The following is a 72,089-nucleotide window of genomic DNA, read 5'->3' on the forward strand; positions in this document are numbered from 1 at the left end:
TCCCATAATCCCTTTGGTTGTTTTTCATCAAGGCGATTTGGAAATGTGAGAGCAGTTTCAGTTATCCCTGGCTTACAGTGGCCAGGGGACATACATGCTTAATGTCCTACAATATGTGTGAGAGCTACACAGAATGAACAGTTATCCCACTGAATATGCTGACAAAACCCACTGAGAAGCACTGTATCCTTAGAAGGGGTCTGGAGGAGGCAACCATTGCCTCAAGTCTAGTAGATACTTTGGGAAATAGATTTGTTTAGTATCTATAATGTACATGACCCTAAGCCAGCCTGCACTTTGTGCCTTGAGTATCATAGTAAACATGATGTAAATTTTTTAAAAATTGTGGTAAACTGTATTGGAGATTACTATACTATATCCTCTGACTTCTATCCCAGTCATACCAAATTACCATAGTAGAAATTATTCAGCAAATATTTGCAAAGATTTTTATTGCATCTAATCAAGAGATAAACTTTCAAGAAATGGCTATATAAATATTATTTACAATCATTCAATCATGATTAAAAATGCTCATTTTTATAATTTCAAACATGCAAACTATATGTGTTTACATGTTTTTTTGCTAAGGAAAAAGACTGATAGAGAGACATATAATCATGAGAATTTATCTAATATGACATGCAAATCATTCTGAACCATTCAAAAATAGAGAACACATTTTTTTACATCAGTGAAATGATCATATCCCTGCTTTGTGTACAGAACTCTGTGTGTGTGTGTGTGTGTGTGTGTGTGTGTGTTGCATATTCCAGTTGAGGCAGTTTTAGCATGAGGTTAAGAATAAAGTTCAGGAGTCAGACTACATGAGTTTTAATTCCAGCTATGCAACTTATTAGTGGAATGATCTGGAGCCTTTCAGAACCTTTGCTTCCTCAAATTCAAATCAGAATATGAACAGTATCTGTATAAACATTAGATATTGCAATATCAAAGGCCCAAAATGGATATTTTACTTTTTAATTGTTTTAAATTTTAAAAGGAGGCTGGGACCTTGTTGTTTGAACCAGTTTTTCCATCCTTATTCTTAATGTAGCTCAAGAAAGAACAAGAAAGAAACCTCCATAGAGGGAAACTCATTAAATACACGGTGTTATTAATAAAATAGTGCACATCAAAAGGGATATTTGATGGCATTTTGTAGCCTTTTTGTAGCCCACCTTAGAGAATCACTTTTTAATTTTCCCTTAGCCACCATGGAAATCACCAAATCCTTATGATGCTCTGCCTCGGGATTTATTACCAATGATGTTGCCCTGGCAATGGTAATGTATTGTGCTTTTAGGTGTTAGATTGTATCTCTTTGTTGACCAGGAAGCCAGAAAACACATAGCAATTAAAAAGATGTACTGTCTAATATATTCTAATTAGAGATGATTACCCACAACTACCAGTGGGTATTCACAAATTGCCTATTAACCCTTTCAGAATTAGGACTGATTTTTGTATAGTTGTCATTGATTTTGAAAGCTGTACAAAAGAAAATGAAGATTATATTAGACACAGAAGTGATTTCTATTGTATTTGCTTTTTATTTTTCTTTTTCTTAACAATCACTAGGTTATTATCCTTAAAAAAATCTAACATTCTTTAGAATGAAAATCTGAAATGGTTTTGCCTTGTTTGGACAATAATTTTAGCTCAGAGAAGATAGAAGAAAGAACAAAGGAAAGAATTACCATTAACTAAGTCATGATTACAAGAATAGAATTGGCAAGTAAAAGGACAAATAAATAAAACAACATTTTTGGTAAACTTATACTTGTTTTTTTTTTAAATTTAAATTTATTTATTTTAATTGGAGGCTAATTACTTTACAACATTGTATTGGTTTTGCCATACATCAACATGAATCTGCCATGGGTGTACACGTGTTCCCCATGCTGAACCTCCCTCCCACCTCCCTTCCCATACTATCCCTCTGGGTCATCCCAGTGCACCAGACCCAAGCATCCTGTATCCTGCATCAAACCTGGACTGGCAATTCATTTCTTATATGATATTATACATGTTTCAATGCCATTCTCCCAAATCATCCCACCCTCTCCCTCTCCCAGAGTCCAAAAGACTGTTCTATACATCTGTGTCTCTTTTGTTCTCTCTCATACAGGGTTATCGTTACCATCTTTATAAATTCCATATATATGCTTTAGTATACTGTATTGGTGTTTTTCTTTCTGGCTTACTTCACTCTGTATAATCGGCTCCAGTCTCATCCACCTCATTAGAACTGATTCAAATGTATTCTTTTTAATGGCTGAGTAATATTCCATTGTGTATATGTACCACAGCTTTTTTATCCATTCATCTGCTGTTGGACATCTAGGTTGCTTCCATGTCCTAGCTATTATAAACAGTGCTGTGATGAACATTGGGGTACATGTGTCTCTTTCAATTCTGGTTTCCTTGGTGTATATGCCCAGCAGTGGGATTGCTGGGTCATAAGGCAGTTCTATTTCCAGTTTTTTAAGGAATCTTCACACTGTTCTCCATAGTGGCTGTACTAGTTTGCATTCCCACCAGCAGTGTAAGAGGGTTCCCTTTTCTCCACACCCTCTCCAGCATTTATTGCTTGTAGACTTTTGGATCACAGACATTCTGACTGGTATGAAATGGTACCTCATTGTGGTTTTGATTTGCATTTCTCTAATAATGAGTGATGTTGAGCATCTTTTCATGTATTTGTTAGCCATCTGTATGTCTTCTTTGGAGAAATGTCTATTTAGAAGGCCCAGAGATAAATCCACACACCTATGGACACCTTATCTTTGACAAAGGAGGCAAGAATATACAATGGAGAAAAGACAATCTCTTTAACAGTTGGTGCTGGGAAAACTGGTCAACCACTTGTAAAAGAATGAAACTAGGACACTTTCTAACATTATACACAAAAATAAACTCAAAATGGATTAAAGATCTAAACATAAGACCAGAAACTATAAAACTCCTAGAGGAGAACATAGGCAAAACACTCTCTGACATAAATCACAGCAGGATCCGCTATGACCCACCTCCCAGAATACTGGAAATAAAAGCAAAAATAAACAAATGGGACCTAATTAAAATTAAAAGCTTCTGCACAACAAAGAAAACTATAAGCAAGGTGAAAAGACAGCCTTCAGAATGGGAGAAAATAATAGCAAACGAAGCAACTGACAAACAACTAATATCAAAAAAATACAAGCAACCTATGCAGCTCAATTCCAGAAAAATAAACGACCCAATCTAAAAATGGGCCAAAGAACTAAATATACTTGTGTTTTTTGTTGTTTTTGCTTTTGTTTGTTTGTTTTGTTTTGTTTTTGTTTTAAATATGAAAGCATAGAAATGATCCACTAAGGATTGGAATTGACCAGACTAATCACACATTCTCAACTAGGGGTAAGGCTTAAGCATAAAGACAATGAGAGTAGTAGGCAGTGGGAGGTAGGCATGAGTCAGGGTTTAGCAATAAAGATATTTTCTTGATAATTTTTACTTGATGTGGCCTAATGGGAACTCTTGTCTTTAATTTCCACCAAGGATATTCCTCTCCAAATATCATGAACCTCCATTATGTTTCTCAAGCTAAAAATGAGTCATCATTCTGGATTCCATCCTTTTCCTGACTCATTGTACTCAAGTCATCAGAAAATTCTCTCTCAAAAATATATCCTGTATCTGTTCCTCTAGCTCATCACTCTAGCCAAAGCTTTGGTGAGACAAAGCAATGTCTTACCTAGACATTTCTTTCACAAATTCTAATGAGCATACAAAATTTCTAGGAAATTGTTAAAATATATATTTTGCTTTAGTAAGTTGACGTAAGGTCTGAGATTCATCATTTCTTACAAGTTCCCACGTGAATTGCTGCTGCTATTCCATGGGTCATCTATTAAATAGCTAGACCTAGGTTACCCACAAAGTTACCTAACTGTGTTGCATGTTCAAGCTCACTTTCCTGTAAACTATTTTTTTCTGAGTAAAGTGACCTTTAGAAATCATAAATCAGATCATATTATTCACTCAGTAAAAATATCTATAACAGAGTTTTAAAAAATAAGTGTACTTTAACTCACAAAAAGTATCCAAATTCAAAGGTTGACAGGTATCCAAATAATTTATAGTTAGTTATCATCTATAAATGTGACAGATTTTATTTTCTTGGACTTCAAGATTGCTTTAGACAGTGACTGCAGCCACAAAATTAAAAGACACTTGCTCCTTGGCAGAAAAGCTATGACAAACCTAGATAGTATATTAAAAATTAGAGACATCACTTTGCAGACAAAGGTCTGTATAGTTAAAGCTATGCTTTTTCTAGTAGTCATGTACAGACATGGACCATAAAATATGGTATGGTTAACAGAGACGGACCATAAAAAAGGCTGAGCACAGAAGAGTTGATGCTTTTGAATGTGGTGCTGGAGAAGACTCTAGAGTCCCTTGGACAACAAAGAGATCAAAACAGTCAATCTTAAAGGAAATCAATATTTTCTCAATATTCATTAGAAGGACTGATACTGAAGATCCAATACTTTGGCCACTTGATGCAAAGAGCTGACTTATTGGAAAAGAACCTGATGCTGGGAACGATTAAAGGCAGGAGGAGAAAGGGGCACAGAGGATGATATGGTTGGATGGCATCACCGATTCAATGGACATGAGTGTGAGCAAATTCTGGAATATACTGAAGGACAAGGAAGCCTGGCATGCTGCAGTTCATAGGGTCACAAGGAGTTGGATGTGACTAGCCACTGAACAACAACAAAATGTCCTTACCAGATATTAAGTGGTACCCAACTGATCTTTCCAATATCACCATTTACCCCATCATTGCAGCCTATGTAAGAGAAAACTAGAGATTAAAAGGAATTCATAGAATTGTATAAAAATCCTCATTTTTCTCTTACCTTCTACATGGGGAGGGATGGGGAAAGCTCCATTCCCCATTAGTATAAGGAGGGCCCAAGAAAATCAGTCACAGAAATTGGGAAAGCCTCTGAGAAGCAAAGACAACTTTCACATCTTATTTCCAATAGGTACTAGGTGTACAGAAGAGTGAAAAAAATTCCTAGAAAAAGCTGGCATATGTTCTCTGGAGGTTTTAGCATTCATAATCACAGAAAATGATGCCTACTTATCATGTAAAGAAGTTAGAAAATGGAATATTACATCTTTCAAGCTGCACTATTGCCATACAGGAGAAAAAGAATAGTTGACTTTCCTATGAATCTGGGAAGGTGGTTGGATATGGGTAATTAAAAAAAAAAAAAAGTCACCTGTCCTCTCAATTCTTTTACCCATTTATTTTCCCATGAGTTTAAGAATACAGTTTAGATAATCCATACAGCACCTAAAGGAGTCAGAAACAGTTTACTTAGAGAAGTAGGAGGATATAAAGACCAATGTGAAGCAAAACTATACTTCCTGCTTTATATTGCTGTATAACAACTTACCATAAGTATAAGAGCTTAAAGTAATTTCTATTTTTTTAACTTACAGTACTATGGGTCAAAAGTCTGATGCAGAAACACTTTGTTCTCTGCTTAGAGCATCACAAAGGTGAAATAAGGGTGCCAGTAGTACTGAATTCTAATCTGGATGCTCTGAGGAAAACCCATTCTCATGTTCAGCTCATTCCTGTTGCTAGAATTCATTCCCTGTGGTTGCAGGACTGAGGATCATTGCCGTCTGTTGACAGGGTGTTGCTCCTAACTCCTAGAGGCCTCTCTGAAGTCCTTTAATCTTCCAGCCACCAGTGGCACATTGAATGTCCATCAATGCTTCAAATTTCTGATATTCTCTTATACAATGAACCAAAGAAAACTCTGTTTTAAAAAGGCTTGGGTAATTAGGTCAGAATACACAGATAATCTCCCTATCTTAAAGTGCATTGAATTGGGACTTAAAATACATCTGCAAAAACCCTTCACATCAGAATCCAAAATTAATGTTTTAGTGAACAACCAAGGACTGGGAATCTGGACGGTCCATCTTAGAATTCTGCCTTTGCTTTTCAATGCAGGACCTCAGATAAACTCAAACAACCAAAGTTCTTCTGGGAATTGAGTAAAGAGGAGAATCAATAGGGTATAAGAATGAAGTTTTGAATCATCTCATCATTAATATAAAGAAAAAAAAAAGCTGTGTTTTTACATAAGAGAACCAAGCTATTATCTATCACTAGGCAAGGAAGGAGCAGAGAATGGGGTGGTGGTTACACATTAAAAGACCTTCCACTGCACCCTGAAGAATACGGCTCTTGACAGTCTAAGTTACTCCCATCTTCCATCTCCCTCTCTTTCACTATATATATTTTTTTCAACACAGCCTTCCATATAGTTATATGAAGAGTCAAGGTTCTTTCACTGCTCACAGAGTTCCTTCACCTAGATGTCTATAACTAGAATACTCATTCTCAATCTCAAACTCAAAGCATTTACATGGAAACTTTTCATATATTTTACCTCAGAATAAAAGATTTTCCTGACTGTACTTTCTTCAGTTCAGTTCAGTTGCTCAGTCATGTCTGACTCTTTGCGACCTCATGAACTGCAGCACGCCAGGCCTCCCTGTTCATCACCATCTCCCGGAGTTTACTCAGACTCACATCCATTGAGTCAGTGATGCCATCCAGCCATCTCATCCTTGGTCGTCCCCTTCTCCTCCTGTCCCCAATCCCTCCCAGCATCAGAGCCTTTTCCAATGAGCCAACTCTTTGCATGAGGTGGCCAAAGCACTGGAGTTTCAGCTTTAGCATCATTCCTTCCAAAGAAATCCCAGGGCTGATCTCCTTCAGAATGGACTGGCTGGATCTCCGTGCAGTCCAAGGGACTCTCAAGAGTCTTCTCCAACACCACAGTTCAAAAGCATCAACTTTCTTCTTGGTGTTGTCTAATTATATTCTATTATTTCATCATATTCATTCCCTTCATAACATATATTTTGATTTGTAATCATTTATTTATTTACTGGTTTGCATACTTATTGTCTGTCAAAGGGAAGTTTCAAGCTTCAGAAGTGTAAGTCCATATCAGTCTTGACCTTTCTAATGTTTCATATGAAACCTAAGACATACTGTTGTTGTTGCTGTTCAGTCGCTCAGTTCTATCCAACACTTTGTGACCTCATGGACTGCAGCTCGCCAGGATTCTCTGTCCTTACCATCTCCTGGAGCTTGCCAAAGCTCAAGTCAATTGAGTCAGTGATGCCATCCAACCATCTCATCCTCTCCTCTTACCTTTTTCTCCTGCCTTCAATCCTTTCGGGTATCAGGGTCTTTTCTAATGAATCAGTTATACACATCAGGTGGCCAAAGTGCTGGTGCTTCAGCTTCAGCATCAGTCCTTCCAGTGAATATTCAGGACTGATTTACTTTATGATTGACTGATTTGATCTCCTTTCAGTCCAAAGGACTCTTGAGAGTCTTCTCCAACACAGTTCAAAAGCATCAATTCTTTGGCACTCAGACTTCTTTATGGTCCAACTCTCACATCCATACATGACTACTGGAAAAACCAAAGCTTTGACTAAACAGACTTTTATTGGCAAAGTACTGTTTCTGCTTTTTAATATGCTGTCTAGATAATCATAGCTTTTCTTTTAAGGAGTAAGCATCTTTCAGTTTCATGGCTGCAGTCACCATCTGCAGTGATTTTAGAGCCCAAGAAAATAAAAAGTCTGCCACGGTTTCCATTGTTTCACCTTTTTTTTTTTTTAACTTTATTTTACTTTACAATACTGTATTGGTTTTGCCATACATCAACATGAATCCACCACGGGTGTACACGTGTTCCCCATCCTGAACCGCCTCCCATCTCCCTCCCCATACCAGCTCTCTGAGTCATCCCAGTGCACCAGCCCCAAGCATCCTGTATCCTGCATCAAACCTAGACTGGTGATTCGTTTCTTACATGATATTATACATGTTTCAATGCCATTCTCCAAATCATCCTACCCTCTCCCTCTCCCACAGAGTCCAAAAGACTGTTCTATACATCTGTGTCTCTTTTGCTGTCTCACATACAGGGTTATCATTACCATCTTTCTAAATTCCATATATATGTGTTAGTCCCAGGAGAAATATCAATAACCTCAGATATGCAGATGACACCACCCTTATGGCAGAAAGTGAAAAGGAACTAAAGAGCCTCTTGATGAAAGTGAAGGTGGAGAGTGAAAAAGTTGGCTTAAAGCTCAACATTCAGAAAACGAAGATCATGGCATCTGGTCCCATCACTTCATGGCAAATACATGGGGAAACAGTGGAAAGTGTCAGACTTTATTTTTTGGGCTCCAAAATCACTGCAGATGGTGACTGCATCCATGAAATTAAAAGACGCTTACTCCTTGGAAGAAAAGTTATGACCAACCTAGATAGCATATTCAAAAGCAGAGACATTACTTTGCCGACAGGTCCGTCTAGTCAAGGCTATGGTTTTCCCAGTGGTCATGTATGGATGTGAGAGTTGGACTGTGAAGAAGGCTGAGCGCTGAAGAATTGATGCTTTTGAACTGTGGTGTTGGAGAAGACTCTTGAGAGTCCCTTGGACTGCAAGGAGATCCAACCAGTCCATTCTGAAGGAGATCAGCCCTGGGATTTCTTTGGAAGGCATGATGATAAAGCTGAAACTCCAGTACTTTGGCCACCTCATGCGAAGAGTTGACTCATTGGAAAAGACTCTGATGCTAGGAGGGATTGGGGACAGGAGGAGAAGGGGATGACAGAGAATGAGATGGCTGGATGGCATCACTGACTCGATAGATGTGAGTCTGAGTGAACTCCGGGAGTTGGTGATGGACAGGGAGGCCTGGCGTGCTGCGATTCATTGGGTTGCAAAGAGTCAGACACAACTAAGTGACTGAACTGAACTGATACTGTATGGGTGTTTTTCTTTCTGGCTACTTCACTCTGTATAGTTGGCTCCAGTTTCATCCATCTCATTAGAACTGATTCAAATGTATTCTTTTTATTTGCCATGAAGTTAATGGACCAGATGCCATGATCTTTGTTTTTTGAATTCTGAGATTTAAGCCAACTTTTTCACTCTCCTTTTCACTTTCATCAAGAGGCTCTTTAGTTTCTCTTCACTTTCTGCCATAAGGGTGGTGTCATCTGCATATCTGAGGTTATTGATATTTCTCCTAGCAATCTTGATTCCAGCTTGTGTTTCATCCAGCCCAGCATATGCCTCAACAGACTCCTTTCCCAATTTGGAACCAGTCCATTGTTCTATGTCCAGTTCTAACTGTTGTTTCTTGACCTGCATACAGATTTCTCAGGAAGCAGGTAAGGTGGTCTGGTATTCCCAACTCTTTCTAAGAATTATCCACAGTTTGTTATGATCCACACAGTTAAAGGCTTTGACATAGCCAATAAAGCAGAAAGATATTTTTTTTCTGAAATTTTCTTGCTTTTTCTATGAACCAATAGATGTTGTCAGTTTGATCTCTGGTTCCTCTGCCTTTTCTAAGTCCAGCTTAAACCTCTGAAATGTCTTGGTTCATCTATTGTTGAAGCCAAGCTTGGAGAATTTTCAGCATTACTTTGCTCATATGTGAAATGAGTATAATTGTGCCCTAGTTTGAACATTATTTTGCATTGCCCTTCTTTGGAACTGAAATGAAAACTGAACTTTTCCAACTTGGCCACTGCTGAGTTTTCCAAATTTGCTGGCCTACTGAGTGCAGCACTGTCACAGCATCATCTTTTAAGACTTGAAATAGCACAGCTGGAATTACATTATTCCACGAGCTTCACCCATTCTGATTTACTTTAGTTCACTGATTCCTAATATATTGATATTCACTCTTGCCACCTCCTGTTTGACTACTTCCAACTTACCTTGATTCATGGACCTAACATTCCAGGTTCCTATTCAATATTGTTCTTTACAGCATTGGACTTGACTTTCACCACCAGACACATCCACAACCTGGCATCATTTCTGCTTTGGCTTAGCCTCTTCATTCCTTCTGGAGCTATTACCCTGATCTTCTCCAGTAGTATATTGGTCACCTACTTACCTGGGGAGTTCATCTTTCAGTGTCATATCTTTTTGCCTTTTCATACTGTTTATGGGGTTATCAAGGCAAGAATGCTGAAGTGGTTTGCCATTCCCTTCTCCAGTGAACATGTTTTGTCAGAACTCTCCAGAAATAACTGGGTATTGAACAATGAGCTTTACAGAAGATTTAGAAAATATAAATGTCAATCAAAAAAATATTCAGCAAATAAGATGCTTGGAGAATATAAATCCACAACTGTTGAACTCTGGGACAAATGTGGCCAACAGGCTTGTCTTTTTGTATGGCAAAACCAATACAATATTGCAAGTAATTAACCTCCAATTAAAATAAATAAATTTATATTAAAAAAAGAAATAAGGTGAAAATGCAAGGAAAAAGACTATTTTCATGCATAAATAAAGACTATTAAAAATATTTAAAAAAAATAATGCCTTGTATAAACCTGAACGTGATGATTTAAAATTGAATTTGAATGACCTACTTAGCTTGCCATTAGACCCAATACTTCATATTATTTTCATTCTGCCTCTACACATTTATATGTCCTTCCTTACAACTCAAAACTTTTGAATGTATAATATTACTTGTACAATGAGAGGAAAAGGAGGCCCAGTTTAGAAATGAGAAGAATGCTGGTACTTTAAGGCCAATTAGAAAAGTTTTTAAAAATACCCATGCCTGGGCTTTACACATGACCTTCTGAATTCAAATACACTTTGTTCTTTAAGAATCAGAGAACTAAACTTATAGCACTTTATCATCTTATGATACGTGAGAGACAATTTTTTTTTTCTCTACTGACTTTGACTACATATCTTATTTCTCTTTCAGTGCTACTAAATATTTTTGATAGCAAAGTTTAAAATAATTTTTAATCTTACACAATTCCTTATGTATAGTTAGTGCTCAACAAGTGTCTCCTGGATAAAATATCAAAATGAATGTACTCATGGAGGCATAACCATAAAAATTGTCAAGGCTCAGACTGCTTCATTCTAAAGATTATCAAACTCAGATTTAGAAACATGAGTACAAGACCTTATTTCTATGTCCATTTTGAGAGTACACTGCTTCCTTGATTACTATTCAAAGAGGTTATACTTCTCATAGATTTATGAAGACACTTACATCTTTATGCCATGCACAGGTTTCTCTCATCATTATTTTTTCTATGTCTACGAGTTGAATTTTTGTCATAAAAAAATGTTATCCTAGAAAGTGTCACACAGTAACTATGGGATGCTTTTCTCCCTAACACATCAATAAATCAATGCTGGATGTATTGAAGAGAAAGATCATACTTATTCTCCCCATCTTATGTGTGATTAGCCAATTGAAATTAAACTTACAAACACTGGTGAGGCCTTTGTCATGGTGGCCAAGGCTTAACAATTTAGAGAAAAAATTAAAACTTACAGGGTGAAACCAATTGAAAAGTAGTAGATTCATGGCCCTTCTCCTTTCATATTCCCCTGAAGTGTCAGTATATTTTTATACCACATAGAGGATTAGCTAAGGATTTATTATCTGTTCTTAGTGTCATCAGTTCTGAATGAAATTGTGTGCAGCACCCAGACATATTCAGCCTCTATTTCACCAATATTGAAAAGTCATGTGTAGGATTAAATCTGACCTAAACTTCATTACATTACCTGTATTAATAGGACCTCCAGACAATTTCCTTCTCTTTGAAGGGGAAAATCAGGTGTGAGAAGGAATAAGATATTGTGATTTCCTATGCTTCTCACAAAGTTCTCCACTTTGTCCTTTCATTTCTACTTAAATTTCACTTTTCCATCAAGATCATTTAGGGTTAGACTATTTTGTAGTCAATAAATGGTCACACTTTAGCCCTCCATAAACTGTCTTCAACCTGCCTTTAACCCTTATATTTTTTAAACCAGTCAAATGCAGTACAAAGATTCAACAATTTACATTGTCACTTTTTTAGAGTGTCCATGAATACATATTTATTTTGTAGAGAAGTCTTTATAATATTTTAGTAATGACTTCATATATCCCATATTATCCATTTGAGATAATATTTTGCAATATACTAGGCAAGCCTGTAATATCCTTTTTGTGTAGACAGATAAACTTTTGCCTTGCTTGCTTTCAGCAAGTTACCCAAAGGTAATTAAATAAAAATAAATTTTTGAAAAGAACTTTCAACATTTTCCAAGTTTATATCGGATATTATTGAGAGGATTTAGTATATATTCTTGTAGTCTTTTTTTTTTTTATGGGGATGACATAAACAGTGGTGTGTAAGAAAATTACTAACTTCATAAGGAATAAATGCTTTATCTAATAGCTCTAAACTGAATATAGTTAGGCCAATGAACATAAATCTGAGTACTCCAACAACCACCATATCAAATTTTATACATGTCCATGTGACTTTCATTTGTCTGATTCACTCCTGCATTCTAGGAGACAGCTCAAGGACATCACTAAGATTAACTATAAATTCTGCTTAAAGGTCAATTTTATATTTGAACAAGGGGGCAGTCATCAAATTTTTTCAGGGAAGTACAAAATTCCAGCCTGGATTCAGTGTAAAATGCTTTGCTTGAAACATGCTAGCTCTCTTGCCTTATATACTATCTACTTGCAACACGTGGCAAGTAAATGTAACGGGAAGAGTGATCCTAATTTCAGTGACAATAGAAATAGACGGCATTTGCATTGCTTTATTTTCCAAAACTTTGTTTATTTGATGTTTACATTTGCTGGTATAGTGAGGAATATTTCTTTCTAACTTAGCAAGTGGCAGATTAATTATATGTGATTGACACACTTTCTTTGCAGGAGTCACTCCTGGAATAAAAACACCTATTTTTATTCTTATTTGTATTTGTCATACTCAATGTAACACAAATATAGAATAGAGATATTTTAGTTTTGTTGAATTCAGGAATGCTCACTGGAAAAATGATAGCACAGGCAAAATTCTATTCAGCAAGCATTAAATTATTCTGTTCAAAAATGTGATGTTAGTCCCCATTTGGTATATAGTTCACCTAAAACTGCTATGTAGATATGAAAAAACACTGTTTTACTGAATAATCCTTTACAACATATCCATAGTCATGTCTCTATTTTATTCTCAGTGTAAGCAGAAAAGGAAAACTCCCCTTTTCTCCATCTTGGCTAAATCTCACAATATTGTTGGCAAACACACACATGTTTTAAAGAACTGTACTTGTCATATCAGCAGAGTGTTAAATATTCTTCATAAAATGCCACCATTTCTAGGGTATTATGACTTCCCCATCAGTACTGGCACCTAATGGGAAGAATGCTGCTTTTGGAATCAAACTGATTTGGTTTGAATCTTGACTAAAGCAAAGTTGTCAATGTTATTTAATCTGTGTAAGTTTCAAAATTTTCCTGTGTAGAATGCCAGTAACTATTCTATTAATACAAAACTTGCAGAGTGACAATTCATGATGTTTAAATGAAGTAATAGTAAGTGTAAAATATCTGAAAGCATGGTCTGTGCACTGTACACACTCAGTCAATAAAGTTGTCATGATGACATAAAGGTTTATAGTGAACACTTCTTGATCATTTCCCTAAGTAATGTCTCCATTTTTCCCCTTAAATCATATCTATTTCTGGGAGGGGGATTCAGGATTGGGAGCTTGTATACACCCGTAGTGGATTCATGTCAATGTATGGCAAAACCAATACAGTATTGTAAAGTAAAATAAAGTAAAAATAAAATTAAAAAAAAAAAGAAAAAATCACAGGCAGAATAGTTAATATTAGAGCCCTGCACAGCTGTAGAGCAAACTAGATGGAAAAAAAACTGGGGAAAATAAAACATAGAAAGGTCTTTTAGTAATTCAACCTCAGGAGATAGCTGGCAGTTATCACTTAGCATTCTTAGTGGAAAACAAATCAAGTCCAATTTAATCCATTTTAAGCTAAAAAGAAAGAATTTACTATCTCTTTAACTTACCCTTAAGAAGGGTAGAGTTTGGCTAAAGGAATTTTCAAGCAGTGTCCTCGGGATTTGTCTGTGTATCACACCTGTTTGTTCTCTACATTAAGAATCTTTTCCGAATGGGAGAAAATAATAGCAAATGAAGCAACTGACAAACAACTAATCTCAAAAATATACAAGCAACTCCTGCAGCTCAATTCCAGAAAAATAAACGACCCAATAAAAAAATGGGCCAAAGAACTAAATAGACATTTCTCCAAAGAAGACATACGGATGGCTAACAAACACATGAAAAGATGCTCAACATCACTCATTATAAGAGAAATGCAAATCAAAACCACAATGAGGTACCACTTCACACCAGTCAGAATGTCTGCGATCCAAAAATCTGCAAGCAATAAATGCTGGAGAGGGTGTGGAGAGAAGGGAACCCTCCTACACTGTTGGTGGGAGTGCAAACTAGTACAGCCACTATGGAGAACAGTGTGGAGATTCCTTAAAAAATTGCAAATAGAAATGCCTTATGACCCAGCAATCCCACTGTTGGGCATACACACAGAGGAAACCAGAATTGAAAGAAACACATGTACCCCAATGTTCATCGCAGCACTGTTTATAATAGCTAGGACATGGAAACAACCTAGATGTCCATCAGTAGATGAATGGATAAGAAAGCTGTGGTACATATACACAATGGAGTATTACTCAGCCATTAAAAAGAATACATTTGAATCAGTTCTGATGAGATGGATGAAACTGGAGCCAATTATACAGAGTGAAGTGAGCCAGAAAGAAAAACACCAATACAGTATACTAACACATATATATGGAATTTAGGAAGATGGCAATGATGACCCTGTATGCAGGACAGCAAAAAAGACACAGATGTGTATAGCGGACTTTTGGACTCAGAGGGAGAGGGAGAGGGTGTGATGATTTGGGAGAATGGCATTGAAACATGTATAATAACATGTAAGAATCGAAATACCAGTCTATGTCTGATGCAGGATATGACACGCTTGGGGCTGACGCGCGGGGATGACCCAGAGAGATGTTGTGGGGAGGGGGGTGGGAGGGGGGTTCATGTTTGGGAACGCATGTACACCTGTGGTGGATTCATGTCAATCTATGCCAAAACCAATACAGAATTGTAAAGTAAAAATTAAAAATAAATAAATAAATTAAAAAAAAAAAAAATTAAAAAAAAAAAAAAAAAAAAAAAAGAATCTTTTCAAAAGATCTTCAGAGTTTCAGGTTTACGGTTTTTACAACCACAGAAGAAAGAGAATCCTTATAACCTATTTTTAGTTTGATATAGTCTCTCTTGTGTATTTTTTGCTTTGTTGTCTCTGCTTTCAGTCAAATAAAAGAAAAACCATTGCCTGCCCCTTTTGTGTTCTTCTGGGAGTTTTATGATTTCAGGTTTTACGTTCAAGTCTTCAGTCTGTTCTGAGTTGACTTTTGTGTATGTGTAAATAGGTTTCATTCTTTGGCATGTGGTTCTCCAGTTTTCCCAACATCACTTATTAAAAAAACTCCCTTTCCCCATTGTATACTCTTGGCTCCTTTGTCATAAATTAAATGACCACTAGTTTGGGTTTATTTGGAGGCTCTCTATTCTGTTCAATTTACCTATGTCAGTTTTTATATCAATATCATATTGTTTTTATTACCTATAGTTTTTTCATTTAATTTGAAACCAGAAAATATGATGCTTCCAGCTTTGTTCTCCTTTCTCAAGATTGCTTTGGCTATTGCAGGTCTTTTGTGGTTCCATACAAATTTTAGGATTATTTGTTCTATTTCTATGAAAAATGCCACTGGAATTCTAATATGGATTGCCTAGAGTCTGTAGAACACTTTCGGCAGTATGGACAATTTGAAAATATTAATTTTTTCAATCCATAAGCACAGAGTAGATTTCTATTTATTTGTATCTTAATTTTCTTTTTTCAAAGTCTCATAGTGAAAATATCTTTTCCCTGCTTTGTTAAATTTATCCCTAGGTATTTTATTATTTTTATTGTAACTGTAAATAGGACTATATTCTTAATTTATCTCTCATATAATTTGTTGTTAGTGTATAGAAATGCAACTGATTTTTGTATATTCATTATATATCCTGCAAATTTACTGAATTTATTTATGTAATTTTAGTGGTCTTTTGGTAGAAACTTCAGAGTTTTCTAAATGTAATATCACATCAAATGCAAATAGAGATGGTTTTACTTCCTCCCTTCTGATTTAGATGCCTTTTATTTCTTTTTCTTGACTAACTTCCCTGGCTAGGACGTCCAGTACTCTGTTGAATAAAAGAGGCAAAAACTGGCACATTGTTTTGTTCTCGATCTTAGAAGAAAAGCTGTCAGCCTTTCACCATGAGTATATTTACTGTGGGACTGTCATACATGGCCTTTATTATGTTGAGGTAGTTCCCTCTATCACCAGTTTATCGAGAATTTTTACCATGAATGTAGTTGAACTTTGTGAAATGATTTTTTTACGTCTATTAAGATGGTAATATGATTTTCATCCTTCACTTTGTTAATATTGTGTATCACATTGATTTGATGATGTTGAAACATACATCTCTTGAATAAATTTCACTTGATCATGGTTTATGATACTTTTAATGCTTTCATCTCTTATTTTAATTGTTGAATTCAGTTTACTAATATTTTGTTGTGGATTTTTGCATCTATGTTCTTTTTTTTTTATGTTCAACAGAAATGCTAGTCTTTTCTTTGTTTGGTTTTGGTATCAAGGTAATATTGGCCTCATTAAATAAGTTTGAAAATGTTGCTTTCTCTATTTTGGGGAGAGTTTAAGAAGGATTGGTATTTTTTCTTCTTTAAATGTTTGATAGAATTCAAACCAGTGAAGCCATCTAGTCCTGGACTTTTGTTTATGTAGAGATACTTGATTACTGATTCAGTCTCTTTCCTAGGATTTGGTCACTTCAGATTTTCTAATTCTTCATGATTCAGTCTTCATAGGTTATATGTTTCTAGGAATTTATGCATTTTCTGTAGGGTGTTCAAATTGTTAGCATAAAATTGTTGGTAGTAGTCCCTTATTCCTTTGTTATTTCTGTGGGCTTCAGTTGTAATGTCTCTTCTTTCATTTCTGATATTATCTGAGTCCTCTCTCTTTTTTTCATGAGTTTAGTAAAATGTTTGTCAATTTTGTTTATCTTAAAAAAAAAACAGCTCTTAGTTTCATTGATCTTAACTATTGTCTTTTTAGTCTGTTTGATATGTTCTTTCTTTTCCTAGATTTGGGCTTTGTTCTTCTTTCTCCAGTTCCTTGAGGTGTCAGGTTAGATCATTTATTTGAGATCTTTCTATTCTTTTTCCTTAATTAACACATTTATTCCCATGAATAAATGGGAATAACTCATTTTTCTATAACTCATGAGATTTGGTATGTTGTATTTCTAGTTTCATTTGCTTTCAGATTAAAACAAAAATCTCTTTTGGTTGCTTTTTCACCCAGTATCTGTTCAGTACTATGTTCAAAATATGTTGTTTACCTCCATATATCTATGAATTTTTCAGTTTTCATCTTATAACTGATTTCTAGTTCCATACCATTGTGATATCAGAAAAGGTGTTTAACATAATTTTTATATTCTTAAATGTATTCAGATTTTTTTTGTGGCGTAATGTGTTTAATGGTGGAAAATGTTTCATATGTGCTTGAGAAGAATGTGTTGTTGTTCAGTTTCTAAGTTGTGTCTGACTCTTTGAAGCCCATGGACTGCAGTAGGCCAGGTGCCTCTGCCCTCCACTCTCTGCTGGAGATTGCTCAGATTCATGTCCAGTGCATCAGTGATTCTATCTAACCATCTCATTCTTTGCCCCATCCCCCACACACACACCGCCCCCCGCCCCCACCACCATCTCTTTGTGCCTTCAATCTTTCCCAGAATCAGGGTCTTTTTCAATGAGTTGGCTCTTCACATCAGGTGGCCAAAGAATTGGAGCTTCAGCTTTAGCACCAGTCCTTTCAATGAATACTCATGGTTGAGTTCCTTTAGAACTGACTGTTTGATTTCTGCGCAGTCCAGTGGACTTTCAAGAGTCTTCTCCAGCACCACAGTTTGAAAACATTAGTTCTTTAGCACTCAGCCAATTCTATGGTCCAATGCTCACATCCATACATGACTATTGGAAAAATCATAGCTTTGACTGTACAGACCTTTGTCGGCAAAGTGATGTCTCTGCTTTTTAATATGCTATCTAGGTTTGTCATAGCTTTCCTTCCAAGGAGAAAGTGACTTTTAATTTCATGACTGCTACTGGATAAAATATTATATAAATATCTGTTATGTCCATCTGGTCTAACATGCAATTTAAGTCTAATGTTTCCTTACTGATATTCTTTTTTGGATAAAATATACATTGTTAAAAGTGTGTTATTGACTTTCCCTGCATTATTTATTGTTATATGTTTCTCACTTCAGTTCTGTTAATATTTGTCCATAGGTTCCTTTCACTCCTTTTCATTTTTGTTTTTGTTGTTGTTGCTCCTCTGATAGATGAATGCCACTGCCTTGACTTTGAGTCCACTGATCCTTCTACTTCATCTAGTTTCCTTGAACCACTTTACTGAATATTTGAATTTAATCGCTGAGTTCTTCAGCTGTGTGATTTGTTTGTTACTTTCTTATCTTTTCCCTTTTCTAAAATTCTCACTCTGTTTATGCATTGTTCTCCAAACCTCAGTGAGCATCTTTATAACTATTATTTTGAACTCTTTATCAGGTAAATCACTTATCTTCATTTCATTAAACTTTACTTATTTCTAGTTCATGTTGGTGCCTATACTCCCTTCATTAAAAAATGGAGAATAATCAAAGTATATTTTCATATTTGCTTTAGAATGTAACATTCTCTTTTCTCTTTATGATTCCAATAGTTTTATAAACAGAGCTTTAAAGGTTACTTTCTGATATCTTCCAGGTATAAAAATCAATTTAAAAATATATTGTCTTATGCATAGTTTAAAATATTATTTTCAGAAATCTCTAAGTTTATATAAGACAAAATTTATTTCTTGCTATTGTCCAAGTTAACTTTATTAACTCCTTAGGATAAATATACTGTGTTCTAAAGGTGATTTTTTTTTCCTTTGTTTGCTTATTTATTCAACTTTTTAGAATTTCTAAAAACAAAAGATGTGCTTAGTGGCTCAGTTGTGTCCAACTCTTTGTGACCTCATGGACTGTAGTCCACCAGGCTCCTCTGTCAATGGCAAGAACTGACAAGAATATTGATACCAGGCAAGAATACTAGTATAGGTTCCCATGCCCTACTCCAGGGTATCTTCCCAACCTAGGGACTGAAGCCAGGTATGCTCCTCCAGGGCATCTTCCCAACCCAGGGACTGAGATCCTCCTCTAGGGGATTTTCCCAACTCGGGGATCGAACCCAGTCTTCCACATTGTGGGTGGATTCTTTACCATCTGAGCCACCAGTAAAGCCCAAGAACACTGGGCTGGGTAGCCTATCCCTTCTCCAGCGAACTTCTCAATCCAGGAACCAAACCCGGGTTTCCTGTATTACAGGTGGATTCTTTACCAGCTGAGCTACCCAGGAAGCCCCAATCAACAAAAGATAAATGTTCTTATCTCCTATTCTAGTTATATCCATTGCATCAGTAAAATAATCAGGTTAATTTGGTGATGGGAAGTGAGTAATAAGATGTAGTTAGAAATGACTATATTTACTGAAATAGTGTCCCCTTCTTTTTAGAATACATCATCACTTTCTTGTACAGTTAATTAGTGTAGTACTGTTAATTTATCACTAGTCATTATTTAATACTCTTTAATTTTCCATTATCATTTAATCATTATTAATGCTAATAAATACACAAAATATATATATTAATTTTGTCAGCTATATGCTAAACAATTTAGGTTTTCAAAAAACTCTATTTGCCATTTTACTACTGGATAAACTGATGCAAAAGAATTTAAACATCTTATAGGAAGAAATAGAGGTAAGAGTGAAAGTCTAAACCCTAGCTGTTACATTGTTCTTAATTTCTACCATAAATTATATAAAGCCTCATTAAAATCTTTTGCTGAATATTTTAATATATGTACATAAATTTCTTTAGAACTAAGATAAAGAAACTAGAAACCTCATTTTGTTTATAAAGCTATAAGCTACATATATATAAACTTTATTGTTATGACTCTATGGATGAGTAAAATTAGTCACTTAAATTAAGAGAATTTGCCCTATAAAATTATTTGCTAAAATGATAAGCATACTATTAAAAAGTGTGACGTGTTGGTTATTCACACAAAAAATACTTGCTTTATGCTAAGTTGATAGCTAGATTTTAAGGTTCACAGAATCACTACATAGGAAAATAAAAGCTTATCAACAATATTTAGCATTTACTAGATGTTATTTAAAAAATAAATTTTAGCATTCTGTTTAACAATGATATTTGCATCCATAAACAAGCAGTCTAATGGGAATGGATAAATCATAAATAAACACATTGAGTCAAACCAGGGTCAGCAAACCTTGCACGTTATTATCATAAATGCCTGTCAGCAAGCATACATAAAAGTGTAGATGTCACTGCTTGATTCCTAGTGGAGAGACATCTATACCACAGTCTCCCTTTCACTACAGCTGGCACCTCTGATTACACATTGCAAAGGCAGATATGTGCTGACCACAGCAAAGGCAAAGGCACAATGGAACTAGTGTGGAATTGCACAGGGTGCAAATATTATTACAGCATTATTGTTTACTGAGCCTCCATCTGCCAGAAAGCTCAGGTGATTACACATAATATATCTTCCTAGACATACTCTTTGCCTTTTCTTTCCCTTGTCTGGCCTAAGTTTTCTTTACTTCAGTAAATTGACTGTGTTTACATACAGAAAATGGCCCTGCTGTTTTTTAAAGCAACATACTCCACTTTTGCAAACAGAGGCAAAACACTTTCAGTACCATTAACATGCACACTACATATGCACACACCCACTGAGGGCAGGGAGATAGGTAGGACTGGGAGAAGACTTTGCTACCTAAAGCAAGTCTTATGCTTTTATATTTTAACTCAAGTCTATGAATGGATAGTGAGGTGTGTGAAATTATAAGTAGAACATTTGATATACACATATGTTGTAGAGATGTTAGATAGCTGATTTCCACAGAAGTCATCTCGCTTCCACAAGAGCATTCCTCACCCCACATGAGGTCCACAGCTAAAGTTGATTACTCAGATTCTCCTCTCCTGTAATTTGCAGTTAGGATTCAGAGACACTGAGTGAGTGGCTAGAGGTTTATATGTTCCAAAAGGTAACATATACACACCTATGTGCTTTATATAGCCATGTTTCACAAAGTGAATAGGGAAATGGAGAAAATTGTTTATTCCACAATACCATAGAAGCAGAGATAAAAGTGAGTGGATTCCTGAGTACTCCTCATATTCCAATTGAGTCCCTCTGGTTGAGGGCTGGTTTCATTCCTATGCTTGAGTTCTGTGAGGTACCCCAATACATAATTAAGAAATTCATCACATCCTTAAGCTGCCTAGATTGTTTAAGTCATAGTGTCATAAATGTGCATCAATTTAAAGGGTGAGTTTGAAAGACCATTGCTTTGAGTAATTAAAGTCACTCTGTTGTGTCCAACTTTGGGCGATCCCATGGACTATACAGTCCATGGAATTCTCTAGGCCAGAATACTTGAATGGATAGTCTTTCCCTTCTCCAGGGGATCTTCCCAACCCAGGGATGAAACCCAGGTCTCCTGCATTGCAGGCAGATTCTTTATCAGCTGATCCACAAGGGAAACCCAAGAATACTGGAGTCGGGTAGCCTATCCCTTCTCCAGCAGATCTTTCCTGCCCAGTAATCAAACCGGGATCTCCTACATTGCAGGCAGATTCTTTACCAAATGAGCAATCAGGGAAGCAGAACCCTGCAAGGATAGTTCTTTAACTTTTGGGCTATCATAGTATTCCCAGTCCACTAGACAATGCCTGATAGACAACCTTCTTAACTTGCAAAATACAATGACTCTTTGGTGTTCTTCTATAGAGAAAAAATTATAAGACTTTATTACAAAAATAAATTGTTGATGTTTAGTCGCTGAGTCATGTATGATTCTTTTGCAACCCCATGGACTGTAGCTCACAAGCCTCCTCTGTCCATGGGATTTCCCAGGCAAGAATACTGGAGTGGGTTGTCATTATCTTCTCCAGGGAATCTTCCCAACCAAGGATCAAACCTGCATTTCCTGCTTGGCACATAGATTCTTTACTATAGAACCACCTGGGAAGCCAATGAAAATAAATACATGATCTTAAAATAAGACATTAAAAATAATTTTACTTGGGTAAAAAGACAAATACTTTGGGAATTTGGACCAAATCTGCATTTCACCCTACATATTTGCTGCTTTCTAGGCATTATACAATCAGTTCCACTTGATTTCTCATACCTGAGACAGATGTTTCAGAATTAGAGCAAACTCCAGTGAATCCAAGTCATAGATAAGTCAGCATGTCAGAGTAGGAAGATAATACATTTTTGAGCTAGATGGCTCTAGTTTCAAATCCCAAATTCTCTATTAACTATATGTATGATCATCGACAAATTAATTTATCACTCCAAGTCATATTCTTTCTCCTGTGAAAAACAGGGCAAATGAATCAGTATGAGAAATAAATCAAATGAGATACACTTGTCATATAGTTTGAATTGTACGTGATACATAATAAGTGTACAGAGCATTAATTCCTTTCCAAATTTGATAATCCTTAGGATTTGATGCTAACTCACAATCAAATTAATAAGGCTGGACAGTGGTGACAGAGGTGCTTGTGTATTAATGTTCCCTAAACTATTGTTCCCATAGGCCCCAGAGGTCTTTCAGTGTTATTTATTAACACCAATGAGAAAGAACCATTCTATTCATTCTAGAATCAAGTTTCATTATGTATCTGTTTAGAACATTACCTACAACAATATCAAATACCAGCTGTTGATCACTAATGAGGCAGTCATCAGCTAACCATTATATGATTTATCATGGTAGTATTCATAGCAACAATCTGAGTTAGCTATTGCTATACTTATTTTAATACTATGAAATATGAGGTTTGAAGAGGTTAGGTAAGTTTCTCATTCAAGGTCACCAGCCAGAAGATGTCAGCGTCAGGATTCAAAGCCAATTTTGTTTGGTTTCCAAAGTCAATATTATAACCAGCCTCCTTTGTATCTAGACCATTAAAGTAATGGTGGCTAACTTTTCAGAATCTGACAAGAACCCAGGAGAGTAATAGAAAAAGGAAAAGTAGGTGATTCCACAAAACAGCATCAGGGAAAAAAATGCAGTTTATCTCCTCTTTTTTCTCAGCTATTATTTCATAATGCCATTTTGTGATATATTTTCCAATTTCAAAGTTGTACCAGCAATCATTTCATTTTGATCTTATTTTTCTTAGTTTTTAAAGCTTGTGCCTCTGTGGCTGAGCTAATTTTACTGCTTTAGGTTGTGCTTTCTATCTTCCTTCTTTCCTTCTGTCTTTCCTCCATCCCCCTCCCCTTCTCCTTTCCCTCCCTCCCTCCTCCACCTCTTTCTTTCTTTTGTAATTCCAGGCCATGTGAGCAAAGAAGATAGTTACAAGCACAAGAGGGCTAGCATTTTTTTTTTTTAAAACAGCTTTGCAATTTTTATGTCTGCATCATCTTTACAAAGTTAGAGAACAGGGGCTTCCCTGGTGGCTCACTGATAAAGAATCTACCTGCCAATGCAGGAGACATGGGTTTGATCCCTGATGAGGTAAGATTCCATGTGCTGTGGTGCAATTAAGCCCGTGCACAACTATTGAGCCTGTGCTCTAGAGCCCAGGAGCTGCAATTGCTGAGACCACAGACCACAACTACTAAAGCCTGTGCACCCTAGACCCTGTGCTCCACAAGAGAAGCCACCACAATACCTACACACTGCCACTAGATAGTAGCCCCCTCTCGCCACAACTAGAGAAAAGGCCATGTAGCAAAGAAGATGCAGCAAAGCTAAAATTAATAAACACAATAAACTTTAAAACTTTTTAAAAAGTTAGAGAACAAATTAGAATATTATGTTTTAAAACTCATTCAAATACATGAATATCAAAATTTTACAGAAATAAATCATTTATTCAGGAAATATTTATTCAATGTCTACATTGTACCCTGTTTTGCTAGATACCAGAAAGATAGTAAGAAACAAAATTAAGTTCCTGACCTAAGAGCCAAACAGACATAAACAAACAAGTCTATATAATAATGTTAAGGAATTATTTATAGTGACTGTGTCCAAGAGATAATCCATACTTGTTTTGTTCCTCTTAAATTTAGCCCTCTTAATCAACCTGGCCTATTCTCTCAAAATAAACATAATGTCCTTTGAGGACTCCTGATGTCTTTCTGTAATCTCAACTATTTTGAGAACCTAATTGAAAGTGAATTCAAATTCCCTTTCAAAGGTGACTGCTGGGAGATATATACATATATATACACACACAGAGAAAGTTATATATATATATATATATATATATGTCACAGAGTTGGACATGACTGACCACACATAAGTATGCACAGAAGCATATATGTGTGTATACACACACACATAGAAATACATATATACACAAACATGTGCTTCCATGTGTGCTCATGCATGCTCAGTCATGTCCAACTCTGTGACCTCATGGACTGTAGTGCCCCAGGCTCCTCTGTCCATGAAATTTTCCAGGCAAGAATACTGGAATGGGTTGCCATTTTCTACTCCAATATATATGTGCGTATATATACATACAAGAGATACATGTCTGGGCACCATACAGTGTACTTATTATTTTGGATCATTTAATCTTGGATCATATTATTTTGGATCATTTAATAAAAGCTAAGAGGTTTCCTGAAGATTGTATAGATATTGGGGAGCAATATTTCCCAGAGCACGCAGACTACCTTACAGATAAAGAAACATTCATTTTTGACCATACACAACAGGAAGAGCTATACAGAGTTGATTTTAATGACAAGGTAAATTAGATGATGCATGAGTGGGATCTGTGGTTTGGAACAAAACAAAACCAGACAACCAAAGATTAATCAATCACAAAAGGCAAGCTACCTGGAAAAATTATGATTTCTAGTTAAAACCACAATTTCCTCTCATGACTACTAATTTTCACCCTGATTAATCTGTATTCTTGTTAGGGAATTTGGGATCAACTGTATACCCTGCTATATTTAAAATGAATAACCAACAAGATCCTAGTACACAGCACAGGGAACTCTGATCAATGTTATGTGGCAGCCTGGATGGGAGAGGATTTGGGGGTAGAATGGATACATGTATATGTGTGGCTGAGTTTCTATGCTGTGTGCCTAAAGCTATCACAACATTGTTAATTGTCTATGCACTAATATAAAATAAAAAGTTTTAAAAAGTAAGAGATGACACACCAACACAATGTTGTAGAAAATAGTTGTATGGTATACCTAGATAGGTACTGCTGCATATTACTAAACCAATTCATTAGTTATGTACATTAGAAAGACATTTTATCTAGAATGTTTGCGAGAAAACACATTCTCATTTGAACTTTACATGAACACTCTATTTAAAATACATTTACTCATTGTTTTTTCCATTGCCCTGCTGTACTTTTCTTCATAGTGTATTAATTATTTATAGCCCACATCTGATTGTCTGTTTATTGCTATTCTTCCCCACTAAAACATAAACTCAACAATTGCAAAGACAATCTTATTCACCACTGTACATGCCAACACCTAGAACACTGGCTACCACTGGTAGCTAAGTGAATTTTTGTTGAACAATTAAAACACAGCAAAAGAACTGGTTTAGAATATGGAAGTCCTTCTATAAATAGAGGTGCAATTAATTAAACATTTAATTTGAATACAAATGTAGAATAATGAAAACAAGTGCACCGCCATACCTCATTCTCTTCCTATGCATGCACACCTGCTCCGCCTTCAGTTGTGTCCGAAGCTTTGTGACGCTATGGACTGCAGCCTGCCAGGTTTCTCTGTCCATGGGATTCTCCAGGCAAGAATACTAGAATTGGTTGCCATACTCTCCTCCAGGGGATCTTCCAGACCCAGGGGTTGAACCCGTATCTCCTGTGTCTCTTGCATCACAGGCGGATTCTTTACCACTGAGACACAGGGGAAGCCCACATTGTCTTTCTATATCTCCTACAATTTCCTTAGTAGGAATTGGCAAATAGTAGAAACTTTAACTGGTCTCCATCTATTTTCTTTTCTTCTTCTTTTTTATGTACTATTCATTTAAATGACTATTTTCCTGTGCTTCAATCCAAACTCCCAATATTTTCTTGTTATTTTCAATACTGCATTTTGTAATAGGCCAATTATTTAGGGCACATGGATATCCTGAATTTGTTTTTTTTTTTTCTGTTATACACATCTATCATATCAAAAATGTGGAAGAAGTGAGTATCCCATGATGCTCTCTTTATATATACCTATCTATAGATATAGATATAAATAACATAGGGTTTAAGAATATGGCTTCTAAACCAGACAACCAAATACCAGCTGATAATCACTTACCTCTCTGTGCTTAATTTTCTTCTTCATGAAAATTAGGATGAGAGCCCCTTCTTGTAGTTCTGAGGATAAAATCAGTTAATGGAAAGAAGATGTTTATAAAAGTATTAGACACACACTGAAACACTAGTTTTGGGAGACAATTCTCCAGAGAGCTCTCATGTTTCTGCATGTCCCATGAGCAGAGGCACTGGCTGTTTTCTTCCAGACTATCTTTTCAAGGATGATTTTAGAGTGAACATCCTTGGAATATTGAGATACTGTCTCCCTCCTGATAAAATGGAAGATTTATTCACTGTCCATAAAATAAAGATAATGTCTCCCTCTGGGACAAAGTGTTAGCAGGTTTGCTAGAAGCTCATTATAAAGATTGGGTTCATTTTAGCTTGGAATTCCTCAGTGGTGATGCAAATACACCATGTGCAGACATAACCCACTCCCTTGTTTTCCTGTGGGAATTGGGACTTGGAGAATAGACACAAGAAAATTTCAGTACTCTGGTTACTCCCAACACTGTAAGCAGAAAACTTTCACTTGCCCGTGACTCATGAGTCCCGTGTCTTCTAGCATTCATGAAATCATGATGATATACCTTGCAAATTAGGCAGTAAAATTAAGGTTCAGACTCTTCGCAGTTTTTAACAGTCAGAGATGTTATTACTATACTTTCCTCTCCAAGGTTATATATAACTTTCTAACTTTGAGCAAGAAAGTCTTTCTGAGATAATTGCAAGCTGGATGGTTGCCCCCATTAATCACAAGCCTTTTCCCTTTCATTCTGAATCTTCACAATCTTCCTACCACCTACTATAAAATATAGCCCTAGTTGGAGAACCTAGTATTAAAAACTGGGAACAAACTGCTAATGCTAGTTTCTGTTGTTTCATCATTTCCTAGAAGCTACATGTCAATTACCATACTTACTACATCAATTTTCTAATTCTGTAAATTGAAGCATTTTCAATTTATCAGGAGTGTGCAGTCTTCTGAGCAGCAGTTTTCTTTCTTTGTTGGATTTTCCTCACTCCACTATAATCTCTGTTGCTTTATTTTCTACTTTACAATCTCTTAAGCTCATGCCACACAATTTTTTACTCAAAATATTTAGCTGGCCAAAATTTTGTTCAGATTTTCCTTACCATCTTATAGGAATATTCAAACAATAATTTTGTCCAACACAATACTCTACCTTCAGGTGCTTTAAATTTTCAAAAAAGTAAAATATAGACAAGGACTACATGCTTCTATTCATGATCTGAGCAATGGTGCATGAATAAAGTTAGCAATACTTACTCCAAGATGTTTTATGATGAAACTTTTGCGTTTTTCATTTATTTTAATTCAGTCCTTGATATCTAATGAATAAATCTCAAAACATTCTGCAAAATCATTTTCATATAACTCATTTAGTCACTTGTTTATTAGTATTTTATGCAACACATCAGCTTTTATAAGCCTATCTCCTATAGTGTTTCCTGTGCAATAAACCATGAGAGAAGAGATTACCATACCCTATGGTTTCAGCAGCAGTTTATTAAGTTCTTTAGTAAACATAACTCAGCAGGTTTAAGGATTTTGAGCTGTTATTTAAAACAGTGTTTTAAAATCACTAATTTTTGAATTATTTACTAATATTGTTAATAATACAATATAAAATTATTATAGTTATTACTGTATTACTTTATTGAATTTGAATTTCAAAGACAAGTTTAGAATCTGAGTCACTTTATTTGTAAAGATAGGTTTGTCCCAATACTATAATACTTAGGATCAATCTGAAAACAAAAGTTGAATACTTCTGAAATGTCTTTATTTCCCCACTAACACCATCATTCGCTCTGTCTTATACAAACAGAAAAGCCCACACAAGCATACATGCAGGCATATTGCACAAACACCACCATCATCCACATGGGAATATCTACAGAGAAAGATAGAAGAGGGCTCAGGAAGTAGAAATTATATGCTATTTAATTTTTTTTCATGGATAAAATGTGTTTGTAGTATCTTGCATATTTTTATATAAGCCTGAGTAATCTGGCAGGCCTCATAGGTAGATACCAAATCAAGTAGATGAATTCCTGGGAAAATTCAGAAATGTCTATTGTCTGCAAAGCTGCTCTACATGGGTGTTGACTGATCAAAATCTTTAACCCTCATTTGGGTTTATTTTCATATACATAGTGTAACAGAAGTCTAGAGTTTCCATCTCAAGTTCACAAACTTACAAGCAGGGTGAGGATACTGTTATCTCTTCATTACATTTTGGGGGGTCTCTCCACCATTCTTTATTCTCTGGATCTCCTGCCTTAACAGGTTTTGATGTTGTTGTTCAGTATTGAAGTTTTTTCACTTGAAACTTGTTTTCATCCACCTGACCTTAGCATTTTGAGCAAAAATCTTCCTCTATAATTAATCACATATGCTTTATACACATGATTGGAAACACACACACATAATCTCCTTATGTATATGGGTACGTGTGAGGTAATTTATAATAAGAAATAGATATTTGGTCTGTTGTATTTCTGGTACAGAGCTCATAAAACTCATGGTTATTTCCTAACTGATAAGTGCTGCTATAAAGGTATCTTGATATTCACAAGCTCCTTCCAACCACACTTAAGTATTTGTTAATAAGGTGACTTTTGGATTTCACCTAATGATGGCAGCTGGCTGCTAAGGGAACCAACAACTTTATTAGAGGGTTGAAATTTATGTCCCAATCTAATGAGTGGAAGGGGATGGACGTTTAATTAATCTTCTGAACAAAGACAATTATTAAGTCAATCGTGCCTATGAAATGAAGGCTCAAATGAAAAAGACTGGAAGAGCCTCTGGGTTGTTGAATATATGGCATATTGAGTTTTAGGGAGAGTACCACACCCAGAGAGCCTGGAAGCTCCTTCTCACATAACTTACCCTATGCATCTCTTTCATCTGGTGGTCTCTGAGTTGTATCTTTTATACTAAACCAGTAATCTAGTAAGTGAAATGTTTCTGTAAGCCATTCTAGCACATTAAACCAATCCAAGGAGGGGATGATAGAAATCTAATCTACAGAAGATCGATCAGAAGCACAAGTGATAACTTGGACTTGAGATTGATACCTGAACTGAGTGGGAGCAGTTTTGTGGGACTGAGCCCTTAATATGTGGGGCTGATTATTAGTGTATTACACTTGTTGTTTCTAAACAAAGTCACTAAGTTGTGTCCAACTCTTTGTGAACACATGGAATGCAGCACACCAGGCTTCCTTGTCCTTCACTATCTCCCAGAGTTCGTTCAAACTCATGTTGACTGAATTGATGATTTCATCCAACCATCTCATCCATACATGACACTGAAAAACCATACCTTTGACTATATGGACCTTTGTCAGCAAAAGTGATGTCTCTGCTATACAATACACTGTCTAGGTTTGTCATAGTTTTCCTTCAAAGGAGCAGGTATCTTTTAATTTCATAACTCTTTTCATCTTCTGCAGTGATTTTGGAGCCCAAGAAAATAAAATCTGTCACTGCTTCTACTTTTCCCCCACCCATTTGCCATGAAGTGATGGGACCAGATGCCATGATATGTTTTTTGATAGTTGAGTTTTAAGCCAGCTTTTTCACTCTCCTCTTTCACCCTCATCAAGAGGCTCTTTAGTTTCTCTCTGTTTTCTGCCATTAGAGTAGTATCATCTGCATATATGAGGTTTATGGTATTACATAGACAATATCATAAAAGAGTTAAACTGTAGGATACTCGGCTGTTCTCAGGATGATTTTGTGGTATGGAAGAAACACACAGGTCAAAGAAGAGTAATGAAGAAAAAATTGTTGCATTTTATTATTTTCACATAAAACAATCCAGCTTCACCAAAAATAATTTTGCATAGTTTTGAATATGAGGTAGATTGATTAGAGAACATTATGGACTGGAAATCTGTGGAGGGGCTCCATAAGGGAAGGATTTTTCCTTTCACTTTTTTATGCTGTCACTTTCCTCTACCAAACAGAAAAAAAGCAATGAGTTAGTTATAAAACTAGGACTTTGTTTCATTTAAAATTATCCCATTTCAGTATAATCACTTTAGTAATTTTGTTACAAAAATTTTACAGATGCTGTTGTTCAGTCGCTCAGTCCTGTCTGAATTTTTGTGACCCTATGGACTGCAGCACCCCAGGCTTGCCTGTCCTTCACCATCTCCTGGAGTATGCTCAAACTCTTGTCCATTGAATTGGTGATGCCATCCAACCATTTTATGCTCTGTCACCGTCTTCTCATATCCCTTCAATTTCTCCCAAAATCAAGGTATTTTCCAATGAGTTGGCTCTTCACGTCAGGTGGCCAATGTATTAGAGTTTCAGCATCAGTTGTACCGATGAACATTCAGGGGTGATTTCTTTAGAATTGACTGGTTTGATCTCCTTGCAGTCCAAGGGATTATCAAGCGTTTTCTCCAAAACCACAGCTCGAAAGCATCAATTCCTTGGAGCTCAGCCTTCTTTACGGTCCAACCCTCACATCCATAAATGACTACTGGAAAACATAACTTTGACTAGATAGGCCTATGTCAGCGAAGTGATGCCTCTGCTTTTCTAATACATTGTCTAGGTTTGTCATAGCTTTTCTTCCAAGGAGCAAGCAGCTTTCAATTTCATGGCTGCAATCACCATCCAGTGATTCTGGAGCCCAAGAAAATAAAGTCTGTCACTGTTTCCATTATTTTCCCATCTATTTGCCATGAAATGATGCAACAATCTTTGTTTTTTGAATTTTGAGTTTTAAGCTAGATTTTTGATTCTGCTTTTTCACCTTCATCAAGAGGCTTTTTAGTTCTTCTTTGCCTTTGCTATTTGAGTGGGGTCATCTGCATATACAAGCTTATTGAAATTTCTCCCATCAATCTTGATTCCAGTGTGTGCTTCATCTAGCCTGGCATTTTGCATAATGTACTCTGCATATAAGTTAAATAAGCAGGGTGACAGTATGCAGCCTTGAAGTATTCCTTTACCAATTTTGAACCAGTCTATTGTTCCATGTCCAGTTCTAATTGTTGCTACTTGACCTGCATACAGATTTCTCAAGATTCAGGTGAAGTGGTCTGGTATTCCCCTCTCTTTAAGAATTTTCCAAAGTTTGTTGTAATCCACACAGTCAAAGGCCTTAGCATAGTGAATGAAGCAAAAGTAGATGTTTTTCTGGAATTCTTTTGCTTTTTCTATGAGCCAACAAATTTTGGCAATTTGATCTCTGGTTCCTCTGCCTTTTCTAAATCTAGCTTGAACATCTGGAAGTTCTCAGTTCACATACTGTTGAAGCCTTGCTTAGAGAATTTTGAGCATTACCTTGCTGGCATGTGAAATGATTGTGCTGCAGCTTGAATAATTTTTGGCATTGTCCTTCCTTGAGATTGGAATGAAAATTGACCTTTTCCAGTCCTGTGGCCACTGCTGAGTTTTCTGAATTTCCTGGCACATTGAATGCAGCACTTTCACAGCATCATCTTTTAGCATTTGAAATGGCTTAGCTGGAATTTCATAACCTCCACTAGTTTTTTGCATAGTGATGCTTCCTAAGGTCCACTTAACACTCCAAGATGTCTGGCTCTAGGTGAGTGATCACACCATCGTGGTTATTCTATCTGGGTCATTAAGGTCATTTTTGTATAATTCTGTGTATTCTTGCCACCTCTTCTTAATATTTCTGCATCTGCTAGGTCCACACTGTTTCTGTCCTTTATTGTGTCCATCTTTGCATGAAAAGTTCCCTTGGTATCTCTCATTTTCTTGAAGAGATCTCTAGTATTTCCCATTCTGTTGTTTTCCTCTGTTTCTTTGCATTGTTCACTTAGGAAGGCTTTCTTATCTCTCTTTGCTTTCTTTGGAACTCTGCATTCAGGTGGGTGTATCTTTCCTTTTCTCCTTTGCCTTTCAATTAAATGTATTTTCATTAAATATTTCCCAAAGAGAATTTCAAATTTTATTGTCTTCCTAAACTAACAAATAAAAGAAGTGGAGACATACACCAGGGTTTGAGAAAAGATAAGGCAGAGAAGGTTATGATTCCAAAGATTCTGAATCTTTCATTTAAATGATTAAAACAATATGTCAGTATTCTTGGTTTCATATTTTCATGGATGAAATTATTTTTCATATTTCATTTCTTATTAGACTAATAAGCCAAGCTGCTCCCATGATTCCTGACATACTAGCTATGTGACCTAAGACTAATTACTTTAAAATGCTCAAATCTCAGGTATTAGGTATAAGTAAAATGGTAGTAGAAGTTGTCTTTCACTGTGTTGTAAAGAGAATTATATGGGATGATGCATGCGAATTGCTGACATAGTGTTTCTTCTAAAATAAATACTGAATAAATGTTACCTATTGATATTTTGTTGCATATTAAAATCACTATTATTGTATTAATCTTTTATTATTTTTACTAAAACAAGTAAAAAAATATATTTTAATGACTACTTTGAGCATTCTGTGCTAGGCATATACTTTGCTTCACACGGGATCCTGGTAAACCCCTTTAGCCTGTCTAGTCTTTCTGAGTTTCTGACTTAGACATCTAGACTGAATTCTCTCTTGTGGTTCTTGAATCTTGCCTTATGCTTTTAGTGTGAAGAATTCTGTATGATTGCTAGTATCACAATCTCTCATAAATGTGCAGTTATTTCCACAAATCAGCATATCTATACAGGTTGTCCACACAGTTTAGTAGTACACGTGATAGAGAAAAGTTTTACATTCTTTTTGCTTTGTTTTTGTTTACTTAAGGAAACTGTGACATCCCACTTGCCTACTAATTATTTTAAAAATTAGAAAATGAAATGTAAAGATACAAGACAAAATAAATAGGCTGTATTCACAGCATTGAGGCAAATATTCTTAACATTTGCTTTTATTTTCTTCTAGGATTATTGCTTTACATTTTACACAATTAAGCACTGTAATAAATATAAAATATGTACATGCTGCTTTCTTTTTAAAGCTTATCTAGTTGCTTGCTGTATGCAAAGTCCTAAGTGCTTAATACATATTACTCATGCTGAGTACCTAATCTATTATTTTAACAATTTTTTAGAACATAGAGTAAAGTGCATAAAACCCATAAGCATATTTTAAACAAATATTATAAATTCAGCATCCAGGTGAAGAAGCAGAATATTGTCCACATACCAGGAACTCCTCTGAGTACCTCTCTCTAATCAAATCTTTCTTGCTGTTCTCTCCCAGAGATAACTATAGTCTTGAGTTTTGTCCTAGCCACTTGCTTGATTTTTCCCACTATTTTAATTTCCTTATGGATATGCAATTAGGATAGTGCCAAGCATGAAAAATAAACTGAAATTTTCCCTTAACTGCAAATCAACAAGCTAGCATACTGAATTTCACATATGTTGGCAAAAGACATGACTTCTCTATCAGAGACAAAATAGTTGACTAATCACAGCATTAGCAGTAGCCAGAGCTAGCATGTGTACAAATTTCCCAAGTCCCCTTTCCCAAAGGAAAATTTGGAGAGGGACAGATAACACCCACACAAGCAGTGGGGTAGATAACAGGAGAGAAACTCTGAGCTTAAAGAAACTATCTTTGTTATAATTTGCAGCAAATGTGCCTAGGTTTAGCACCAGAAGACATGAGGTTTAGTAAATGGGACAGTAAAGGGAACTGCCTTTTGTTGGGGAGAGGTAGGGATGTAGTGGAGACAGTCTATTTCCTGTTTAAAAAAAAAAAATCCTTGAAAAAAAGAATCTAAATCGAAGGCAGTTGATGCTGTTGCTCAAAAATATATGCAGAAAAACATGAGTGCTCTAGATGAATTGTCATCCAATAGCCAGCAACATTTGCTGACAAGTCAGTCCTTTCTTTAACTATTAATACTTGCAAATGTATTTCTCACATCATATATTTCCATAAGTTTCTGGATCACTTTGTCCTACTGCTTTATTCATCTACCTTGCAGTATTATCACATTATCTTGACTATTAAGTCTTCTTAAAAAAATATTCTTAATTTTTAGTACAACTTCATTTCTAAATAGTTACTTGTTATATATTACAAGGTAACATTTATTATATTTCACCATTCTTAGATTTAATGTTTTAAAGAAGTAACTTTTTAGATTTTAGAGTCCTAAGTTTAAAACAGAAAGTGAGAGGATGGTACAGACATTTTCCTTATTCTCTCTGCCTCCACACAGAGACAGACCCCATACCCCAATTATCAATATCACATACCAGAGTGGTACATTTATTACCAAGAATGAACCTACATTGACACATCCTTATCATTCAAAGGTCATAACTTATCTTAAGATACACTCTTGTGTGATGCGTGCTTAGTTGCTCAGCCATGTCCAACTCTTTGTGACCCCATGGACTGTAGCCTGCCAGGCTTCTCTGTCCATGGGGATTCCCCAGGCAAGTGTACTGGAGTGGGTTACCATGTACTCCACCAGGGGATTTTCCCAACCCAGGGACCGAACCCAGGTCTCCTGCATTGCAGTCAGATTCTTTATCATCTTAGCCACCAAGGAAGGTTCACTCTTAGTGTTGTATATTCTGTGGGTTTGGACAAATGTATAATGGCATAGGGTTATCATTACAATAATATACAGAGTATTTTCGCTACCCTAAAACTCCTCTGTGCTTTATCTATTTCTCTTTGCTCCCTCCACCTCTGACAAATGCAAATAATTTTATTGTCTCCACAGCTTTACAAGAATATCATATAGTTGGAATCATGTATTTCTATATAATATATAGCCTTTACAGATTGGCTTCTATTGCTTAGCAATATGCATTTAAGGTCCCTCCATGTCTTTTCATAGTTTGATAGCTCATTTACTTTTAGCACTATTATGTCTTCTAATAAAATGTTTCTAACTGAAAGCAATATCATATTATACTCATCATCATTTTTTATTAAGTCTGTCTATGTATGTTATCTTTCTAGAGTTCTTGGCTGGTATTGAGTTGGAAATTCTATAATTTTCTATGTGGACATCTTGCATAATTGCAAAAGTTATCTATAGGTATATCATATTCAGATGCTATTTTAAATAGGACATTTAATTTTTTGTTTGTATTTAGTTGATAGAAATAAGATGCATATTATATATATAAATATATACATATATTTTCTGTTTCTATCATCTTTGTGACTCTTTTATTAATTCAAATTTTTATTCTTAGATCCTTTTATATTATATGTATCAGTATAATTCAGCTGTAGTACTTTTAACTGTAGTTTTTCTTGCCTCTATACTTTTTTTAGACGCTTGAGTAAAATGTTAAATAGAACCCGGAATAGACAATATTCTTTATTCTTAAATTCAGTGGAAATGATGTCAATATTTGACAATTAAGTGAGATGTTTACTACACTATCAAGTTATATAAACTAACTTCTGTTTGCTTGCTTTTTAAAATCATTAATGGATACTTGATTCTACAAATTACTTTGCTACCTCTGTAAAGATGACTATGAATTGGTATATAGTTTTATATTTTTAAATAGTTGATATGATGAATTACTTAATTATCTATATCCTGATATAAATTATATACTCAGACGGTAAAGAAACTGCCTGCAATATGGAAGGCCTGGGTTCAGTCCCTGAGTTGGGAAGATCCCATGGAGGAGGGCATGGAAATCCACTCCAGTATTCTTGCCTGGAGAATCCCATGGACAGAGGAGCCTGGTGGGCTACAGTCCATGGGATTGCAAAGAATTGGACACAGCTGAGCAACAAAGCACAGCACAGCACAGCATATAAGTAAATATGGTCATGAGATATTCTTTTCCATATATTGAGGGTTTCAGTTTCCATATATTTAACAATATTGCTATATCTATATTTATTAAAATAAGTGTGATTGGTCTTCACTGTCCTTTAAATAATATTCTTTGGATTACATATCAAAATTATACTGGGTTAACAGTATGCATTGGAGAGTATTTTTTCTCTCAATTTCCTAGAGAAATCAGCATAAAATTAGAAATATTTATTCCCTTAACTATTTGTAGAACCAACCACAGAAGAAATTTAGAATTTCATTTGTGCCTTTGCTAAAAATATGGGTTTAATCTTTTTTATTTTTGTTGTTAGGATAAGTCAGACTTTCCATTTCTTTCTGTATCAGTTGGATGATTTTTTGTTTGTTTGTAGTCTGTGGAATAATTTGGTGGTGAAGAGGAATCTACTTCTGAATTTCCTTATTTAAATCCCATATTTGTCATTTATTGACTACTACATTAGCTAAATTACTTAAATTTCTATGACTCAGTACTTCAATATCTATATTCTTTTTACATTGATAGTAGGAATGTACATTAGTACAAACCCCTTTGAAAACTCTCTTATAGTTCTTCTAATATTCAACTAAAGTTTTGTTTTGGAGTCCTGTCTATTAGAATATATAAAGCATTTGTAATTAAGGAATTGGAAATTGAAACAACAAAGGGATAGCACTTTACACATATTAGATGGCTAAAATTTTAAAAAAAAACAAACACAAATACCATAGGCTAGTAAGAATGCAGAACAAAAATAACTCTATTTCTGGTGAAAATGCAAAAATGGTACACCAACTTTGGAAGACAGTTCTGCAGTGTTTTTTTTTTTTCTTACAAATCTACACATAGCTGAATGCTAAAACCCAGCAATCATGCTCATAGGTATTTATCAAAATAAATTGAAACTTTACGTCCTCATAAAAATCTGCACCCAAATATTTGTAACAGTTTTATTCAAAATCACTTAGAAGCGACAATAATGTTTTTTGATACATGAATGGATAAATAAACTATGGTGTATCCATATAATGATATCATTCAGTGATGAAAAAATGAGCTATTTAGCCAAAATAAAACATGTATGAACCTTCAAGAACTTTGCTACATGAAAGAAGCAATGTGAATAGTCTGCATACTATATAATTCCAATTACATAACATTCTGGAAATAGGAAAACTATAGAGACAGTAAACAAATCAGTAATTGCCACAGGTTTAGAAGTGGATTAAATAGTTTAAATACAAATGAATTTTTAGGAGAGTAAAATTATTTTGAATGATACTGCAATGTAGATATATGATATTATGCATTGGTCAAAGCCTATAGAACTTTATAGCACAAAAAGTGAAAGCTAATGCATTCAAATTTTAAAAATCTCTCTTAAGATGTTCAGGTATCCCAGAATGAAAGCAGATTGTGACAAAGGGATTTGCTATTTCAAATGTATTAAACAACCTCACTGAAGTGGGCATGAGGAAAAGCTAATACCCTGTCACTTTGGAAATGAATGGAATTACAAAACTATATGTGTGTGTTTTGTGGGAACTTTGCTCCACATAAGAAAGGGTATCATCAATGCAGCAGGTTCCCACAAAGCGAACTACTAGACTCTGTAGGTCAGCTTAGGTCAAAAGTGGGATGGCTACCAAAAGCACACTAAACAGGAACTGTAGAGGAAAATTGTTCTATCCAGAGACTTTCTCAAGGGCTGTGATTATTTTTCTAGTTCTTTGTATATTTGAGACTCCTCCTTTGGAAGTAAAAAATATATCCATTTTACAGGTGGAAAAATCTGTGCCTAGCAACTAACTACAGCTTTACATGCTATTTTATTTAGATGTGTATGTGTTTATGTTCTGTGAAAATAGGTCTTCATCTTATTTCTACAGCCATGTACAGAGGTTAGGAACATTACACATTGAGTTTTTAACTGCATTCTGTAATTCTTTCAACAAATATTTCTTAAGCCTCTACTACATGAAAGATATTATGATAGACTCTGGGAATATAAGAGTAAAAAAGAGACCTCATGAAGCATAAACCCTTAAGGACTGAATTATGCCTTCCTCCACTCTTATGCTGAAGTTCTAACCTCTAATATGATTGTATTTGGAGGGCTTTTAAAGAGGTAATTAAGGTAAAATGAGGTCATAAGTGTAGAGCCCTAATCCAATATGACTGGTGTCATTACAAGAAATGGAAGAAATAGCCAGGAGTCTTGACTTGGCCAAAGGAGTGGCTTCAGGAGAAATCAGATTTATTAGCACCTTGATCTTGGATTTTCAGCCTCCATAACAGAGAAAATAAATTTCTGTTGTTAGAGCCACCCAGCTTGTGGTATTTTGTTATGACAGTCCCAGCCAACTAATAGCTAAACCATGATTTGGTATTTTTTCCAGTAAAATGTGAAGCCATAGAAGAGTGTAAGAAGAGAGGTAACACAATAATTTTTGTGTTCAGTAAGAAATACTCTGAAAGATTAGATTGTAGGTAAGCAAAAAGTAACATTAGAGACCAGTTAGGTTATTTAGGCAAAAAAGAATCATTATTTTATGTTGAGCAGATTTGTAAATTAGTTTTGGCTGAGAAATGGCAAATAACAGATTAAAATATAAATACTTTTCTTTAAAATTAGAGCTTAATATAAGCTTAATAAAAATAATTTTGAACAATGTTTAGATTTATAATATTAATTTACATTTATGATAAAGGTCTTGATGGAAAATCGAGTGATGACAAATTATTATTATACTTTACAAAAATAAAAAGAATAATAGGATTCAGGATGATATTGGCACAAACAAAAACTGATTAAACTGTTTTATAACTTAATGCTTTACACTGCATTTTAAACAAATATTTTAAAATAAATGTAAGTTACTTCTGTTAATATAAACTTTGTGTTCCAAAGTAAAATACATATAATATACAAATATATTCAACAATAATATATGAAATGAGTTAAAATAACTTACCACATTTGGCACATAAGTCCTCAGCAAATGATTCGGGTACATTTTATGTTTTTTCCTATACTGCATCTGTTTTGCCTTACATCTTCTTCACTTGGACACCGTACATAGACCATTTAATCTCTTCTCAAAACTGAGAGTGATAGATAACTGGTGTTCCAGGTCACAGAATAATTTGGAGAAATTGCTAATCATCTAGAACAAAATGTTTTGAAATAAATCCAACTGTGAGGTGGAATCATGACAAATATAAATAGCAATATTTGAGAATTATAATAGATATTAATCCATCACCACTTCCTTGCTGCTGCCTCATTTTGCAATAAAAACTTGTGGAACATTAGAAAATCAGTCATAATGAAATAAAGTTGTTTTTGGTTTCCAACCAGCCATATGATCCTGCACCGAAAAATAAAACACTCATTATATATGAATAATCCAGATAAATGAGTCATTTGAGAATGTCAAAATTGGATTCTGAATGGTAGTCTAGCCAACAGAAAAAAACATATGGAAAAAAATTAGCTAATCATGCTATAAGAAATCTTGCTATTGTCTGTCCACAACCCTTCTTTCCTTTCTTAGAGGAGTCAGGACTAAATATCATTAAGAGCTTCTGATAGCATCAGGTTTTGCTTTCTGGGCAATGAAAAATTAGATTATCCATAAGAGATAACAGATAAATCTTACCTATAAATCCAACTAAAACTGACAGAACTGAACTGAACTGAATTGTCAGAATAGCCCCTATATTATAATTATGGAATTAGAGCATAATTTATTTGTTTTAGGACCTGATCATTTACATGACTCATGCAGAAATTGTATCTGGGAGGGGGGGATGGGCAAATATAATTTAGACTACAAATTTGTCTCAGTTATAGAAGCATTTGCCTGAGCTCCACTAAACTGTTCTTTAAACCAATACCAGTCTCTTAAATATCTTGCATTATTAATAAACTGGGTGTGTGTATCCATATGCATTTGCATGTGCATGCCAGTATAAAAGGAAAACATTTGCTTTCCTACCAAAATTACATATCTATAGAAATTCTAACTCTTTTAATCCTGTAAATTCAGCTATGACTCTCTGCCTGTTGCTCATCATCTCCTCATGCGTATAAATCCTAATTGTCATAGGCCACAAAAAATTCTTCCTTATACTCCAAGAAAAAAAATATTGAGCTTACATGTCACTTATATTGAATGATATATTCTTTTTATCTACAACATTTAAATAATAATAATAAAATAGAAATTAATCTCCTGGACAGCTCAAGTCCAGTCATTATATCTAGAGAAATTGAGAGAAGGAGAGTAAGCAATGAGGGTACAAAAAGGACTGAAATGACTGGAGATCAGGTGAATGAACCTAAGTTGTTCAATCAGTATCTCACATAGTCCACCTGATTATTCTGCACTTTTTCTTTTGGGGCTGCACTGTGTGGTTTACATGATCTTAGTTCCTGACTAGGGACTGAGCCTGTGCCCTCTTCAGTGGAAGTGTGGAGTCCTAAATACTGGAGTGTCAGGGAAATCCTCCAGGATCCAATTATTCTGAAGAAAACCTTAGAAATGGCATATTATTCAGTCCCCTGCTTTCCAAGAGGTGGGTTGGAATCCAAGAAGAGATCTGGTTTTGGTCCTTCATCATTTAGTGGTTAAAACTTAATAAGAATTGAGGTCTCCTATCCTCTCTTTCAGTTTCCATTCAAGTTATAATTATCATTTAACTTAAAAATACTGATGTAAAATTAACTATCCAGGACAAACTTGATTTTTCCTTCATTCCTAATCATGAGGTTTTCCCACTATATGTAGTCATTTTCTATTTTACTGATATTGCCACAAAGCTTCATAAACAACTAACAAAAGTGACAGAAACACAAAAATATAGATTGATAGAAACACAGTAATTTCATTGGTATTATATACACCCAGCCTGGGTATCTGGAATACTTATTAGATCAGAGATGTTTTGTGATTAAGAAAGTTGATTATACACTAAAGTTTTCTTCCTTAAGTCTTTTTCTTTTTTTCTTGTAGACATTACTTAGTAAGCCCAGCTCAAGTAACATTCTGAGACAGAAGAGACAAAAACCTCCGTTAAACTTACTAGAAGGTTAACGAGGTTAAGCATTGGAAAAGATGAATTTGATGTACTTTTCCCATGCCAGATTGGGTGCAAGAGAAGCTGGTAACTCAGAAATGCAAATAACCAAAGGCACAAACAAAAGTCTGTTCTTGCTAGCCAAAGTACCCAAAAAGAAATAGATTGGAAAGAAGAAAGCTTTCAGACCATAATTGCTCTAATCTGGCCAAATACTACCAAAATAATCACCACCCACCGCAGTTTAGCCAGAAAAGGCCCATGAGGAAACTAAACTTCTAGTCTCAACAGGCTCAACAAATCTTCCCAAATCTCTTTCCCTTTCTGGGTGAGGAAGGGGTAGTGGTGGACTGGACTTGAGGAACCAAGATTTTCATCCTCAGTGCCAAAGACTGCTCAAACTACTGCACAATTGCACTCAATTTACACACTAGTAAAGTAATGCTCAAAATTCTCTAAGCCAGGCTTCAGCAATACGTGAACCATGAACTTCCAGATGTTCAAGCTGGTTTTCCCAAAGGCAGAGGAAGCAGAGATCAAATTGCCAACATCTGCTGGATCATCAAAAAAGCAAGAGAGTTCCAGAAAAACATCTATTTCTGCTCTATTGACTATGCCAAAGCCTTTGACTGTGTGGATCACAATAAACTGTGGAAAATTTTGAAAGAGATGGGAATATCAGACCACCTGACCTGCCTCTTGAGAAATCTGTATGCAGGTCAGGGAGCAACAATTAGAACTGGACATGGAACAACAGACTGGTTCCAAATAGGAAAAGGAGTGCATCAAGGCTGTGTATTGTCACCCTGCTTATATAACTTCTATGCAGAGTACATCATGAGAAACGCTGGGATGGAAGAAGCACAAGCTGGAATCAAGATTGCCAGGAGAAATATCAATAACCTCAGATATGTACATGACACCACCCTTATGGCAGAAATTGAAGAGGAACTAAAGAGTCTTTTAATGAAAGTGAAAGCAGAGAGTGAAAAAATTGGCTTAAAGCTCAACATTCAGAAAATGAAGATCATGGCATCTGGTCCCATCACTTCATGGCAAATAGATGGGGTAACAGTGGAAACAGTGTCAGACTTTATTTTGGGGGGGCTCCAAAATCACTGCAGATGGTGACTGCAGCCATGAAGTTAAAAGACGTGTACTCCTTGGAAGAAAAGTTATGACCAACCTAGATAGCATATTCAAAAGCAGAGACATTACTTTGCAAACAAAGGTCCGTCTACTCAAGGCTATGGTTTTTCCAGTGGTCATGTATGGATGTGAGAGTTGGACTGTGAAGAAAGCTGAGTGCCAAAGAATTGATGCTTTTGAGCTGTGGTGTTGGAGAAGACTCTTGAGAATCCCTTGGACTGCAAGGAGATCCAACCAGTCCATTCTGAAGGAGATCAGCCCTGGGATTTCTTTGGAAGGAATGATGCTAAAGCTGAAACTCCAGTACTTTGGCCACCTCATGCGAAGAGTTGACTCATTGGAAAAGCCTCTGATGCTGGGAGGGATTGGGGACAGGAGGAGAAAGGGATGACAGAGGATGAAATGGCTGGATGGCATCACTGAGTTGATGGATGCGAGTCTGAGTGAACTCCGGGAGTTGGTGATGGACAGGGAGGCCTGGCGTGCTGCAATTCATGGGGTCACAGAGTCGGACATGACTAAGTGACTGAATTGAACTGAATTGAGGCACTAGTGACATACCCTGCCCCTCCCTGTTACAGTGGTATCAGAGGAGGCCTCCTGGATGGTCAGAAATTTCACTACCATCCTCCCATTGTGGTGTCCATGGAGGCAATGCTCCCCTTCTAGGCAGTATAATCAGTGAAGAACTAGTGGAAATCTGAAATTCCATACCAACCCTTCCTTCTGGGTGGGGACATCTATTTCTACCCTGATCTGCACGCTAAAGATATGGTACAACCCTTTTTCCAGTGCTAAGGTGACAGAGAAAGACTACTAAAACATGATTTAAATAATTTCCAGAGGCTCATAATACTGAAGTAGTCAATTTTCAATTAAAATAATCATTCCTTATACATATAATGAACCAGAAAAACTTCAACTTGGATGAAAAAAAGAAATCAACTAATATCAACTCCAAGATGACATAGATATAAGAATTGTCTGAAATAGATTTTAAAGCAGTTATCATAAAAAAATTTATCATAAGTGTTTAAAGTTGCATTTCAAGATGGCAGAGTAGAAGGATGTGCGCTCATCTTCTCCTGCAAGAACTCCAAAATTACAACTCACTGCTGAACAACTCTCCACAGGAGAATGTTGGATCCCACCAAAAAAAGATACCCCACATCCAAGGGCAAAGGAGAAGCCCCAGCAAGATGGTAGGAGGGGTGAAATTGTGTTTAGAATCAAACCCCATAGCCACCAGAGGCTCTCAGGGGCTCAAACAAACCTTCTGTGCACCAGGACCCAGAGACCCCACAGAGGCTGAGCCAGAACTGTGTTTGAGTGTCTCCCGTGGAGGCTCGGGTCAGCAGTGGACTGCTGCAGGGTCAGGAGCTCTGGGTGCAGCAGACCTGGGTATGGCATAAGCCCTCTTGGCGGAGGTCACCATTAACCCCACCATAGCAGCACCAGAACTTAGACAGGACTGGGGGAAGAGACTCTTGGAGGGCACAAACAAAACCTTGTGTACACCAGGACCCAGGAGAAAGGAGCAGTGACCCCACAAGAGACTGACCCAGACTTGCCCATGATATCCAGGAGTCTCAGGTGGAGGTGTGGGTTGGCAGTGGCCTGCTGCAGAGTTGGGAGCATTGAGTGCAGCACTGCCTGCATGGGACATTTTGAAGGAGGTCTCCATTAACTTTATTACCTCCACCATAGTTTGGCCTCAGGTCAAACAACAGGGAGGGAACACATCCCAGCCATTCAACAGAAAATTGGATTAAAGATTTACTGAGCATGGCCCTGGCCTTCGGAACAAGACTGAGTTTCCCCCTCAGTCAGTCTTTCCCATCAGGAAGCTTCCATAAGCCTCTTTTCCTTCTCCATAGGAGAGCTGCTGCTGCTAAGTGCTTCGGTCATGTCCGATTCTGTGCAACCCCATAGACGGCAGCCCATCAGGCTCCACAGTCCCTGGGATTCTCCAGGCAAGAACACTGGAGTGGGTTGCCATTGCCTTCTCCAATGCATTAAAGTGAAAAGTGAAAGTGAAGTCGCTCAGTCATGTCTGACTCTTAGTGACCCCAAGGACTGCAGCCTACCAGGCTCCTCTGTCCATGAGATTTTCCAGGCAAGAATACTGGAGTGGGGTGCCATTGCCTTCTCCCCATCAGAGAGCAGACAGAATGAAAACCATAAACATAAACCATAAACAGAAAACAAACCAATCTGATCACATGGACCACAGCCTTCTCTAACTCAATGAAACTATGAGCCATGCCATGTAGGGCCACCCAAGACAGACAGGTCATGGTGGAGAGGTCTGACAGAATGTAGTCCACTGGAGAAGGGAATGGCAAACCATTTCAGTGTTCTTGCCTCGAGAACCCCATGAATAGTATTAAAAGGCAAAAAGATAGGACACTGAAAGATGAACTCCCCAGGTCAGTAGGTGCCCAACATGCTACAGGAGATCAGTGGAGATTTCATTCCAGAAAAAATGAAAAGACAGAGCCAAAGCAAAAGCAACACCCAGTTGTAGATGTAATGGGTGATGGAAGTAAAGTCCAATGCTGTAAAGAGCAATATTGTATAGGAACCTGGAATGTCAGGTCCATGAATCAAGGTAAATTGGAAGTGATCAAACAGGAGATGGCAAGAGTGAACATCGGCATTTTTGGAATCAGCAAACTAAAATGACTGGAATGGCGGAATTTAAAACAGATGACCATTATATCTAATACTGAGGGCAAGAATCCCTTAAAAGAAATGGAGTAGCCATTGTAGTCAACAAAGGAGTCTGAAATCCAGTACTTGGATGCAGCCTCAAAAACGACAGAATGATCTCTGTTCATTTCCAAGGCAAACCATTCAATATCATGGTAATCCAAGTCTATGCCCTGACCAGTAACACTGAAGAAGCTAAAGTTGAATGGTTCTATGAAGACCTACAAGAGCTTCTAGAACTAACACCCAAAGAGTATGTCCTTTTCATTATAGGGGACTGGAATGCAAAAATAGGAAGTCAAGATATACCAGAAGTAATGGGCAAATTTGACCTTGGAGTACAAAACGAAGTAGGTCAAAGGCTAACAGAGTTTTGCCAAGAGAACACACTGGTCACAGCAAACACCTTCTTCCAACAACACAAGAGAAGACTCTACACATGGACATCACCAGATGGTCAACACCAAAATCAGACTGATTATATTCTTTGCAGCCAAAGATGGAGAAGCTCTATACAGTCAACAAAAACAAGACCAGGAGCTGACTGTGGCTCAAATCATGAACTCCTTATTGCAAAATTCAGACTTAAAGTGAAGAAAGTAGGGAAAACCACTACACCATTCAGGTCTGACCTAAATAAAAACCTTTCTGATTATACAGTAGAAATGAGAAAACTGACAAATAGATTCAAGAGATTAGATCCAATAGACTGTCTAAAGAACTACAGACAAGTTTCCTGAGATTATACAGGAGGCAGTGATCAAGACTATCCCCAAGAAAAAGAAATGCAAAAAGGCAAAATGATTTTCTGAGGAGGCCTTACAAATAGCTAAGAAAAGAAAAGACACGAAAGGCAAAGGAGAAAAGGAAATATATACCTACTTGCATGAAAAGTTCCATTTAATAGCAAGGAGAGATAAGAAATCCTTCCTCAGTGATCAATGTAAAGAAATAGAGGAAAACAGTAGAACAGGAAAGACTAGAGATCTCCTCAAGAATATTAGAGATACCAAGGGAACATTTCATGCAAGTGTGGGTGCAATAAAGGACAGAAATGGTATGGACCTAACAGAAGCAGAAGATATTAAGAAGAGGAGGCAAGAATACAGAAAAGAACTATAAAAAATCTTCATGACCCAGATAACCACAATGATATGATCACTCACCTAGAGCCAGACATCCTGGAATGCGAAGTCAAGTTGACCTTAGGAAGCATCACTACAAACAAAGCTACTGGAAGTGGTGGAATTCTAGTTGAGCTATTTCAAATCCTAAAACATGAGGCTGTGAAAGTGCTACACTCAATATGCCAGCAAATTTGGAAAACTCAGCAGTGGCCATAGGACTGGAAAAGGTCAGTTTTCATTCCAATTCCAAAGAAAGACAATGCCAAAGAATGTTCCAACTACCACACAATTGCACTTATCTCCAATGCTAGTAAAGTAATGCTCAAAATTCTCCAAGCCAGGCTTCAACAGTATGTGAACCACAAACTTCCAGATGTTCAAGCTGGATCATCAAAAAACCAAGAGAGTTCCAGAAAGACATCTACTTATGCTTTATTGACTATGCCAAAGTCTTCGACTGTGGATCACAACAAACTGTGGAAAATTCCTCAAGAGATGGTTAATAGTAGACCACCTGCCCTACCTCCTAAGAAATCTGTATGCAGGTCAAGAAACAACAGCACTGGACATGGAGCAGACTAGTTCCAAATAGGAAAAGGAGTACATCAAGACTATATATTGTCAACCTGCTTATTTAACTTATATGCAGAGTACATCATGAGAAATGCTGGACTGGATGCAGCACAAGCTGGAATCAAGATTGTTGGGAGAAATATCAATAATGCCAGATATGCAGATGATACCACACTTATGGAAGAAAGTGAAGAACTAAAGAGCCTCTTGATGAAAGTGAAAAAGTGGATTGAAAAAGTTAACTTAAAACTCAACATTCAGAAAATGAAAATGGGATCTGGTCTCATCACTTCATGGAAAAATAAATGGGGAAATAATGAAAACAGTGACAGGCTATTTTTGGCAGAGGGGAACTCTAAATTCACCGCAGATGGTGACTGCAGCCATGAAATTAAAAGATGCTTGCTACTTGGAAGAAAAGGTATTACCAACCAAGATAGCACATTAATAAGCAGAGATATTACTTTGCCAACAAATGTCCTTCTAGTCAAAGCTATGGTTTGTCCAGTAGTCATGCATGGATGTGAGAGTTGGACTATAAAGAAAGCTAAGCGCCAAAGAATTGATGCTTTTGAACTGTGCTGTTGGAGAAGACTTTTGAGAATCCCTTGGACTGCAAGGAGATTCAACCAGTCCATCCTAAAGGAAATCAGTCCTGAATATTCATTGGAAGGACTGATACTGAAGCTGAAACTCCCATAATTTGGCCACCTGATGCAAAGTACTGACTCACTGTAAAAGACTCTGATGCTGGGAAATATTGAAGGTGGGAGAAGGGGATAACAGAGGATGAGATGGTGGGATTGTATCATCGACCCTATGGACATGAGTTTGAGTAAGCTCCAGTGGTTGGTGATGGGCAGGGAAGCCTGGCATGCTGCAGTCCATGGGTTTGCAGAGAATCAGATATGATTGAGAGATAGAACTGACTAAATTGTTTACAGTAGCTATCATAAAAATAAGGAACATGTTGGAAATAAATGGGAAAAAGTCTCAACAAAGAAACAGAAGATACAAAGAAGAACTAAAATGCAATTTTATTTTAAATTTTATTTATTAATAAAACTGGGGGGGGGGTGGGGCTGTGCCACATGCAGATGTTTTTAGTTCTCCAACCAGGGATTGAACCACTGAGCTCAGCATTAAATATGCAGAGTCCTAACCACTGGTCCACCAGGGAATTTCCTAAAATGAGATTATAGAACTGAAAAATGCAATACCGAAATTGAAAACTCAGAGTAAGTTCAATGGAAGAATGGAGAGGACAGAGGAAAGAATCAATAAATTCAAATGCAGAATAGAAATTATCTAGTCTGTTCAACAAAGAGAAAATACACTGGAAAAACAAACAAAACAAAAATACAAAGCATATCCTTAGGGACTTGGACTGTAACAAAAGATATAAATAACATTTATGCCATTGGGGGAAGGATCTCAGAAACAAAGGATAAAGACAGTTATATTTTAAAAATATTTGAAAAAATAATGGTTGGTAATATCTCAAATTCAGCATAAGACATAAACCTATCAGGTCAAGAGGCTTCAGTTCAGTTCAGTCACTCAGTCATGTCTGACTCATTGCAATCCCATGAATCGCATCATGGCAGGCCTCCCTGTCCATAAGCAACTCCCAGAGTTCACTCAAACTCACGTCCATCGAGTCAGTGATACCATCCAGCCATCTCATCCTCTGTCATACCCTTCTCCTCCTGCCCCCAATCCCTCGCAGCATCAGAGTCTTTTCCAATGAGTCAACTCTTTGCATGAAGTGGCCAAAGTACTGGAGTTTCAGCTTTAGCATCATTCCTTCCAAAGAAATCCCAGGGCTGATCTCCTTCAGTATGGACTTGGATTTCCTTGCAGGCCAAGGGACTCTCAAGAGTCTTCTCCAACACCACAGTTCAAAAGCATCAATTCTTTAGCACTCAGCTTTCTTCACAGCCCAGCTCTCACATCCATACATGACCATTGGAAAAACCATAGCCTTGAGTAGACGGACCTTTGTTGGCAAAGTAACGTCTCTACTTTTGAATATGCTATCTAGGTTGGTCATAACTTTTCTTCCAAGGAGTACGCGTCTTTTAACTTCATGGCTGCAGTCACCATCTGCAGTGATTTTGGAGCCCCCCAAAATAAAGTCTGACACTGTTTCCACTGTTTCTTCATCTATTTCCCATGAAGTGATGGGACCAGATGCCATGATCTTCGTTTTCTGAGTGTTGAGCTTTATTAGCAAACCCCAAACAGGTCAAGCCTCATAGAAGACAAATCATAGTAAAACTTTCAAAAACTAAAACAAAATAAATTATTTTTAACATATCCCATGAAAAATAACACTTTGCCTGTAGGAGAAAAACAATTTGAATGAAATCAGATGTCTCCTCAGAAACCCTGAAATCCTGAAAAAAGTGGCAAATTTTTCAAGTGCTAAAGTAGAGAATTGTCAACTCAGAATTCTATCACCAGCAAAAATATACTTCAGGAATAAAGAGAAAATCAAGATATTCTCAGATGAAGAAAAAATAAGAGTTTATTTCCATCAGGAAGGAACAAAGAAAAACACAAAGAACAAATACATGTGTAAATATAATAAACTTTCATTCTCATATTTTGTTTTCTAAATTATATTGATTATTGAAGTAAAACTTATCATATGATGTGGCTCTCAATATATGAAGAAGAAATACTGAAGGCAGTTATATTATAAATGGGGAGACTGAATGGATTTAAAGAGAGGCAAGGTTTCTACACTTAGCTTATAATGGTAACATGTTGAAATTAGTAGACTGTGACAAGTTTGCCATATAAAGTGTAACATCCCAAATAACCACTAAAATGCTATACAAATAAACTAAAATGTATTATACTAAATCAAAATGCAATTCTAAAAAGTGCAAAATAACCCACTGTAAGGCAGGAAAAAATAAACAGAAACTAAAAACAGAAAAATCAAACAAAAAACAAAACCAAAAAGTAGTAGAATGTATCTTGATTCATACATAAATAAATTAAATGTAAATGGTCTAAATGCATCAATTAAACAATGTAGATTAATAGTGTGGATTAAAAAAAATGACCCAACTATATATAGTCTGTAAGAAAGTCACCTTGAATGTAATAATATAGGTTCAGTTCAGTTCAGTTCAGTCGCTCAGTCGTGTCCGACTCTTTGCGACCCCATGAATTGCAGCACACCAGGCCTCCCTGTCCATCACTAACTCCCAGAATTCACTCAGACTTACGTCCATCGAGTCCATGATGCCATCCAGCCATCTCATCCTGGGTCGTCCCCTTCTCCTCCTGCCCCCAAACCCTACCAGCATCAGAGTCTTTTCCAATGAGTCAACTCTTCGCATGAGGTGTCCAATTGGTTGAAGGAAGGTAAAAGAAAAAGAAAAAAGTATGTCATGAAAACAGGAACCAAACAAAAGAAGAAGGGGCTCTATTCAAATGAAATAGACATAAGAGCAAAGAAAATCACCAGGGACAGAGAGACAGAAGAAATATTGCTTAAGGAGAAAAGTGCCAATCCATTAAGAAAATATAGCAATTCCAACAACATAATTCTAAAACGTATTAATAAAAAACTTACAGAACTAAAAGGAGAAATAGACAAATCAAAAATTATATTTAGAAACTATAACACCCATCTAACAACATTTTATAGAAGAAAGAAAAATAACTTGGTCAGTATTTGAAACACAATCATGTAATCCTCTGTATGAGTAGACTATAAAAGAAAAAAATTACTAGCCATCAACTGATGCAGAAAAAGCATTCAACAAAACTGAACAACCATTTGTGATACTGCACAAAACTGAGAATAGCATAAAACTTCCTCAACTTGATATAGAATATTTACTAAAAAGATCCTATAGCTAATGTGGTAAAAGACTGATGCTTTTATCCAAAGATTGGGACTAAGAGAAGGATGTCCACACTCACTACTGTAATTCAACATAGTACTGGAAGTCCTAGTCATCATAATAAGGCAAAATAAATAAAAGAAAATGAAAGATATACAGACTGAATAGAAAGAATAAAGTTGAAAATTGTCCCTATTTGTAGATAAAATAAGTTTATAATGAAAATTTCAAGAAATGTAAAAAACAAATTTCTTAGAATAAGTGACTTCAGTTATAGCATTGTTGTTCAGTCACCCAGTCATGTCTGACTCTGCAACTCCATGGACTTCAGCATGCCAGATCTCTCTGTCCCTTGCCACCTCCCCAAATTTGCCCAAGTTCAAGTCCATTGCATTGGTAATGCCATCCAGCCATCTCATCCTGTGACACCCTCTTCTTTTGCCCTCAATCTTTCCCAGCATCAGGGACTTCTCCAATTAGTCAGCTGTTCACATCAGATAACCGAAATACTAGAGTTTCAGCTTCAAAATCAGTCCTTCCAAGGAGTATTCAGGGTTTATGTCCCTTAAGATTGACTGGTTTGATCTCCTTGCTGCCCAAGGGACTCTCAGGAGTCTTCTCCAGCACCTCAGATCAAAGGCATCAATTCTTCGGCGTTCTGCCGTCTTTACAGTCCAGCTCTCACAACTGTATGTGACCACTGGGAAGACCGTAGCCTTGACTCTATGGACCTTTGTCGGCAGAGTAATGTTTCTGCTTTTCAATACACTGTCTAGTTTTGTCACAGCTTTCCTCCCAAGAAGCAATCATCTTCTGATTTCATGGCTATAGTCACCATCCACAGTGATTCTAGAGCTCAAGAAAAGGAAATATGTCACTACTTCCATCTGTTCCCTCTCTATTTGCCATGAAGTAATGGGGCCAGTGCCATGATCTTAGTTTTTTTAATACTTAGTTTTAAGCTGTCGCTTTCAACTCTCCTTCTTCACCCCCATCAAGAGGCTCTTTCGTTCTTCTTCGTGAAGGGAAGAGGAATAATTATAACATACAAGGTCAAAATTTAAACATATCAATTGTATTTCTACATACTATCAATGGATATATGGAAACTGAAATGAAATATGCAATGTCACATAAAAATGTTTAAAAGTAACATACTTAGATTTAAATCTAAGTAAACAAAGAACTTGTTTGCTGACAACTAGCCAATGTTGTGCAAGAACTCAAGTTCTAAGGGATGGAGAGATATGCCGTGTTCACGGACTGAAAGTCTCTACATAGTAAAAAGATCAAGTCCCCCAAATTCTCATCAAAATCCTAAAAATCGTTTGTGTATATCTGCAAATTATTCCAAAATGTATTAATATATAAGAAGGCAAAGGAACTAGAATAGCTAAAATAATTTTGATAAAAAAGAATAAAGTGAGACAGGTGCTTCATCTGAAGACTTATACAGCTATAATAACAATAATGGTGGAGGGATAGATGCAGATCAATTGAACAAAACTGAGAATCCAGAAACAGTCCCACAGCACTGATTTTTTAAAGTGATTTTTTTAAAAAGGGTCTTAACTTTAGCCTCACAGCTTTTATAACTATTGACGTGAATCACAGATTTAGACTGAAATCCAAAAACTTTTAGAAGGACACATAATAGAAAATCTATAGGACCTAGTGCTTGGTAAGGGTTCTTAGGTATAATACCACAAGAAGGATCCATAAAATTTAAAAAATAATAATAAACTAAACTTCATTAAAAAAAAAGAACTTTAGCTTTAAGAAAATCCTTATGATTAAGATGAAAAGCATAGTGATTGTGATGCTCCCTTTGTCTACTCCCTTCAGTCTATGAGTAAAACATTGATAATTCGACAAAAGTACCTTTGTCCCAAACACCAGGACACCAGAGAACTGCACACATCTAAACAGGTAAGGGTGAGTGGGTTGGAACATATACTGGAGGGGTAAACCTGGGAACAGAGGAGGTGGTGTACGTGATCCCAGACCCCCTAAACAAAGGTTAAGTTCACAGCCTCAGGGAATCTAATAGCATCACGGGAGACACTGCACATGTCACTAGCCTCCTGGCCCCAGGGAATCAGACAGCAGTGGCAGTGTGGCCTGTGACCCTGTCACTCCAGTTGTGGTGGTGTCTGTGACTCGCCCTCCGAACCTACAGTGGTGGCACCCCAAAACTAGACAACCCTGGTCACAGAAGGGACACTTGCAACCCCAGCTTAACCCTCAGTCTTCCCTTTCCCCTGTGGCAGTTGCTTGTTCAGTCGCTCAGTCATTTCTGACTCTTTATGACCCCATGATTGCAGCACACGAGGCTTCCCTGTCTTTCACGATCTCCTGGAATTTGCTCAAACTGATGTCCACTGAGTCAGCGATGCCATCCAACCATCTCGTCCTCTATCGTTCCTTCTCCTGTGGCAGTGGAGCCTGCTATCCAGGAAACCCTAGATATGGTGGAAACACCCACCATTCCTGTCCCCAAAAGATGTCATCAGTTGTGCCAGCAACACCGAAGCGCCAATAATTCCAAAGGCGCAGCGACAAGGGCATCAGTTGTCATCTCTGACAGGTGCTTAGAGGGAGGAAAGTGCCTCCTCTCAAGAATAACCAGTGGAAGCACAGGTAGGAGAAACTAAAAACTTGTACTATAGTGACACCTACTGGAAAACAAAGAAAGGCCTCTAACTACCAACCTGTTAAACCTTTAGAATCAAGTGAAAAAAAGAAAAGCTTTGCCTCAAGAAGAAAGGTGCTCATTAGAAGTGTGTGTTAGTCACTCAGTTGAGTCTGACTCTTTGCAAACCCATGGACTACAGCCTGCCAGGCTCCCCTGTCCATGGTATTTTCCAGGCAAGAATACTGGAGTGGGTTGACATTCCCTTCGCCAAGTGTACTAGCCAAAAGGTACTATTTCAAATGCACCAACAGAGTAACATCTCATCAAGCACCATGAAGAAAGACAGTAGCACAAAAGAAAATTGTAATTCCCCAGAAGTTGAATTTCAAGTCGCTGAATATTGTGATCTACTGACAGAGAATTCAAAATAGCTGTCATAGAAATTAATGAGCTAAAAGATAATTGAGAAAGTTAGAACAATACACTTAGGAATATAATGAATAAACAAAAAGAACACTTCACCAAAGAGATAAAAACTCTAAAAAGAATAAAGATGAAATTATATGGCTGAAGAACTCAATAAACAAGATGAAGAATGAATTAGAAAGCATTAAAAATAGGGCCGACTGTGTAGAAGAGAGAATTAGTTAGCTTGAATATAGAAATCTAGAAATGATACAGCTAGGAAAGAGAGAATTAATACTTAAAAAAAGAAGAGACAACAAAATATTATGTATAAAGTAAGTTACAAAGCACATTGTACAACACAGAAAATATAGCCAATAATTTATAACTATAAAGAATATAAACTTTAAATTTTAAAAATAAAAATAAAAAAGGAAGAAATTCTGCAAAAAATGCTGACTCTATTAAAAAGGGCAACATTAGTACATTGAGAATACCAGGAAATGAGAGGGAGAAAGAATCAAAGAGTTTATAAAGAAATAATAGCTGAGAACTTCTCAAACTTCAAGAAGGAACTGGATACAAGTTCATGAAGCTAAGAAAACTCCTAATTATCTCAATGTAAAAAAAAAAAAATGTTCCAAGATACATTATGTTAAAACTGTCAAACATTAATGACAAAGACAATTTTAAAGGCAGTCAGAGGATAAAGGATAGTAAAGGACAAAGGAATCCCTATTGGGCTATCAGCAGTTTTCTCAGAAGTAACACTATAAACCAGAAGAGAGAGAACTGACACACTCAATGTACTGAAAGATAACTGTCAGACAAAAATATTCTATAGAACAAAGATATCATTTATGTATGAAGCAGAAATAAAGATTTCCCCAGGCAAACAAAAGCTAAGGGGAGTTCATCAACACTTGATAAGATGTGATGAAAGGAGCTTTTCTACGTGAAACAAAAGGTGAAAGCACACAAAACTTTGAAGAAGATGATGGACAGAATCAGAACTTTACAACTTCACAACTTTATATCAGAATAAGTTTTTAAACATCTGTTTATAACATAAAGTTTAAAGGGAAAATTAAGTAAAAATAACACAATTGTTATGAACTTATAAAAAGGGATAACTTGAGACAAAAAAGCATAAACAGAAAAGGAAAAGAATAAAACTCATATAGACAAATGAAGAGAAGATGCTATCAGCAAAAAATAGGATTATTTCATCTGAGATGTTTTATATAAAGCTCATGGGGACAACAAAACATAAATCATGATCCAGAGGAGAATTACAAAACATAAAGAAGAAGAAACTGAGATCAATCTTGTAAAAAACATCAAACTGATAGTTTTGATGACAGAAACACAATGAAGAGGAAACAATGGAGATATAGAGGAATGAGAAAAAGGAAAAATGGCAGAACCAAGTTCTCATGTATCAATGATAAGTGAACTTTGTTAATTAACCAAAAGACAAAGAATAGCTGAGTTGATCAAAAAAAAAAAAAAAAAGATGCAATTATATGCTGCCTCCCAAAGACTCACTTCCACTCTAAAGAAAAACATAAGCTGAAAGTGAAGGGATGGAAAATGATACTTCAAGCAAATGGCACACAAAAGAAAGTAGATGTAGGCACACCCATTTCAGGAAAAAATATACTTCAAGCCAAAAAAGTAACAAGAGACAAGATGGACATAATATAATGATAAGGGGGACAATTCATCAAGAAGATATAATAGTTATTCATATGCCTTATTAAGGAATACCAAAATCCACAGAGCAATTATTAACAGACCTAAAGTGAGAAACTGACAGCAATATAATAATAGTAGGAAATTTAACACCTCCTTTACATCAATTGATAGGTCATTCAGAGCAAAAGTCAATAAGGAAACAGTGCTCTTAGATGAAACATTAAACTTGATGAACTTAACAGATTTATACAGAACATTCCATACAAATATAATAGAATATATATTCTGCGTAAGTACACATGGAACATTCTCAAGGATAGATCATATGTTGATACACAAACAAATCTCAGTAAATTTAAGATTAAAGTTAACTTCAAAGATCTTTTCAGATCACAATGGTATGACCTAGATATCAACTACAAGAAGAAAGCTGGAGAATCAAAATATTTGTATAATCAATAACATGCTACTGAACAACTATTGGATCAGTGGAAAAAATCAAAGGAAGAATCAAAAACTGAAAAGGAAGGAGCTCTTCCTAACTCATTTTATGAGGTCAACATTACCCTGATATCAAAATCAGACAAAGACCACTCAAAAAAAAAAAAAAAAAAAGAAGAAGAAAAGAAAATTACACCAGATATTTATGATGAATGTAGATGCAAAAATCCTCAACAACATTAGCAAACTAAAAACAACAATATATTAAAAAGATCATATATCACAAACAAGTAGGATTTATTCCAGGGAAACAAGGATGGTTCAATAAGTGTAAATTAATCACATAATATACCACATTAACAAAATGAAAGATAAAAATTGTATCATTATGTCAATAGATAAAATAAAAGCATTTGATAAGATTTAGCACTTATTAAAATTAAAAAAAAAAAAACTGAATAAAACAGTTATAGAAGGAACATGCTACTGCTGCTGCTAAGTCGCTTCAGTTGTGTCCGACTCTGTGCAACCCTATAGACGGCAGCCCATCAGGCTCCCCCGTCCCTGGGATTCTCCAGGCAAGAACACTGGAGTGGGTTGCCATTTCCTTCTCCAATGCATGAAAGTGAAAAGTGAAAGTGAAGTCGCTCAGTCATGTCCGACTCTTCTCGACCCCATGAACTGCAGCCTACCAGGCTCCTCCGTCCACAGGATTTTCCAGGCAAGAGTACTGGAGTAGGGTGCCATTACCTTCTCCGATAGAAGGAACATACCACAATATAATAAAGGCCAGATACAAGAATATCACAGCTAACACCATACTCAATTGTGAAAAACCTAAAGATATCCCTTTAATATGAGTAACAAGACAAGAATACTTATTCAATATAGTACTGGAAATCTTAGCCAGGGGAAGTAGGCAAGAAAAAGAAATAAAAGGCACTCAAATTGGAAAAATGGAAGTAAAATTTTCACTATTTTTGGATGACATAATTATATATATAAAATCTCTAAACTCTGTACCAAAATACTATTAGAAATATAATAAGCAAGGAAAGTTGTGGAGCAAAAAAATCAATACATAAAAGTCCACTGTGTTTCTATATACTAACAGTGAACAAACAGAAAGAGAAATTAAAAACCAATCTCATTTACAATCATAATAAAAGAATAAAATATCTAGGAATAAATTCCCTAAGGAAGTGAAAGACTTACACTGAAAACTATAAAATACTATTGAAAGAAATTGGAGAAGAAATGGAAATATATGTTGTGCTTATGGATTAGAAGAATTAGCATGGTTTACAATCATATTACCTAAAGTAAAATAAACATTCAGTGCAATCCCTATCAAAATCTCAATAACAATTTTCATAGAAATAGAACAAAAAGCATTCTATAATTTATATGGAACTACAAAAGATTCTGAATAGCCAAAGCAACCCTGATATAAAGAACAATGCTGGAAATATCACATTCACTGATTTCAAAATATATGATAAAACTGTAGTAATTAAAACAACATTTTATTAGCAGAAAAGTAGATACATAGATCAATGAAACAGAATTTAGAGACCAGAAATAAACCCACACACATATATGGATAATTAATTTATGATAAAGGAGCAAAGGAAAAACATGGGAGAGAGGATAGAGTCTTCAATAAATGTTGTTGGGAAAACTGGATAGCCACATGCAAAAGAGTGAAACTAGACCACCATCTCTTACAATACACAAAAATCAATTCAAAATTTGTTATAGATTTGAATATATGACCTGAAACCAGAAATCTCCTATAAGCAAACATAGGCAGTACACTCTTTGACATCAGTCTTAGAAATATCTTTTGGCTGTTTCTCTTTGAGTTTGGGAAAGAAAATAAAAATAAACAAATGGGACGACATGAAACTAAAAGCTTCTGTAAAAGAAAGGAAACAATCAACAAAATGAAAAGACAGCCCACTGAATGGAAGAAGATATTTGCAAATGGTTTATCTGATAAGGGGTTAACATCCCAAAATATCAAGAACTCACACAACTTCACACCAAAAAACAACCTTTATTAAAAAATTTGCAGAGGAGCTGAACACAAATTTCTACAAAGAAGACATAAGAGACTTAAACAGGCACATGCAAAGATGTTCAACACCATTAATTATTACAGAAGTCCAAATCAAAACCACAAAATATCATTTTGCATTTACTAGAATGGCTATTGTCATAAAAAGGAAATAAAACATGTTGGAGAAAATGTAGAGAAAGGGAACTGTCGTATATCATTGATGGGAATATCAATTAGTGTATTCACTGGAAAACAGTATGGAGATTTCTCAAAAAAGTATTATCCAGCTATTCCACTTCTTGATATTTATTTTAAAAAAAATTTTGAAAAGACACATGCACCTCTATATTCATTACAGTGTGACTTACAGTAGACAAGACATGAAAAGGACTTAAGTGCCCATCTACAATGAATGAATAAAAATTCTGTGATTGTGTGTATGTGTGTGTGTGTGTGTGTGTGTGTGTGTGTGCTGTGCTTCATCACTCAGTTGTGTCTGACTCTTTGCAACACCATGTAGCCCACCAGGTTCCCCTGTCCATGTGGACTCTCCACGCAAGAATACTGTAATGGAGTTTCATGCCCTCCTCCAGGGGATCTTCCCAATCCAGGGACCGAACCCAGGTCTCTCACATTGTAGGCAAATTATTTACCATCTGAGCCAACAGGGAAGCTCAAAAATACTGGAGTGGGTAGCCTATCCCTTCTCCAGGGGATCTTATCCACCCAGGAATCAAGCTGGGATCTCCTGCATGGCAGGTGGATTCTTTACCCACTGAGCTACCAGGGAAGCACATACAAATATAATGAAATTCTGTCATACAGTCACAACATAGATGAAATCTTGGCATTTGCAACAACATAGATGGGCCTAGACTAGTACTATGCTAAGTGAAATAAGTCATTCAGAAAAGACAAATACTACATGGTTTCAGTCATAGGTGGAATGCTAAATAAAAAACAAATATATAGATACAGAGAATAGAATAGTGGTTACCAGAAGGTAAGGGATGTGGTAGGAGGGCAAAATAAATAACTGGGGTCAACTTCATGCTGATGGATGGAAATTGGATGATATAAACCTTGGATGATAAACACACTGTAGTGTACAGAGAGGTCAAAATATAATACTTATACATAAAACATACAATATTATAAGCCAATTAAGAAAACAGAAACAAAAAGAAAGAAAAATATATTCTGGGAGAAACATTTGCAAACCATATTATCTGATAAAGGATTCATATCTAGAATATACTAAAAAAAAATCAAACTTAACAGTAAGAAAAGCAAACAGATTCAATTAGAAAATGGGCAAAAGATATCAAGAGACATTTCACTGAAGATATTACAAGGGTGGTAAACAAGTACATGAAAAGACAGCCAACATTGTTAGTCATTCAGTTCAGTTCAGTTCAGTTCAGTTCATTTCAGTCGCTCAGTCGTGTCCGACTCTTTGCGACCCCATGAATCGCAGCACACCAGGCCTCCCTCTCCATCACCAACTCCCGGAGTTCACTCAGACTCACATCCATCGAGTCAGTGATGCCATCCAGCCATCTCATCCTCTGTCATCCCCTTCTCCTCCTGCCCCCAATACCTCCCAGCATCAGAGTCTTTTCCAATGAGTCAGCTCTTCGCATGAGGTGGCCAAAGTACTGGAGTTTCAGCTTTAGCATCATTCCTTCCAAAGAAATCCCAGGGCTGATCTCCTTCAGAATGGACTGGTTGGATCTCCTTGCAGTCCAAGGGACTCTCAAGAGTCTTCTCCAACACCACAGTTCAAAAGCATCAATTAGGAAATCACAAATGAAAACCACAATGAATGGAATGAGCAGTGAAAATCACTATACGCCTATTACAAGAGCCAGAATAAAAACTAGTGACAATACAGAATTTGTGAGGATATAGAGAAACTGGATTTCTCATAAAGTATTGTTGCAATGTAATACAGTACAGCCACACTGCAATACAGTTTGGAAGTATCTTAAAAAAAGAGGAAAAAAAAAAAAAAGCAGACATTTACCACATGACCTCACAATCACATTTCTGATTAATTATTCCAGAAAAATGAAACTAAATCACCCCAAAAGCCTGGATGTGATTATTCATGGTGGCTATATTTGTTATCTCCCAGAATTGGTGATAACTGAAATGTCCTAAAATAGCTGATGGTTAAACAAATTATAGTGCAACATTCCATGACTAGTCAGCACTAAAAGGAGGAAACTATTGATACAAGAAGTAATTTGGATCCATCTCAAGGGCATCACACTGTATAAATAAAAGTCATCTTCAAAAGGACACATCCTACATGAGTCTATGTGTATAACATTTTCAAATTGATAAAATAATAGCAATGAAGAGCAATTCAGTGGTGGTTCAAATTCTAGAGGTGACTGAGAAACTGGTGTTGATAAGGTAATGAGGCCGTCTGAAAGATAAAGATGATCTTACTAAACTTGCTGGGTATGAGAGTGCTCTATTTGGAAATCCAGTCCTTCTGAACAATGCTTGAGTAATACACTCAATTGATAAGATTTGATCGGCTCTAACAGAAGTGGGTCTATTAGTTCAAAGTCATGATGCTTCAGCATTCTGATTTGTTCCAATTCTAAGCTGGTTTCCCTGCTCTAATAATTTTGATACAGTTTCAAACAGTGAAATTTTTAAAGGTCTGCATTCAAAACAAATACAGATAATATCATCAACAACAGAATAACGTTTTTCTCCCGTATCTTTCATTTAATAAGGTTCAAAAAAAGGAAGATTTTTTAGTATCATATATTTGATTCTAAGCACCAAGAGAATTTATAGTTAAGACTGACTTGAAAACTTGTCAGTTTCAAAAGATTGGGGTAAGAAAAAAAGAGTGTGGGACAGTTAAGTGTTGTTATCTTAATATACCATCTTAGCACTGAGATGAGGAAGAACCACCTATCAACATAGCAGTTAACTGGAAGCAAACCAGTGTGACGGTTGAGTTTATGTGTCAAATTGGAAAGGCTACAGTATACAGATATTTGGTAAGATACCACTCTGAAAGTCACTGTGAAGGTTTTCTTTAGATATAAGTGCATACTCAGTCACTTCAGTTGTGTCTGACTCTTTGTGACCCCATGAATTGTAGCCTGCCAGGCTCCGCTGTCCATGGGATTCTTTAGGCAAGAATACTAGAGTGGATTGCCATGCCCTCCTCCAGGGGATCCTCTCGACCCAGGGATGGAATCCAGTCTCCTATATTCCAGGCAGATTCTTTACCGACTGAGTCACCAGGGAAGTCCCTAGGCAATGGCACCCCACTCCAGTACTCTTACCTGGAAAATCCCATGGACGGAGGAGCCTGGTAGGCTGCAGTCCATGGGGTCACTAAGAGTCGGGCACGACTGAGCGACTTCACTTTCACTTTTCACTTTCATGCATTGGAGAAGGAAATGGCAACCCACTCCAGTATTCTTGCCTGGAGAATCCCAGAGACAGAGGAGACTAGTGGGCTGCCGCCTATGGGGTCGCACAGATTCGGATACGACTGAAACGACTTAGCAACATTTAAATCAGTGGACTCTGAGTAGAGCAGATAACTCTCCACAAAGTGGGTAGGCCACATTCAATCGAACGGCTTAAAACCAAACAGGCTGAAGTTCCTTGGAGAAGAGGGAAATCTGTCTCTAGTCTGTCTACAGATACAAGCTGCCGCATCAAACTTCCCTGGGTCTCAGCCGGCCTGCCTACCCAGAAGATTTTGAACTTGTCAGTTTCAAGAAAAACTGATGCTTTCAAATTGTGGAGCTGGAAAAGACTCTTGAGAATCCCTTGGACTGCAAGGAGATCAAACCAGTCAATCCTAAAGGAAATTAACCCTGAATATTCACTGGAAGGACTGATGCTGAAGCTGAAGTTCCAATACTTTGGCCATCTGATGTGAAAAGCCTATTCAGTGGAAAAGACTCTGATGATGGGAAAGATTGAAGGAAAAAGGAGAAGAGGAGATGGTTAGATAGCATCACCAATTCAGTGGACATGAACTTGAGTAAATTCCAGGAGATAGTGGAGGACAGATGATCCCGCTGTGCTGCAGTCCATGGGGTCACAAAGAATTGGACATTACAACGACTGAACAACAGTTTCATGATAGGATAAGTCAATTCCTTAAAATGAATATCTCTGTCTCTGTCTCTATCTCTTTCTAGTTCCCAACAAACTTGCAGGACAGTTTAAACATTCTGGGGGAAGTTTTCAGTAATGATGTTCAAAAGTGTTCATGCCATCATTGTCTATAATAGACAAGTCATGCAAAACATAGTCTGTGAACAATATAATGAGTGAATATATAATTGTATATTTGTACTATACAATGCTAAAAAGATACAAAATGAAGGGAAGAAAATTGTACAACAGCACAGAGGAATCTTAAAATCTTAAAATAAATATTAAGTTATATTTAATAAATATAAATTAAAATTAATGAATTTAATAAATATTAAATTAAAATCTTACAAAGTTCAAACAGAAAAAAGGATATACTATATAATTACATATTGTATGATTGATATGGCTTTAAATGCATATGTAGAAAAGCAAGTCATTTTTTCAGTGGATCCAAACTAAGTAGTTGGAGAAGGCAATGGCACCCCACTCCAGTACTCTTGCCTGGAGAATCCCAGGGACGGGGGAGCCTGGTGGGCTGCCGTCTATGGGGTCACACAGAGTCGGACACGACTGAAGTGACTTGGCAGCAGCAAACTAAGTAGTAAAAATATAAAGAAAATGAGGAAAGGATGACCTCACAGTGGTTACTTTATGGAAGAAGATTGGGGTTGTCACTAAGAAAGTGCTTCCAGGAGGCTTCTGGGTTACTGGCAATCTTCTGTTTCTTAGTCTGGGTGGAATTAAGTAGACGTTAATGTTAAGACTTCTCTAAGTTGTACTTTCATATTTTATGCACTTTCTGAAGATTTATTGGGAAAAGTATGTCTTCTTGTCAGAACAACAACAACAAAATGTCATGAATATGTGTGGCTGTTATAAATTTGGAAAGGTATTTCATATAGTCCTTTAAAGTTATTCCACTTTAAACCTGTCTGGTTTTCTCTAATATTAGGCAAAGAAACTATGATTTATTTCACTGTGAATATCATAATTTTACTACGAGAGCAATAAACATCCTAATGATTGCTAGAAGTGGTCATGGAATGAAATGACAATAAGACTAGAATTTTTTTAAGTGAAGTATAGTTGATTTATAATGTGTTAATTTCTGCACAGCAAAATGATTCAGTTATATATACATATATTCTTTTTGTTATGAAAAGTATATTAGTAGTACAAATTCATCAAAATAAAAAATTACAAATTCTGGTAAAGGTGGCTTCATATGTTAACACAATGGGGTATCTTCCCTGCTACTTTTATATTATATGATAGATAGTATTTACACACTATTTACCAATTACAGGAAAATATGATAAAGGGATAAAATTCACAAGTCTTATCAGTTCAGTTAAGTCACTCAGTCGTGTCCGACTCTTTGCGACCCCAAGAATCGCAACATGCCAGGCCTCCCTGTTCATCACCAACTCCCAGAGTTTACTCAAATTCATGTCCATTGAGTTGGTGATGCCATCCAGCCATCTCATCCTCTGTCGTCCCCTTCTCCTTCTGCCCCCAATCCCTCCCAGCATCAGGGTTTTTCCAATGAGTCAACACTTCGCAGGAGGTGGCCAAAGTATTAGAGTTTCAGCTTCAGCATCAGTCCTTCCAATGAACACCCAGGACTGATCTCCTTTAGAATGGACTGGTTGGATCTCCTTGCAGTCCAAGGGACTCTCAAGAGTCTTCTCCAACATCACAGTTCAAAAGCACAAGTCTTATAGGGTTTGAAAATAATTATTTTCAAGATAATTATATTCTTTACAATCATTAACTCAAAAAAAAAGATCATAGACCCAAGCGTAAAACAATAAAACTGCTAAAACATACCATAGGAGAAAACCTAAATGAACTTGGGTACGGCGATCTTTTTAGACCCAACAGAAAACACATGATTCACAATAGAAATAACGGATAAGCTGGAGTTCATTAAAATTAAAAATGCCTAGTCTGTGAAAGACAATGTCAAGACAATGAGAAGATAAGCCACAGATTGGGATAAAATATTTGCAAAAGACATATCTGTTAAAGCACTATTATCCAAAACATACAAAGAGCTTTCAAAACTCAACAACAACAACAAAAACCTGAATAAAAAATTAGCCAAAGACCATAACAGACACCTCATCAAAGAAGACAAACAGATGGCAAATGAAAAGGTACAGCACAACATATATCACCAGAGAAATGTAGATTAAAGCAACAATGAGATACCACCACACATCTACTAGAGTGGCCAAAGTCCAGAACACTGACAATACCAAATGCTTGTGAGGATATTTGGCGGCAAAACCTCTTGTTCATTTACTGGTGGGAATGTAAACACAATGGTACAGTCACTTTGGAAGAAATTTTGGAAATTTCTTACAAAAGCAAATATACTCTTACTGTATGATCCAGCAATCATGCAGCTTGGTATTTACCCAAAGCAGCCGAAAACATCCACACAAAAAGTTGAATATGGGGAGGTTTATAGCACTTTATTCAAAGTATCCAAACTTAGAAACAACCAAAATGTTCCCTGGTGCTGCTGCTAAGTCACTTCAGTAATATCCGACTCTGTGTGACCCCATAGACAGCAACTCACCAGGCTCCCTATCCCTGGGATTCTCCAGGCAAGAACTCTGGAGTGGGTTGCCATTTCCTTCTCCAATGAATGAAAGTGAAAGTGAAGTCAATCAGTCATGTCCAAATGTTCTCGACCCCATGGACTGCAGCCTACCAGGCTCCTCCGTCCATGGGATTTTCCAGGCAAAAGTACTGGAGTGGGGTGCCATCGCCTTCTCTGAAATGTTCCCTAGTAGGAGAATAAATAGACTGCAGATATACATATAATGGAATATTACTCAGCATTAAAAATAAACGAGCATTTAAGCCATGACCGTTCAGTTCAGTCGCTCAGTCGAATCTGAGTCTTTGCAACTCCATGAATCGCTGCATGCCAGGCCTCCCTGTCCATCACCAACTCCCGGAGTTCACTCAAACTCATGTCCATCGAGTCAGTGATGCCATTCAGCCATCTCATCCTCTGTCCTCCCCTTCTCCTGCCCCCAATCCCTCCCAGCATCAGGGTCTTTTCCAATGAGTCAACTCTTTGCATGAGGTGATCAACGTATTGGAATTTCACTTTCAGCATCAGTCCTTTCAATGAACACCCAGGATAATCTCCTTTAGGATGGACTGGTTGGATCTCCCTGCAGTCCAAGGGACTCTCAAGAGTCTTCTCCAAAACCACAATTTAAAAGAATCAATTCTTCAGCACTTAGCTTTCTTCACAGTCCAACTCTCATATCCATACATGACCACTGGAAAAACCATAGCCTTGACTAGACAGACTTTTGTTGGCAAAGTAATGTCTCTGCTTTTGAATATGCTATCTACATTGGTCATAACTTTCCTTCCAAGGAGTAAGCGTCTTTTAATTTCATGGCTGCAGTCACCATCTGCAGTGATTTTGGAGCCCCCCAAAATAAAGTCTGACACTGTTTCCACTGTGTCCCCATCTATTTTCCCTGAAGTGATGGGACCAGATGCCATGATCTTCGTTTTCTGAATGTTGAGCTTTAAGCCAACCTTGTCACTCTCCTATTTCACTTTCATCAAGAGGCTTTTTATTTTCTCTTCACTTTCTGCCATAAGGATGGTGTCATCTTCATATCTGAGGTTACTGAGATTTCTCCTGCCAATCTTGATTCCAGCTTGTGCTTCATCCAGCCCAGCATTTCTCATGATGTACTCTGCATAGAAGTTAAATAAGCAGGATGACAATATACAGACTTGATGTGCTCCTTTTCCTATTTGGAACCAGTCTGTTGTTCCATGTCCAGTTCTAACTGTTGCTTCCTGACCTGCATATAGGTTTCTCAAGAGGCAGGTCAGGTGGTCTGGTATTCCCATCTCTTTCAGAATTTTCCACAGTTGATGTGATCCACACAGTCAAAGGCTTTGGCATAGTCAGTAAAGCAGAAATAGATGTTTTTCTGGAACTCTCTTGCTTTTTCCATGATCCAGCATATGTTGGCAATTTGATCTCTGGTTCCTCTGCCTTTTCTAAAACCAGTTTGAACATCAGCAAGTTCATGGTTCACGTATTGCTGAAGCCTGGCTTGGAAAACTTTGAGCATTACTTTACTAGCGTGTGAGATGAGTGCAATTGTGTGGTAGTTTGAGCATTCTTTGGCATTGCCTTTCTTTGGTATTGGAATAAAAACTGACCTTTTCCAGTCCCGTGGCCACTGCAAAGTTTTCCAAATTTGCTGGCATATTGAGTGCATCACTTGCACAGCATCATCCTTTAGGATTTGAAATAGCTCAACTGGAATTCCATTACCTGCTCTAGCTTTCTTTGTAGTGATGCTTTTTAAGGCCCACTTGACTTCACATTCCAGGATGCCTGGCTTTAGGCGAATGATCACACCATCGTGATATCTGGGTCATGAAGATCTTTTTTGTACAGTTCTTCTGTGTATTTTTGCCACCTCTTCTTAATATCTTCTGCTTCTGTTAGGTCCATACCATTTCTGTCCTTTATCGAGCCTATGTTTGCATGAAATTTTCCCTTGGTATCTCTAATTTTCTTGACAAGACATGGAGAAATCTTAAACACATGTTACTAGGTAAAAAAAAGCCCATCTGAAAAAAGGCTCCATTCTGTATAATTCCATGTAATATGACACTCTGGGCAAGGCAAAGCTAGGAAAACAATTAAAAAAAAAAAAACTGGAAGTTGTCAGGGGAGAACTGAATAGTCAGGGCACAGAGGATTTTTACCATATGATATTTAAAATGATAACTACATGTCAGTATATATTTGTCTAAACTCATAAAATGTACAATACCAAGAGTGAACCCTATGGCAGACTATGAACTTGGGGTGATTTTAATGTGCCAGTGTAGGTTCATCCTTGCCAAAAAACGTATGTGCCATTCTAGTGAGTGATGCAGATACCTGGGGAGGCAACACAGGTGTAGGGGCAGGGTACACATATTTGGGGGCAGGGTATATACGGGAAATCTTTATACTTTCCATTAAATTGTGTTGTAATCCTACAACTGCTCTAGTAAAGTCTTTAAAAATATATACAGTTTACCCTTGTATAACGTGAAGGGTAAAGAGCATTGATACATGCATTGTGGAAAATCCATATATAGTTTTACAGACAGTCCTCCTCCTCCATTTCTGAGGTTCCACACCACTGGGACTCAGTCGCTATACTATAGGGTGTTACTATAGTATTTATTGAAAAATCTGCATAAAAGTGAACCTGCACAGTTCAAACCCTGGATGTTGAAGGGTTAAAATCTCTGAAATAAAAATCAGAAACTTTTAGGAAACAAAATGAGATGATATAAAAAAATAAAATAGAATGCTAGCTTCAGAGTATAAGATTTTATATTCTTAATATATTCAAATAGAAAATATTAAACTTGACATTTATTTTTAAATAGATGTACTTGAGGTTCCTAAAGTCCTTTTGGAAGTAGGTGAGGAAAAGTCTCAAGTAAATAATAATAGAAGTATTTATTACTTTCTCCAGAACCTATACAAATATATAAGGACATGTAGTTAATATGTACTCACTACTAGTGAAAAGAATAAAAATTTCAGTACTTTAAAATTAATTTCCACTCACATATATCCTAAGACTTCTCACTCTGGCTTCAGAACTTGGGTAAAATTTTCAGAGCCTTTCTACAGGAATGGTTTGAAGAGCTTTGAAAGTACCCCTGCAATATCCCTCCAGCCCACTGTTCTTACCTCTTTGCTTACCAGCAAGGCTGGCAGTATTTATTTATTTATTTATTATTATTATTTTTTTTGGCAGTATTTAATAGATGAGACAAAAGGAAAAAAAAAAGGTAAGTGAAGGAATATAAGATTTTTACATAGTATTTCAAAAGGGAAATTACTTTGTTTTTCTGTTCCTTTATTTAATAGTCATTTCCTGACTGCATACCCTGTAGCTGTCATTATGTAAACAATATAAAGATTTAAGTTAGTTCTTGACCGAAAGAAGCTCACCTCATTGATTTATATTTTTATTTAAACAAGCACAAAATGTCAGTTTCTTTTAAAAGTGAGAAATATCCATTCAACTCTGACAAATAAAAGTATTCTAATGGAGACATCATGGAAAGATATTTACAGTCAGCCATTAAATTAATTATACCCCCACTGAGTGGGGCTACTCAGTTATATAGCAGGTAAATGCAGAGACCGAATTGATGATGAGGAAGATCTCTTTTGTAGCTATAGAATTCAAATAAAACACTTTCATTTTGACTGTAGTCTGCTTTATTATTTTACTTGAAAAGCACCAGATGGTATATATTTTTAGAAACCTGGGTATTTTTTACCACACCCCTCTACCCTGGTCCACAAAACATTTAGCAACGTCTGAAGAAATTTTAGTTATCAGAGTTACTGGCATCTACTAGTGCTATTGGCATCTAGTGAGTAGAGGCCTGGGTTGCTGCTAAACATTTCCCAATGCTAGGGCAGTCTCTACAACAAAGAACTACCTAGTCCAACATATTAAAAGTGTCTAGGTTACATCATTGTTGCACATCTGAAATTAACACAGTAATAAACAAATCAACTATACTTCAATTAAGAAAAAAAAAAAAGTGCCCAGGTTGAGAAAACTTTCTATAAAGAAATATTCCTCTTCCCAAGCCCCCACCATGAAAAATTTCCCAGGGTTTGTAGTTTCTCATACCAAGCTGCAAACCACCACAGGTCAACGTAAGTTGGCAAGGTGCTCCAAGCTTAAACCAGCTTATTTCAAATAGAGACTCAATGATGACCCAAGTTAGAGAGCTATTATTCATATGTTCTGTTTAAAAGGGCTTCCTGACCCACTCTTTCAGGAATTACAAAGTACTCTCATTAGCTCTGATTAGCTCCTGGGACTTGTCTTGCCTAAAATTCCTCATGCCTACACAGCGATAGCATGAAAAATGTATCTGGGTTTACTCACTATCAGAAAACAAATGTGAATTTATATATATTTTTAAAAACAACAATCTCATTTACACTGTCAATTAAAAATCAAGCTTATTGGACTAAAGAAGCATAAGAAGCTTCCTTATTACATTACTCTTCCAGCATACTTGAATTTAGAGGACATGAAAAACAGGGGTGTAAATCAATCTAGTTAAAGGCATAATCAATTAGCAAAGTCAGGGTCCACCTTCCTCCTTCCATATTGGTCATAGTATAGCTTTGAAAGCAAAGCAAGGGTACCTGATTCAACAGGAAATAGTAGGAATTCAGGCCAATGTCAATTCCTAAAACCTCTTACCAAATGAATATCCTATTACACCCACTCCAACCCTCACCATCTAAAATGTTTCAACAATGCTGTTATCTATTCTGATACTTAAAAAAAAAAATCTGCTAAATACCTATGTGCTAGCTGAACTTAGGGGTGCTTTTTTCTGTCATTTGTCGTTTGTTTTTGTTCTGGTTTTCTCTCAGGAGCTAAGACTTACAGGATTTAAGTCTCTGCTTGAAAGAAATCTAGGACCTCAAAAGCAAATACTAGAAACCCTGTAAAATCCTCTCAGATATACACCCATGGAAAGGTTGAAGAGAAAATAAAGTAATAAGCACTTTTAAAGTAATTTTCCTCCCTGGTCAAAAGGACAGCAAAATTACATGCAGGAATAAGGCTGCTCCACTCAGCATTCTTGCACTCACTTTAAATAATAGTGATGCACATGTAAATAAGTTTTCCAGCAGTCCATGAATCTATAAACTAGGCTCGGTTACTGTTTCCTTTGGATGGGTTTTGTGAGATTTAAGTGCTTTGTGATCAGTGACTGGAAGTTGAGCTAAAAACTAGAAATAAAGAAAATAAACTCTTTGCCTTTAAACAGAAGTGGTCCCAGTTTTCCTTCACAACCCTGAAGGGTTGTTGTACATGTTAAAACTGCTGCATAGCTCCATCTCTGGTCACAGATAACCCCTTCTCCTCCCTGCCACCCCCGCCCCGAAGATGTCAGATCTCTGGGAAACAGCGGGTACAAAAGGATGCTTTTCATAGCTTGTACTAGAAACGCTGGCACCCCCATCCCTGCATAAAATAGCACTAAACTGAGTCACAACGCTGGAAGCCGCCGTGCCTTCTGCTTCTCTTCAATGGAATCCAGATATTTTCTATGAAAATACTAAATAATATTGCGAAGTTTTGCAATCGGCATGCGTATTCTTCTAATCCCCGGGTTGCCCTAGATGATTTTAGGCTTTATCCATCAGTGTATCACGCAGGAGAGAAAAAACGCAGTTAACAAGATGACAGTGTTACCTAGGTATTTGGCATCAATATTAACAAGAGTCTGTCATTTGACGATTATTTCCTTAGCATACCAGACGGTAAAGAAAATGTTTTCATTCATCCGCAAATGACTAACATTTATTGATGTTTCAAAATGCAGTTGAATACTGTTGCACTCTCAATTTCCGAGACGGATTTGAGAGTTAAGCTTGAGTACTAATAACATCAGTAACTCTCGCTGCAAGCGTCTGGGGGGCTTTGGAGTGTCACTTCAGCAGGGAGGTGATGCTGGCTAGAGGCTCTTCGATCAGTCAGTCTGGGTGGTCACAGGTGATGGGAATCCTTCCCTTTCCCCATATATCCTCATGCACTGCGATAAAAATCACCGTGAGCACCGCTACCGCCAAGCAAAACGACTCCCTGCCTGCCTCTTAAAGAGCTCAGTCTGGGGAGGCAGCCGGATGCTGACCCCTGCAGAGATTATTGCTTCTGTGCGCTTTGCCAGAGGACCCTGCTAGCATTATGGAAAACGAGTTAGGGATGTGTGAGGTTTTGCTGTATTTATTTCCTCCAAGGGAGGAAGGGCTGGGGCCAGGCGAATAAAATCTTCAAAGACTGCTTACGGCGGGGGATAGGGCTGGAGGAAGGGGAGGGGTAACCATATTTTTTAATTACTTGTTTCTCTTTTTCACTTCCCTACCCTGCTTCCCAAACTCCTCTCTGAACAAGATTGACTGGCTTAACTGCTATTGACTCTAGCCTCGGTTCTCTCATTGATCTGCGAATGGACCAGAATAGCTAAAGGATCGCCAGCCTGGACAGGAGTTCAAGAAGGGAAGAAGTAAAAAAGGATAGGGGGTGGCCTCATGCCCAGCACCCACAATGTGCCTCGGTCCTGGACAGCGGCTCGTAGCGGTGGGGCAAGCGGCTAACGGGACGCAGCGGCAGAGAAAGAGAGGGTAACCGCTCTGCTCCCCCCGCCCCCCCCCCGGAGTCGGAAGCCTGTCCAACCCGGTTTAGAGACTGTTAAATGATATAAACCTGTGACTCGTTAAACCCCGTAACTTTGCCCTACCTAGATTCGAATGCGCTGATCATTCCGCCTGATAGGCTCAAACGGGTTAAGCTCCCTCTTACATAACAGGACTGCCTGGCTGTACACAATTAAAATACTTGATTGCAGTCTCTTCCCGACTCCATCCCGTCAAGACCCACCCTGTCCCTCCCAGCGCGCCTGCGTGCCGCACGCTCACAGGCCCCTTGTGCACGATTCGCGCGCTTACAGGAGCGCGCTTACTACACACACAGATCCGCGCACTCTCCGCTCTGACCATACCCCGCACAGACACACACACACAGACACACACACAGAGACACACACACACAATTTAGTGTCAACATGCGTGGGGTTGGGGGTGGAGGGGGGGCCGCCTTCCAGTCCTCAGCGACTGACCCAGTAGACACGCCAGCTGCTCTACCCTAGGCTTTGCAAGC

At 36.8% G+C, this 72,089-nt stretch overlaps 1 long non-coding RNA gene across 1 annotated transcript; it reads right to left on the minus strand.

Annotated features, from left to right (window-relative positions):
* Positions 1 to 17,950: 17,950 nt before the first annotated feature.
* LOC120856993 lies at positions 17,951 to 31,075 on the minus strand. Its single transcript, XR_005719539.1, has 3 exons — positions 30,983 to 31,075; positions 30,602 to 30,605; positions 17,951 to 17,989 (listed from the first exon to the last, which is right to left on the minus strand). It is a non-coding gene; the product is annotated as an uncharacterized LOC120856993 (long non-coding RNA).
* Between the last annotated feature and the right edge of the window lie 41,014 nt (positions 31,076 to 72,089).

Source organism: Oryx dammah, unplaced genomic scaffold, assembly GCF_014754425.2.
Source record: "Oryx dammah isolate SB20612 unplaced genomic scaffold, SCBI_Odam_1.1 HiC_scaffold_28, whole genome shotgun sequence".
NCBI classification, from domain to species: Eukaryota; Metazoa; Chordata; class Mammalia; order Artiodactyla; family Bovidae; genus Oryx; species Oryx dammah.